The sequence below is a fragment of the Triturus cristatus genome, chromosome 2_1, assembly GCF_964204655.1.
Source record: "Triturus cristatus chromosome 2_1, aTriCri1.1, whole genome shotgun sequence".
NCBI classification, from domain to species: Eukaryota; Metazoa; Chordata; class Amphibia; order Caudata; family Salamandridae; genus Triturus; species Triturus cristatus.
The window spans coordinates 649943452-650015540 of NC_140581.1; positions in this window are offsets into that span (position 1 = coordinate 649943452).

The following is a 72089-nucleotide window of genomic DNA, read 5'->3' on the forward strand; positions in this document are numbered from 1 at the left end:
GTTGCATAGAGGTGTAAAAAGGGGCGTGGCCTCAGAACACCTGTCTGCAACGCAGCTCCCTGGCGCATACTGGAGATACCTGTTGGGCTAGTTGGCCCTCAAGGACCCTCAGTACTGAATGGGAATTAATTCCCCAACTTACAACTGGCCAGGGGGCGCGTTTGCAGACTGCTCCGCAGAGGGGGCGTCGCCTCAGGCACAATGCCGGTCTTTTATTTATTTTATTTTTTAAGAAGGAGGGCTGTGTTGCCCCCCTTCTTTTTCTAATTTACTGGCCCTGGGGACCCCATCCCCCAGGGCCGGCACCCTAAGTTTTTTTGTTGAAAAAAATTAATTTGGCCCTCCTAAGGCCTTAATCGGCCCCGGGGACCCCAACCCCCGGGTCATGGCCTTTTTTGTTTTTTTATTCTTTAGGAGGGGGCTGCGTTGCCCCCCTCCTCAGGCCACTTATGGCCCCGGGGATCCCATCCCCCGGGGCCGGCCTTTGTTTTTTATTATTTTTTTTATAAATATATTTATAGAAAACCTAGGACATGCTGGACAAACCGTATGTACCTATCACCATGACGATTCGCGTGATATTCATTAAAAGGCGACTATGCATAGAATGAATCCACATGGAATGTATTTACACCGCTAGTGAAGCTCTGACGTGTCTGACGCCCTACCGTGCCTAATCCCGGCGCCCCCGCCGGTGGGTACTCTCCAAGTAGACACCCTTGTTGTTTATTTATACAAACATGGGTAGCTATTGACGGGCACATTTAATATACACGCACAACAAGCCATTCAAAGCGGATTCGACAAAAATTCAACAATACTATGCAAGAAACCCCCCTCACGGTTAATAAAACACACATCCACCGCCGGATGTGTAATACTTTTTATTTTACTCTCTGGAAAGGAGACAAACCTCACTTGAGAGTCACAGCGTGCTCCTGTCTGACCAGTGCCCGCCGAGTGCCTCACACCTCTGTGTTGTATTCCACCAGCTAGTGCGTATGCTATGACACTCTCTAGCCCATGTGGACTGTAACACCACCCCGTGAATATGTCATGTCACACTTGCCTTCGCACGGGTTATATTGCCCCATCTAACGTGCCTTCCTCGATGCCTATGTTATAACGCACAGCGCGATGCCATTCATATTACAATCTGGGATCCATATCTTTGTCACAGTGCATATGCAACGTTACACCCCCCAGCCCATATTTTATATTACAACTTTAGAGACTAGTTAGGTTACACAACACTACCCTGTGCATATTACACTCCAAGGCGCATATCGCATAGCACGCGCTAGTGCCTGTGCTATCTCGCGCTCTCCAATGAATCTGTCATTGCGCACAATGTATTGCATAATATATTTCACGCCCCGGTTCATCTTATATCACACTTTTTGGTGCATAGTTTCTACCATATACAATATCTAGTTTTCATTTTCAATCGTGCTCTCAGGACTATGTTCTATATAACACTGCGTCCACCTACCCTTTTCACGGGCATTACATTTTACGATGGGGGTGGAGGGTCAGGGGGTGTTCCTGCCAAGTGAATCCGGAGTCACAGTCACAAACGTCCTCTTCTTCCTGCATAAAAGTGAGATTATGCTGCATATTTGTTTACATTTTAAATAGTTTGCACAGACACACATTTTAAAAACAATAAAGTTCCTAATACCCACCTTCTCTGAACAGTTAGCCTGCTGCCCCATCCACCTCCTCCCTATCCTCTGTTGTCTGAATCCATGGACTAGCCTCCTCCCTCCTGCCAAGCATGGTCTGATGTGCTGCCACTGCCCTCCATTTATCATGATGTACCAGTCCACTCCTCCTGCCCTCCATTGCCCAATTCTATGTCCCATCATTGACCTCCTGCTTAGCCTCTGTGCTTAGCTTGCTACCCCCATTCTCCTTCCCCCTGCCCTCCGATGTCTTTGTGCATGCCCCTGCTCCATCCTTTTTGCCCACCATGTTCCATGGACCTGCCACTCCTATCTACTCTGAGTGTTCTGTTGAGCTGCCACTCCCCTCCCACCTGCCTAGCATTGTCAGATGACTGTAACCTGTCCCTGCCACCTCCACACTGCCTGTCCACATGCCATGCCCCTATCCCCTTCCTCCTGTCCTCCATGGTCCATTTTACTGCCACACCCTTCTGCCCTCCCTGGTCTATGTGCTGCGCCTGCTCCTCCTGCCTGCCCCGCGCGGTCTGTTGTAAGGCCCATTCCCCTGAACTCTCTTGTCTGTGCCCAGGTCCTGACCCTCCCTTCTATCCTCCATGGTCCTTTGTGCATGCCCCTGCACCCTCCTTCTTGCCCATCATAGCCATTGTACTGCCACTAACCCTCCCGCTTGCCATGCATGGTCTTCTGTGCTGCCATGGCCCCTCCCACCTTCACTGTGTGGTCAGCTTGCTGCCCCTGACCCCCTACCACCTTCCCTCCATGGTCTGTGTGTATGCCATCATAGTCTCATTGTTGCTCTCCATGGTGTGTCTTGTTTCTGGTGCCCATCCTGCCTGACCTCCATGGCCATCCTGCTGCTCCTGCCCTGCCCCCTTGCCCCCAGCCCTCTTTTTCCATGTGCAGACCCCTATTCCCTCCCTCCTGGCTTGTCTGTTCCATTGTAATGCCCCTGATCCGTCCCTCCTGCCCTTTATGGTCTGTTATGCTGCAGCTTTCACTCCTGTCTGTCCATTATGGTCAGCTAGCTGCCATTGCCTCTTTCCCCTCTGTTCTCTGTTGTCCATGTGCATGGTCCTGTTCCCTCCCTATTGCTTTCTATGGATTGTTGTGCTGCACTCCCGTACTGCATGCGCTGTGTGGTGTATTGTGCTGCTGCAATCCCTGGTGCCAGCCCTGTAGGGTCAGTTTGGTGCATCTCTCCATGTCCCACCTGTACTCTGTTATCCGAGTCCATGTCCCTACCCCAATTCCTCCTGCCTACCATGATCAAATGTACCATGCTTGCGAACATTTTGAACTTGGTAAGAGGGAGATTTTGAAAAAAATGGGGTATTGATTTTCCCCTTTGAGTTACATTGAAAAAGAGGAGATTGTAGATAGGAGACAGATCAAATAAAGCCCATTTGAGCTTAAAAACATTGGACGTTTCCTGGCTGAAACGGGTCTGTTGGCATGTATGGTTGTACTACCACTGCCTCTTCCTTCTGCCCACAATGGTCTATTAGATTGCCACCGCCTCTCTTGCCAGTCCTTGTATTGTTGGTGTGTTGCCCCTGCCCCCCTTTCCACTGCCCTCCATAGTCTGTTGTGCTGCCACTGCCATTCCTGCCTGCCCAGTGTGGTCAAATTGTTGCATCTGCACTCTCCTACCTGCCTTCAATTTTCAGAGTCCGTGCCCCTCGCCTCTGCCTCTCAACAGTATCCCACTGAACAACTAGATTGCTAACATTCTATATTTATTACAAAAGTGTGGAACGCCTGACGTCATCTTGATGTAATCAAAACTGTAATACCTAGAGTATTTCCTTTAGAAATTACAGATATGAGAGGGTCTTATTTGCATCAAAATTATGGTTAGTGCTCTAAAAAACTAAAATGAGGACATATTTTCTGAGTTTTCAAATAGCGACAAAGAACTTTTAAATTATTTGTAATCTTTATGTTTTTTTATCCAGTTGACCACTTGATTAAATGTTGCACCTAGGGGAGAGGATGTGGTGTTACTTCCAGAGCTGCAATCTTTGCCACTGGGGAACCAGGTTGGAGTTTCTGCTTCAGCTCAACTTTCTGTGATTCTGGTCAAATCACTTAATCTCCCCATGTCTACAACCAAAATGAATTTGATCTTGTGTGATGTAACCAATGCTCATGTAAAGCACTCCAATACCCTACAAGTCTGCACTATATAAAACTGCAAATACACAACAAATAAGTGTTTTGCACACTTTTGTCATTGGGCTATACTTGAGCTACATCTGGGTGATATTTGGGCTACATTTGGGCTCTTTTGTCTCTGGTGGCCATCTTGGGAGATTTATTGTTATGAAGTTTCCTAATTTCCTCATTTACTGCAGTCTCCTCAGTGGGAATACTTTCAGTTTTTTTATTTTGGTTCCATCAAGAAGGCATTCAGATGTGTCACACATTTGCCATAAATTCTGAATGTTAGCACTCTAGTTGCTCATTAGATCACTGTAGTAAAACTACTGCTCACCAGGGAAGTCTGCTGCTGGTATTCAAAGTGCATGTTTCAGTCTGCATGTCAGAATTTTTTTATGAATTAGAAGTAGATTTGAGAAGACAAAATGTGCCCTAATTTTTCTTTCTGCAGAACTAATCATAATTTCTATGGCAAAATGAACCCCCTCATTTTGTTCCTTTGTAAATTAAATGTTTTAAGTGTTACCACTTTATTCCAATCAAGATGGCTTCAGGTGTGCCATACTTTTGTCATAAGTAAGACTGTTAGCGCTCTAGTTGTTCGTTAGAACACTCTGGGACATTCTGTCATTGGGCTATACTTGGGCTACATCTGGGTGATATTTGGGCTACATTTGGGCTCTTTTGTCTCTGGTGGCCATCTTGGGAGATTTACTTGTTATGAAGTTTTCTAATTTCCTCATTTACTACAGTCCCCTCAGTAGGAAATACTTTTCAGTTTTTTACTTTGATTCCATCAAGAAGGCATTCAGATGTGTCACACATTTGCCATACATTCAGAATGTTAGCACTCTAGTTGCTTATTAGATCACTGTAGTAAAGCTACTGCTCACCAGGGAAGTCTGCTGCTGGTATTGGAAGTGCATGTTTCAGTCTGCATGTCAGAATAGAAGAGGATTTGAGAAGTCACTCAAAATGTACCCTAAATTTTCTTTCTGCAGCACTAATCCTACTTTCTATGGCAAAATGAACCCCCTCATTTTGTTCCTTTTTAAATTAAATGTTTTAAGAGTTACCACTTTATTCCAACCAAGATGGCTTCAGGTGTGCCATACGTTTGTCATAAGTAGGACTGTTAGCGCTCTAGTTGTTCTTTAGAACACTCTGGGAAGCTGCAGTAGAACACAAAGGAATCAACTGACAGTCTCTGCCCTTGTTGGATGTACATGTTTTACTGAGAATGGCAGACTTCATTCTCACATGACTGAGAAAGATAATGTGAATTTACAGAAAATATGAACTCAGTTTAGCTTATAGATCACCTTCCAAACCTCTGTGGGAAAAGCATGAGAAAATAGTTTTCTCGCAAACATGATTCATGATATCACAGCAGAAGTCTTTTTCACATGGTAAAATTACTTAGAACACACCACAATTCCTAAAATGGGTATGGTACCATCAACAAATGATTTATAGTGTAACTAAAGTCTTAAAACCTTCTATTAACCGCAATGCTTTTTAATGAGGTGCTATCATGTATTTTGGTCTCAAGATGGCTGCCAACACTTCTTGGATGAAGTGCTGACAACCAATCAGATCTCACAATGAGATGTGTGGTTAGGCTCCGCCCAGATATGTGATTTTACTTTGGATCTTCTCAGGAACTACTGAACGGATTTACACCATTTAAGCAAAAGGCACGAGTGTGAACCAAGGGCTACCTTTTTGCCAAATTTGGTGTAATTCCGTTCAGCTGTTCGGGCTGTACCTTCGACTAAAGGTCCTATGGGAAAATGCATGGGGAAAACACGTCTTGGGACCCCCCTTTTTTCTCAGCCCCCGCTTGACGAATCACCCCAAGACTTTCAGGGTAGGAGCTGAGCGGAGCGCCCCATTAGTTTTGAAAATTTCACGAAGATAAGTCAACCGGCGCCAAAGTTATTCAAAATAGAATTTTCAGATTTCCTATGGGAACTCGGTCCTAACTATAACTATCTACTGGCGACCGCCAGTACATAATATATATATCTATATATATATATAACCAGCATCCAAATGTATCCCTCAAATGCCACATGAGGCTATTGATCTGTTCACTGATCAAGTCACCAAAAGCTTAATGAAGCTCAGATCTAAAGAGTAGCATCGTAGAGCTGATGATAACATCACTGAACCACAAAGAAAGGCAATCAAAGATCTACAGGGAGATCGAACAATCGTCTGTAAACCCTCAGATAAAGGAGGGAATGTTGTTCTGTTAACATCAGAGTACTACTGTAAGGAAGCACTAAAACAGCTTAATGGTGTTTCCAACTACAGTTGGATCAACATGAAAGAATATTCCAACAGCGTAGAGACTTATGGACATCTCATAAGAAAATGGAAACAGAAAGGTATGTTGGACAGTGATTTTTAGACTGCAAACACCCAGTCATTCCGACTTTTTATCTTCTCTCGAAGTTACATAAGGACAGTGTGAACCATCCCGTTGTTTCTTCAAAGGGTTGTTTGACGGAAATTATGTCCACATTTATTGATTTCTTTCTGTTTGACTTTGTTATTGAACTGACCTCATACACACAAGATACCAAAGACTTCCTAAAAAGAATCGAAGGAATAACCTGGGAACCTGACTTTGTCATGATTACCTTGGACATCTCCAGCCTTTATACAAGCATTCAACACAGTAAAGGCTTGGAAGCTATTGAATACTTTTTTAAATGACGCTCCTTGAAGCATATGGAACATAATTGCATGCTTCTTGATTTTGTTGAGTATTGTTTAACCAACACCATTTTCCTCTTCCAGGAACAATTGTTCAGACAGACACAGGGCACGGCCATGGACACCTGCTTCACCCCCAGCTATGTGAATCTTTTCGTAGGCTGGTGGGAGAAGTGAGTGGCCTGGTCAGATGCCAATGAAGAATGGACCAACAAACTGGTCAGCTGGAACCGGTGCAGTGATGATTTATTCATCATATACAACGGCACATTGGAGTCAGCTAAAGAGTATGTCAATGTTCTGAACATGAATGACCTCAAATTAAAGTTCACTAGAGAAGTGAGTAAGACAACTGTACATTTTCTAGATTTACATGTCTTTGTTTCAGAAGGGAAGTTATGCACTGTTTTATATAGGAAGCCCACAGCGGGTAATGCCGTTTTACACGCCAGCAGCTGCCATATGGAGAAACTAATCAACAGTGTTCCATATGGCGAGCTGCTGAGGATAAAGAGGAATTGCACCAGAGAATGCGATTTTCAAACAGCAGCCAATGAGTGTACAGCCAGATTCCAAACACGAGGCTATTCAAGTGAAGTTCTACTTGGTGCCAAAAAGAAAGTGGACACTAAGTTTATAACAGATTTGATTTGTGGGGTATCGAGGACTAAACAGAAAAAAGAGCAAGCTAGACTATCCCAAACCATGGATTGTAGAATGATTACCAACTAATCCTGTAATGCCAATGATCTAAGACAGATATTGAGAAGGAACTGGCATCTCCTCAAATCGGATCCGATTATAGGGGAGAATCTGGCTAGAGCCCCCCTATTGTCATTCAGGAAGGCAAGATCTTTAAAAGATCAATTGGTGCAAAGTCACTATTCGCAAGGGAAAAGTGATCTACGTTTTGGCCCTATCAAAGGCTTTTATCCTTGTAAAAAATGCAAGGCATGTAAGAGCAGAAACAAGATCTTGTCATATGATGTACCAGGATTAAAAACTCCCAAAAAGATTGAAAAGTTTATGAACTATAACACCTGCCACACAGTCTACTGTTTGGTATGTCCGTGTGGACTCCGGTACATCGGTAGCACCATACACCCTACTAAAACAAGGATCTTGGAGCACATGAGAGCCATTGTCACCAAGGATATGACTTATCCGGTGGCTCAGAAGTAACAATGGGGCAACCCGAAAAGCCACTGGGCCTAGGTAGATAATGGTACAATAAGATAATGTCCCAGTGGAAAGCAATTTAAGAAAGATAGATGTGTACAAGAGTTAATCCATTGTATCTAAACAAAGTCAAGCACCACTATACAATCTAACAACCAAATGAGTGTGATTTAATTTCATGACGACATTGAAGTTAATCAGTTTATATACAGTAGAATACAATTCATCAGTGGGTATTTTAAGAGCAAAAAGGTGCACAGAAAAGTGAGAAGATTATGGCACCCACTGTGGAATAAGTAAAGTAAGAACTACTACAACCACAATGCAAATTGTTGTCACACCCATATGGGCGGAACTATAAAATCCACAGCAAGTTCGATGGGAGTAATTATTGCCTTTTCTCCATACAAGCCGGAACCACTGACAAAAGGAGAGATGACGCCCAAAACGCGTTTGGAACTTTTGGCATATTTAAAGCTGGAATAAGCGATGTTGTTTGCCCTGCAGGTCCTGCAAATTAAAGGAAGTAACCACGACTGTGTGTGGTGCTTTCACTGTTGGGTGCTCTTCATGTGGATATATATAGATGCATATATATATATATATATGTGTGTGTGTGTGTGTGTAAAAAACGTCCCTTGAGACAGCTTTTCACTCAGCATCCACTCCGTCATGCACAGCACCACTAAAGAGGTAATTCTACAGAAAAAACATGATTTATTTAAACATCGACAGCACCAAGGTGAAATATATTTATATAACCTACTGGCGGTCACCAAGAGGCAGTTAAAGTTAGGACCTTGTTTCTATTCAAAAAGTGTTTTTTCTTTTGGCAATATCTTTGGCGCATTTGACGAATCTTTGCGAACTTTTCAAAACTAATGGGGCGGTCAGGTCAGCTCCTGTGTTGAAAGTTTTGAGGTGTTTCATCAAACGGGGGCCGAGAAAAAGGGGGTCCTAAAACGTGTTTTCTCATGTTAATTTCCATAGGACATTTTTGACACTGCTACAGCCCAAACTGCTGAATGGAACTACACCAAATTTGGCAAAAAGGTAGCTTTTGGTCCAGAAAGCACTCTTTTTGTTAAATGGTGTAAATCAGTTCAGTAGTTGGTGAGAAATTTAAACATATATCTCAAATCTGCGATCTAATTGGCTACCAACAGTTCCAACCAGGTAGCCATCTTGTGACTCGGTTGTACCGAGTCATAAGATAAAAGGAAAAAAAAAAGATTAAAAAGCATTTTTGAAAAAAATAATTGTGGAAGTCACGATGTGGTGCGCAAATCCCACCAACATTTTTTTAAAATGAAGCGTGGTCTTCTGCGCTTTGCTTTCTTTTTTAAATGCATGGGGGGCTCCTGCCCGCCCACACATCACCAGGGACATCCACCTCCCTGGTGTTACATTCATTAAATGCAGGAGGGGCACACGGGCCCCCTGCAGCCCTGGGGACCGCCACCTCCTTGGGGCTTTTTTTTTTTAATGCAGGGGGGCCCCCGCCGCAGCCCCCGGGACCGCCACCTCCCAGGGGCTTTCTTTAATATTAAGTGTGTGGGGGCTCAAGCCCCCCCACACAGCCCCAGGGACCACCACCTCCTGAGGCTGCTAAGACAAGAGATAGTGTGCTGACCTTTTATAACAAGCACTGCCCGTTTGGGCCCGTCCCTCATACATTAATGAGATACAATGTCTTCCCGCCCTTTTCCCAGAATGATGGACAGCCTACTGAAAGCACCCCAGTGAGTTTCCCGCTCGGTGGCAAAGTTACAGACACACAAGGCCACTGGAGATATTTCTTCAGGTCCTTCATGCAGCTGTCACAGTCCACGCAAACACATGTCCTGGCGCACTCTTGGTTGGGGCATGAAGTCCCCTTGCCTCTTGTGGGTCCCTGGCGGCCAACAAGCTCTCCTGTTACCTCCAGTAAGCCCCACAATGCTAGATTGCTGAGAGGTGCCCACCCTCCATGTTTTAATTGTATTTGGCCCTGGGGAGAGGGTGGTCCCCGAGGCCTGGGTCCAATTGAACACCCACCAGATTCTTTATTTTAGCCCTAGGAAGTTGGTAGTCCCCAGGACTTCTAAAAGCTCTAGGAGGGGGGGGTCCGTGCGATATGTATATATTTCATGATCAAACTGTTTATTTTTAATATTGCATTCCATAAAATATAATATTCATCAAATATATAAGATTAAAATCTGTGCAGTACATAATTCATAGTACATAACATTTAAGGTGTCGACAATCACATATAAAGTGCAAGCTCCAAAGCTATTGGGAGAGGGACATGTGCATGTATCGCAAGACAGTGCAATGCAGCAGGGTTTGCTGTGGGGGTAATAAGCACACTGGCATGGCAAATGCTCAGCAGGATTCATAAAAGCTGTTGAGAAAGATAAAAAGCAGTAGTATAATGGCAACGATCAGTTAAAAAAGCATTAAAGTGGGAATGCAGATACAGAAAACCATATGTTAAAACATTGTCTCAGTGAACAAATGCTATCAAAGACATGTCAAGATTTCAACAGCGAGCAGTGAAAAGTGTGTCTATGAGTAAGCCAAGCAGCATGTAAATATTTTGCCATTGCAATGATGTTAACCTCTCTGGCATCAAAACATAAAGTACGTAGTGCAGGCGCATATTGACTGAATCCCAGAAGCTTGTACACAGGATTGATCCATTTATCGCGTGAACGTGCATATGCGTGACAGAAAAGCACAAAAGGATGAAGAGTTTCATCAACCGAGGTGCAGAAGGGGCACATGTTGGAGGTGCAATATTTGTCACCCCATTTAACACAGAAGCTGTTCACAGGCAAAACCCCATACCTTCATTTTTAAAAGAGTTGCAGCGAAGTACATCCCGGGAAAATATCAAGGAATGACTCATACACGGGAGAGATCTTTATATCTAAAACTTGTTTGTCAGACTCTGTGCCTTTGAACACTGAAGTTTTCACAGCCACCAGAGAAAACCTGGTGTTAAACAGGTGAAATGAGCAGTAAAGCTTAGTTTCTCCTAGTTTTTGCTCTTTCCATGTGTGCTGCCTTGGGCGCAGGGAGAACTGCAGGGCTGCACCATATTCTAGTAATCCCTGGTTTCTAAAGTGACTAAACGTGTTGTTAGCCTTCTTGGCTTAACAACACACTTTCGCCACTTTCTTGTAAATATGCATCAACCCTCTTGTGGCCTCAGAGCTCTGCTCCATACATGACTGAGTTTTTTACTTTTAAATTGTAAATCTCCACTGCTGGGGCAAGGGGAGAGGCCTGAGCTTTCTTGCGCATTTTAATCACTGCTCCCGATTCGTGCTGAAGTTTAAAGGAGCCCCTGTCAATATGTGTGACCTAGCTCAACTTGTGATCCCTAGATACCCAAATTCCTTGACTTGCTCCGGACAAGCCGTGGACCAGGAAATTCACACTTCCTGGCTTACAGGGGTTGAGTACCATGGATTTGGTCTTTTTTATATTAAGTTCAAGACCCCTTTCACTGCAAAAAGTTAAAAAGTGATCAACTATCACCTGCAGACCACACCACTGTTTTCTAGAATTTAGAAGCTTGTATTCTGCAAAAAGCAGAAAGGGACATTTAGAAGAGCCCAATTCAGGTGCATCGTTACCAGGGAATCTTTACTAGATCATTTATAAACATTGTAAACAATGTAGTTGCCAGCACACAGCCCAGGTGGACACCAGTCTTGATTTAAAGGGGTCTGTGAGCATGTCTATGCTCTCATTCCTAAAGTAAGTAGTTTTAGAGGAATGCAGTTTGATTAAGATAGACATATGATTATCAGGAACACCCATCTGCTTGAAGACTTCCCAAAGCTTAGCTCTAGGGATGGAATCAAATGGCTGATCTTAGGTCGACAAAGACCACATCTAAGGGGCCCTTTTCTAGCATTACTCTTTTCCAGTATAAACTTCAAAACGTAAAATTTGGTTGACTGTGCTAACCCTCCTTCTGAATCCTGCCTGCATGTCTGAGAGGATGGTGTTCTTCTCAATCCACTCTGTCAGTTTCCCCAGGCTGAGACGTGAAAATAATTTCTAGCAGGCATCGATTATACCGATTGGTCTATAGTTTCATGGGCCATCTTTGCTGCTCTTTTTGAATATCAGGACAATCTTGGCTGACTGCCCTGTGCCCAGCATCAGGGCACATGATAGAATGGAGCAGAAAAGCAAATAACAGTAGCAGGCCCAGATAAATGGTTCTGAATGGAACAAATCCCCAGGAATGGAGTCGGGCCTGGAGCTTTATGCAAGGGAATCATCTTTACAGACTCCAGCAGCACTTTGAGTTGGAGAGTCAACAGGGTCGTTTCTCTTACTGAGGGATGAAAGGGTTCTATGATACCTCTGATCATGTTGGTCAGTTTGGCTGCATAAACCTTCTTGAAGTGTCCACCTAGGTCTGTGGCTGTAAGTTATAATGTATGCAACTGGCACCGCTACGGCTGCTATGGGCCACGATACACCAAAATGCTTTACTATTTCCAGTCCTGGATGTTAACACCAGGTCCATCCATGTCCTACATTCCCATGCAGATCTACCCCGTATGCGGGCATCATTGTAGTATTTCCTGGCCCTGTGGATATCGATACTGTCTGCCATCTTTAACGTCTGAATGAGGGAGGTTCTAGTCTTCCTGCAATGACTATCAAACGACGAGCAATGACAATCTGGTTTTGTAGCTTTGCTGCCGTTCTTACTTAGAAGGTCTTAGAGACATAGAAACAATCTGTCGTGCAACTCGAGTACAGCCAACGGATCAGGGCCTTGCAAATCATAGGGGTCAGTGGCTCCACTGTGTCAGCCACCTGGCCATAGACTGAGGCCAGGCATTTGGGCCCTTGCAAACAGATTACCATTTAGGGCCAGCTTGTTGTTTGCAAGAACCAACTCATCCATTATCTAGTCTGGTGTGCGTGTGAGCCAGTCCAATTTTGGTCAGGTTAAGAGCATTATGGTTGCTATTGTGGAGCTCATTCACCAATATATATAAGAGGGAGGTCCACAGCTGTACTGATAAAAATGTGTCATCAATATGGCTGTTTTGCAGGAGATGTGTAAAGGTGTGTGCATACTACCTGCTGGTGGGTGCCAGTAGATAGTAATAGTTAGTGCCTTATGTCCATGGGAAAAGCATTGTTTTGTTTTGCAATAACTTTGTTGCCATTGTTTTTTTCCAGAGTGCGCAAGGAAACACCTGGATCCTCATGGCTCCTCATGCATTTGGGTGAATTCACGGATTCAGATCCCAATAAAATCAAAACACGGAGATGGAACAGTGCTGAGCTAGGACTGCTCGGTTGCTCACGCCGGACTGCTCATGCTCGACGCGTAACGTTCGGCTGGCTGCCCTGCGCAATCGCTCGTGATGCCAGAACGCTGTGCTTTTGGCTTTCTCGGTGTTTTCGGCTCCACAACGCTTCTATCAAGCCCGCTACTCCTGGAAAAAAGACTCCTGCTGGGGACCTCATCTTGGCCGTCGTGTAACCGGCTTTTCCTTACCCGGTGTAAGAGGCAGGCAGCTAGGAAAGCACTTGTTGTGCTAATAACAGCTGAAGATTTGACCGGGAGCTTTTCTGCCTTTACGACCTCTGCTGTTGCTGCCGGAGCAGACACCCAAGACCCCCTGACCGCTCTTCAAGGAGACTCCTGCGAGGCAGATCCACTGAAACCCAGCATGAATACACGTGGGGGTCGGAGAGGCTCCAAACAAAAGACCTCTGCTTTTACACCGGACCCTAAAGATGTAAAGGCTTCAAAAGATGCCCCCGTCACTGCTACCGAGGGAGCCTCAAAATCAAAAAACGAGGTCAGTGGGGATAAGAAACTGCAGGGAAAACAGGGTGGCAAAATAGGGGGGGGCGTTACCTCTCGAGACAAAAATGCCGAGACCCCCTTCCCACCCCCTGCTAAGATTTTTTTGGGACTTAAAAAACCCATTTTAAACCCCAACACGAAACCTCTATCCTCCCTTGCCACTCTGCCGGCAGATAACGTAGAGCCTGGGACACCCCAAACAGGGAATAAAGCCGACCCCGCTGCCCTAATTACTTTGCTGGAAAACGACTTGACAGCAAATAAGGAGTCCCCAGGGATTCAGGATGGGCTCTTTCCTGTTCAAGCGCCGTCACTACCTCTCATAGACAATAGACTCTCTTTGTCACAGCCCTTTCAAAAGTCAGAGGAACCCGGAAACATACTTAACAAAGACAACCCGGAGGCTTCCCGGCCTATTTCTGACTCTGACCTCGGAGCAGGGGTCTACAAGGTATCGCCAAGAATGCTGCCAAAAAACTGCAGGGAGGGCTGAGGCGTCTGAGCAAAACCTGTGTAGACATTAGCGAGCGGGTCTCTATGGCAGAAACACGAATTGATCATCTGGAAACTGATGTGGTAATCACCAAAGAACAGGGAGCCTCTAATACCGCCTGCTTGATAGACCTGATGACAAAGGTGGAGGACCAGGAAAATCGTCAGCGTCGGAACAATCTCCGCCTTCTTGGAATTCCGGAGGGGAAGGAGGGGGATGACCCCCGGCGCTTTATAGTCCAACTATTAAAAGACTCCTTTCCAGATCATACAGGCTGGGATTGGGACTACGAAGTACAAAGGGCACACCGATTCCCCTTCTATCAAAAGCGACAACATAGCAGTGCTAACACGCCAGGGGGACAGCCCAGAGTGTTCCTCGTTTACTTTGGGAACTTTCGTCTTAGGCAGATGATTTATGACCAGGCCCGCTTTAATTCCAAGAAGGGAGCAAATGGTGTAACATTTTTTGCCAAACCAGACTTTTGCCACCAGACTGTTGAACGAAGATGGCGTATGAGGCAATTAATCCCCCCTTTTCAACAGCTGGGGGCAGAAGTGTTTCTTATGGTCCCCTCGAGGCTCAAAGTAACATCAAATGGATACACTAAGGTTTTTCTCTCGGAGATCAAGGCAGGGGAGTATCTGGAGGAACTGAAAGGCAAAAACAAATGACACTTGTTCAATAGGGGTCAAGAACGAAGTCAGATTTAAAAATAACTTCTTATCTTTATCCTGTTTTTCCTTTTTGCGTTTCTGGTATTATTCTTTTTCTTTTTCCCCTTTTTTTTCTTCTTCTCCACTATCCTAATCTGTTATTTTCATAATATTCTTCACTATATGGGATCTTTTTTTTTTTTTTCTTTTATCACTTCACTTCATTATGTCACTTTAGAAGATAGCTAAGATAATAGGGCTTGTGGCTGATCTTTTTAGACTAGAGTCATAGATCTTATCAGTCCGGCGTGACCAGCAGCCAGAGCTCAAGCGGTTTTCCATCATTCAGGCCTTGCCTGATCGCTCAAAGAAGGGGGGGGGCGGGGGGTGGGATGGGAAAGGCACAGCAAGGGAGAAGTTTCACACAGATAAATTCATCATGCGTTTTTGTAATTTCTTTTGTATTTATATACGCACACTTAAGATGTACATGCCATGGCATAAGCTAGGACATCAGGAACATCCAGAAACTAAAGGGTCTTTATCACTTGCTGGCATTTTTTTCTTGGTTTTTTTCTTGTTGAAGAACTGGTCATGCTAAATCCTCTGAGAATTGTCTCGGTTAATATTTGTGGGTTAAACGATCGATCCAAAAGACAGAATGTTGTGCTGGGACTTCGCTCTCTGGGAGGGGACATTAACTGCATCCAGGAAACCCACATCGAGGGCTCCCAGAGACACTTACTAGACTCAATGGGCTTTCAAGTTCTAGGGGCCACTACGCAGGGTTAAAAAAATAAGGGAGTAGGTATCTTGGCTGAAAAAAAACTCTCTATGCTCTCACCTAGGGCCAAGGCTGACCCCTTAGGCAGATGGGTGATGACTGAGTGCCATGTCGCAAATAACCCACCGTTTACCCTGTGCTCAATCTACGGGAGCAACTTAGATGACCCAGGAGTTATAAATTTGGTCTCTGGGGAGCTGGCACACTGGCCCACACCTATTGTTCTTTGTGGCGACCTGAACCTACATCTACCCTCCAATTGGGATAGTGTTAGCCACTGGAAATATAGGGGCAGGAAACCTCAGGTATATCAGGCACTGATCGATCTAGCCCAGGTTCATGGTCTTAGTGATTGCTGGGCAAGCTTAAACCCCTCCTTGCCAGGATACACATATTATTCTGCCCCGCACCACACTCTTGTTAGACTAGATTATTTTTTTCTCTCATCCTCCATTATTAATAACTGCACCATTGAATTGGCCCCACGCTTTATGTCCGACCATAATCCCCTTATCATCAACATCACAGGTCTAGGGAAAGCCAAAGCGGTTTCTACTTGGACCTTTGAAAAAGCTCTACTTCAGGATCAGCTGTACAAAACACATATGCAAAGGTGGATAGAGGAATTCCTAGAATTTAACGTTGGCTCAGCCCCTCCTATGATAGTTTGGGAAACACTAAAAGCTGGGGTCAGGGGGGAAACCCTGGGTTTCTCAATACGCAAAAACAAAAAAGAGAAAGCGCTGCTAAACAATTTACAAGGAAAGCTTAGTGTGGCTGAAACTCAGCTAACCAACCACATTCAGACCGGACAAAACATCGAACTAGCTCAGAAGGAGGTAGTGCTGGCCAGAGCCGAAATTGGGGCAATTTTTGCAGAAAAGGTTGCCTCAAAATGGGCAAGCACTCGGGAGAGAAATTATGAGTGTAGTGACAACATTGGGCACTATTTGGTTGTCAGGACTAGGCAACAGGTCTCCTATAACGAGATTCGCACGATCAAACTAACATCAGGGGTTGAGACTAACAACTCAGACCATATTCGAAATGGCTTTCAGGATTTTTACTCCAAGCTATACACTGAAGAGATCCGTGGCCCTAGGGACTTAATCGCCCTTGAGACCACCAACTATCTTAGTGAGGTTAATCTCAAATCTCTTCCTTTAGAAGACATGAATAGGCTAGATACAACTCCCACATGGGATGAGATTTTGGAGGCCCTTAACAGCTTGCCCGACGGGAAAGCCACTGGGCCAGATGGCATCCCAGTCGAATTTTACAAGTTCTTTGCTCCTCAGATCAAGACTATCTTCACAGAAGTAATAATCTCTACATTTAATGGAACCTCACCACCTGCATCCTGGTCCATGGCCAGAATAGCCATCTTCCTAAAGAAGGATAAACCCCCTATAGAAATGAGCTCATATCGGCCAATAACACTCATCAATTGTGACTCAAAAATTTTCTCCAAAATAATAGCTATTAGAATTTCCTCTGTGGTAGAATCGCTGGTCTCAGAGTGGCAGCACGGGTTTATCCCGACAAAAGGGACAACAGAACATGTTAGAAGGGCTATTACTATATTCGACGCCGCACAGGCCTCCGGAGACCCGATGTCCCTCACACTTTTGGACGCTGAGAAGGCCTTTGACCGGGTCTCCTGGCAATATCTGTGGGCAGTAATAAAGAGAATGGGATTTGGACCTAGTCTTACGCAGGCAGTACAAGCTCTCTATGTTAAACCAACAGCCTGTGTCTCGGTCAACGGACAATTAACCGGACAATTTAAGATCTTCCGAGGCACCAGGCAAGGCTGCCCATGCTCCCCATTACTGTTTGCCCTCTACCTTGACCCCTTTATTAAACAAATAGAGAGGAACAGCGAGATCCTTCCAGCCAACCTCCAAGGAAGCCGCATCAAGATCATGGCTTATGCCGACGACCTGGCCATTATTTCACCTGACCCTTCTAACTCCATAGCAGCTCTTGAAAGTGAGGCGACAAAATTTGGGAGGATTTCTGGCTATGCTCTGAATCAAAACAAAACCCAAATATTAATAAACAGCCATGTTCTATGGACAGACTTTCGAGTTGTCTCTAAGGCCAAATACCTGGGAGTTTCTATTTCATCAAACTTAGACGAAATTGTCTCTGACAACTTAGCCCCTTTGGCATTACATACAAAAAAGGCCCTGAAACAAATTAATAATCTGCATTTAACCCTTGTAGGCAGATGCAATGTCATAAAAATGACATATTTTCCCAAACTCTTATATTTTTTTCGTACAATACCTCTGGAGTTTAGCAAATCTAATTTGTTAAAATTCCAACAAATTTTCACACAGTTTATCTGGGCCTACTCCCAACCCAGGAGGGCACTAAGGCAGCTCTGTCTTCCAAAGGAGCGTGGGGGTTTGTCCTTTCCTAATATCACACTCTATTACTGGGCCTCGGTTCTACAATACAGTACAGAATTGCTAAAAGAGACTCCACCTTCTCAGACGCCCTTTCAGCTATTGTTGGGAGAACAGACTTGGGGTTGTCTACTTCGGGAGACCACTTACGGATACTACAAAAGGGTGAGGTTTAAGACACTACTAAATTCTTTTAAAACCTTTCGTAGTATCCGTAAAATGTTTGGGCTCGGTAGATTTAACTTTTACACTCCTACATTAAACAACCCTAACCTACCTGCCATATTCGGCAGGGACTACTTTTCAGAGTGGCATAAGGCGGGTATACTGAAATTAGGAGACCTTGTTACCTGTGAAGGGATGGTCCCTTTTTCGGAACTATTGATCAGGTTCAAACTCAAAGAGGAAGATGCTTTTAAATATTACTGTGTATCTGATTTTCTGTCCAGGAAGGCAGGCGGGTCTTCTGGCTTCAGGGAAATTGACATTCTGAACATCATGCGCAAGCCAGTCCCACCACGAATTGGCCTACTATATAATACAATAAATAAACAGTCCCCAGACGACCTACAGAATATAGCCGATAAATGGTCCAGCAAAATTGATACTTCTAACACTACTTTCTTTAACTCACTATCTCTCTCACAGAATATTCTAATATCAGCTAAATTGCAGTCGCAACATTTTAAAACCATTTTCTTTCTATATCTCACCCCTAGCAAGAATGCTAAGTGGGGCTCCGGTCAAGGTACCCTTTGTCCAAGATGTGCGGAATATGGGGCCAATTCTATTCATATCTTCGCTACATGTTTAAAACTTCACATTACTTTAAACAGAATACAGGAATTCTTAAGGGAAGTTACTGCTCAGCCCTTAACTCTTAATCCTACTATTATCTTGCTAGGAACACAGACCGAGTCCTCCCTCCTGAAAAGGGATGGCTTAATCTTTATTGCTATGGCTGTCTGGAGGCTCTGTGTGGCTTCCTCCTGGCTAGATTCGGAGCCCCCATCGTTCTCACAATGGCTAGCCCACTTCATTGCCATATACTACTTAGAAATCGCCATATATGCAAAGAAAGGAAGAAGGGGACGTAAGAAGGGAATAGAGCTCTGGGAAAAAATGAGTCTTTGGCTTGTACAGTCATGATAATGTATGTGGGTTTTTTTCTTTTTTTTCTTTGTTTTTTTTTTCATTTCTTGTTTACTGTTTTCTGTGTTTTTCTTTTCCAGCAATTATACGCAAGTTTTGTGCTTTTTTTGTGGGGTGGGGGAGGGGTGCCATCTGGTAAATACTTATGTAATTTCTTCTTCTTTTTATTGTACTGGCATAAAAAAAAACAAAAAAAAAACACATACACCAATTTACAGACCAACATACCTACCTCAACACTCACTCACACACCCACTTACATACCCACACAACCACTCACACACCTACACAAACACTCACATGTTGCATGGCTGGGGCACAAGTTACAGTTATGAGGTATAGTTACTTGAGATTACTATAACTATAACTGCTGAATTTCTATGGGTTTGTGTGTGCACAATCTGAACCTAACCTTAACATCCCTGTAACCTTTGTTTTTTTTGTGAATTTCTAAGTTTTTTTAAATTCTATTTCCTAACTATAATGTTTCAACTAAATGACCTTCACACATTATGCCAACAGAATTTTATTTTTTAACGAGAACACAATGTCTCTGGTGCCTAACACAGAGAAAGAAAGTTATACACACCAAGCAAAAATATAACATTGACTCTAAGATAGAGTCGGGCACCTGGCCACACACATGCCAATTTTAAATATATCAGACATAGTAAAGTGACCCTTCCCCTTCCATCTTGCGTCAGTCTCCCTGTGACCATGTATAGAGCATGCAGAGACTAGTCTCCTAATGACCATGCAATGTTTTTTAGGGACTGGTCGTGTTTACTAGTTGGAGATATGTTTTATGAATTCTTGGAAATGCGTATATAATGGAAGTACGGGTTTGTGAGGTATGCCTCTTAAAAAAGGAAATATTTGAAAGGGTATATTTCCGGATGTACAAATATAGTACACTGACAGTTGGTCTGGATACTCCTCTTTATCTATTTTTCCTCGCATAAACGTTAGATATTTTTTAGGTGTAGCTGTGTGACTTGCCATCTAAAATTATTACAATATTCACTGATGAAATGTCTGATGGTCACTTTTTGGTTATGTTTTGTTGGATTCTTTGAAGATAATGTTTTTAAATATTTGTCTGTTTGCTTTGTTAGTCCTGTGTCTTATGATTTGAATGTAATATATATGTTGTCTTGTCATGTTGCAGCCCTGATGAAGTTTCCCTTGGGGGAATGAAACGCGTTGGCTGGACCTTTTATATCAGATGAACTCTTTAAAAATTGAAATAAAGAAGATATTTATTTAGAACCACCTGACTTTTGGACTTTCTGAATTTTGCACCCCCATCTATACTTAGATGATCTGCAACACAGTGACGCTGCTCAATGGCTGGCGTTTGGGGTTGACTGCACGACCATTATTGTTTTTGGAACTGGTGTGAGGTGCGGCAATAGAGGCCCGCCATTGTTGCAATTAGAAACTTAGTCTATCATTCCTCTATCACATCTGGAGGTACAATGCACCATGAAGAAATTGTCTAATGTTGTTTTGGATAATGCACAAAAGGATGATAACACTGATTGAGTCAATGATAACTCTGAAAATACCAGTACATTCAATATTATTATTAGTGGTTCTCAGCCGCTCAAAGACAAAAAGACCGAGTCAGTACTTTGACTCTCATGTCTAGCAGTACAATGCAAGACAAAGAAACAGCCTAATGTTGTTCTGGAGATTGCACCAATGTATGATTATGATAGTTTTATCACTGACTCAGCCAAAGTTAATACAATGTTTGCAATATATTTTCAGCTTTTGTTCTTGCTCATCAAAAAGACCAAAGATATTCTATGTCCTTGCAGACATAGAAATCCCAGAACAGTCAGTCATTCTAGATCCCAATGTGAACCCTATGTTTGATGCATCTCTTACTCAGCACCCAAAATCCACAGCATACCCTGCATTACATACTTTAATGTTACTTTTTCATCACAAATGCTAGGGTCACTTGTGGTCTAGACTGTAAGATGTAGGATTATCAATCTGAAGTTAAGGGTTTGAGCCCTGGCATCTCCATGGTCATATGTCTGTTTCATTTCAAGACTTTCAAGGTTCTATGAAACAAGTAAAAGGCAATCTGTTTCTGTGATTCAAACAATGGTATTGAGAGCGCCCGAGTCTGCTGACTCCAGCATTTAGATGTGTGGATTCTCTTACTAAAATTTTAGAACTCAAAGAACAAGTCAATCCATCTATGACAGCTGTCTTGTCTGGGCTCAATGAGCTTTGTGTTTTGCTGATGATATTGATGTGGCTTTTTTTCAGAACAGGCACAGAATTTCATAGCTTAGATAGTGATTACAAATTGTGTGAAAACAGATCAGATACAGGTCCAGGCGCTCAGAATTCCCTTTTTCAGTGACCATATTACAAAGAAATGGGGATACATGTCAAGGCATTTTCCCATTAGGCAAAGTACAGTGCTCTCTGAAAAGGGTGTTTGGGAAACATATTTTTCAGAAGCAAGTAGGTATAGAAACTGTTGCAGCAATGATTACCACTTCAGTAACTCGTTACAATAGTAAACATATGATGAACAGTTTCAGCAATATCCCAAATTTCCCAAAGTAGAACAAAGCAATATTTATTCTATATCACAGGAAAAAGGAGAGCTTTTTCTTAAAGTTAGCATTCTGGTTGCGAAATATGGTTTTCCTTCAATCTTATCAAGCACGTTTAGAGAATCTGTGGTTTCTTCAATATGTACAGAGTTTTTTAAACACAGTCTTTCTGTACTCTGTGTCAAGGTTTTCTCTAGCGCCAATATATGTATGTGTTGAAGGATCAGAGCTCGATTATAATGTAGAAAAGCATCATTCCACACGAGGCACAGAAGAGCATTGACTCCATCCTAAGGATTTTTGTGACCAAAAAATGTGAAAGAAAATAATAAAAAAGAATTATCACTTTAAAATGAAGGTAACTGTTTATATCTGAGAACTTATTTTTTCATGAAAATGGATGGGGAAGCTAGATTGAAAGGACTCTTACCTCTCTGCTTAAATTTGTCAAGAACACAGGAGGTTCCTTTAATTATATTGGCCCATCAGGGTAATTAATTTACATTGCGCTCCTTCGATTCTGTTTTCTGATTCATGTTTCACCAAGATTATCTCTAGATTCCAGGCAGAACAAATTACAACTTCCAGAGTTCAAGACAACACTTTAAAAAAATAAGAATGATGTCAAATTCACTTAACTGTCAGGCAATTAGCCATAAGTCTAAGGCTTTTGTCATTCTCTTTTTTAGCCATATTTACATGCCCCTTTCATTACAATGTATACTAATGTTGCAAATCTGACTTTTACAGAAGGTTTTTCTACAGAGACAAAGTACCGTTAGACAAAGATACTTGAGAACAGCTGACATGGTGGCAATACCGTTAGTTGCTTGGTAATGGTCACACCACCTTCATCAGATGTCCACATCTAGTCTTAGTCACCCACCCATCTGTGGAGATGGGATAATTGAAGTGTTCTGTCCTTAACTGGAGAGACATGATCTGTTAAGAAATTGTCAATAAATATCAATTGTTTAGATCTTTTGGAGGCTCTTTTAGCATTCAGTTCCAGCAAGTACAAGGTACACCGTACTTTTGTAGGGGACAAACATTGATATGGTCAATATATAAACCATCTTGTAGTCTTTAAGCTTAAATCCGTGTAAAATGTTGCAAAATGTATTTTAGGTGTTACGTTGCCTTTAAAAATATCCACTTAAGGTCTGATTCACAAAGGTAAATTTACACTTTTGTGTAAATTTACGATTTTGCACAATTAACAAATAATTTTTTACGAGTACTATCTTTATGACTGCCTATCTTTTTTTGTGCGTAGTCTCAGCCACACATGTGGAGACTATGCAGTCATAAAGATACTACACTGAATATTCACAAGGGCCTATAGCCAATAGATTTTTGTGTCATATTTGAACTCAAAATTGCCCCACATTTACAGTTTCCTACTGCCATAAACATGTTCTTGCAAGATAATTCACATTCACCCTTTTCCTCTTTTTTCATGATTTCCAGATGCCAGGCCCAGATTATTTGACAGAAGACCTTGATGGCTCAGGCCTGGTTCCAATTTCTCCTCAAAATGGCCATATATATTCCTTTATTGCTTCACTTTTACCTCCCCCTCCTCTAAGATCTCTGCAGCAAGAGTCCTACTTTAATCCTCTCTGCTAAGCTAATCTACAACTGATGTCTTCAATACGTTTTGGTATTCTTGATCACTGATGGCCCTTCCACCTTCAGATATTGGCTTCATAATATCTTCCTGCAATCCAGGTTCCATCACGACTTTCATGGAAGCTTGGCATTGGTTGTTGTGTGGAAAGGAATCACTATATAATTTTAGCAAATCTCCCTTCAGTTCTGAATTTCCATGCCTCATGAGCATCTGAAAGCATGCCTTTCAGGACTATTAATAGCTATGGATCAGTTTATGTGCTGGCCCGGAGGGTTAAAAGAACAAACTCAGAGATGAACATTATTCAGTCTTGAAATAGATGATGGACATCAGATATTTCCCCCTAGATATGGCAAGACAATCACTTCCTATAATTGCAACACTAACCTCACTAATCTGCTTGAGTATCAAATGATAGTGGTCTAACTGTTTCTACAAGACAATATTCCCCTATCGGTGTGTTTTTTTTTGTACCAGATGCACTAAAAGTGCCTTCACTAGAGCTGCGTATAATGTTTTTCATTCTCATCCAAGGTTGTGTGTAATGTGCCTTTAAATAATATAAACACAGATTTATTAACATGCTCTACTCATTTGTGAATCTTTCCAAAAATAACAGGCTCATATATCTTCTTCTACTTTACTCAGATGGGCTCAGGTTATGTCTTTAGGTGAAAAAGATTCAAAACCAAATGGGGCTCATTCCACTAGAGTTGATGTTGCCTCCAAAGCTGTTTTGGCTAAAATAGGCAAGAGGACATTCTTAGAACTGCTGATTGGCCTAGAGTATCAACATTCAGGATGTTGTGTTGCACACCAGTGGTGCATGCTTATTTGGCAGTAGTGAATGGGCATTGAACACACATATTATGAGTCTCTGCTCTTGTTAGAACATGCAGATTTCCCTACATAGAAATATTGAAAGAAAATCCTGATTTTATTAAAGACATTGGTTTTAAAATAGTATTCCTCTATTGTCTTTATCTTGTCAGATGTTTTTGTTTCCCTCATATTATATTTTCTGTAATATTTTCAATTGCTAAAACTGCTGGTTCTTCCTAAGATGTCATCTCAACAGGAAATATATGATGTCATAGTGTCCAGGCTTCTGGTTAATACTGATGAGTAATTGTGGGATTCAAAATAAGTTGTTCTATTGTTAATTTTGGGTTTCTTAAAAAGTTTTTTCATTTAATTTATGGAGTTTCATTTTTCTTCACATCATGAAAGGAGGTTGTTACTTACTGGTAAATGCTGGTAAAGGGGGGGAAGGACTTGTGCGCAGGGGTGTGGGTTGGGGGAGGTGCGAGGAAAAATAATCATTAAACAAACGTACCTTTTCCCCCGCAGCTACCGTAGGCAGCCTTCCGCCTCGGAGCTCTCCCAGCAGTCTCTTGGAAGGCAGAGTCTGCTCAGCCAATCCAGATGATGCTCTGCTAGGGGGGCAGTGTCTGGATTGGTCTGAGCAGCCTGCTCTGCCGCACAGACATGGCCTGTGAGTCTGTGGCATTTCTCCAACCCTGCTGTGAACACAGCCACGTTCACAGCAAGGTTGGAGAAATAGAAGTGCGCATGGTATGTTTGCATGGCTTAGGACGGCTGGGCAAACATACATGTGCACTTCTTAGTGTCACCACCTGCCAGTCATGGCCTGGCCACACCCTTCATGCATGTCAAATCCAGTCAAAGAAAAAAAATGATATTGTTTCATTATCATTTTGTTTTTATTTGACTGGGTCTGACGAGTGGGCCGACGCTCCTCCACCATTCGGGAGCTGCCCCTGGCTACAAATAAACTAAGCTAATCACTGATTACTCGTTTCACTTCCCCTCAACCTGTAGTTTGTGACCCAGGGTTTGCTGGGAAGTGCAGTTCTTTTGTGATTTGTGGCCGCTATAATACAATTGCAACCAAAGAAAGCACACTATTCACCACAGTGTCTTAATTAAAATCAAGACATCTTTCACAATTCTAGCCAGGAAAATCTGCATTTACTGCTACTGTTTGCAGGTGTAATACTCCAAAGTGTCCACGGATGGTACATGGCAAGAGTTTGTAAATAACAAAAAAACAAAAAGCTATGTTGGTGTTCATCTAATTGGAGAGGCATTTACAGTGTGGAAGACCTCCAGCCCACCCCTGGGATCCAATATGTTACACGTAATATTACAGGTACAACACTTTACAATGTGTAGCACCACTCCAAATACGTCTTACTGAATTTCTAGGCAGATTTCAATTATTCTAGTCTTGCACATATTCACAATTCCACACTGAATGGTTTCTTGTGTTTTTATCTTGTTTGTACAATTGCTATTTTTATTTATGAAGCAATCTCCATCCTTAGATACTGTTCCTAATGTGTGCAATTAGTGCCTCTATACATGTCACACCCAGGATCCATTCATCATAATTACTAATTACATACTTTGCAATATAATAATTGTAAAAAAATTTAAAATAAAAACATTCTGATTAGACCACGTTTTCGATTCATTTACAGTACATGAAAATGCATTCTTTATCATGATTCCACTATAAAACAATGATGTAAATGTCCCTCAATTGGTAAACCAATATAGCTGTTGGTCCTTACACCCTATCTGTCTGCTGTACGCTATGTGCAAAATACCAGTCATGGTCATTAATTTTGACTCCAGCCGCAATGGAACTTGGCTTAAATGCTTATGGAGTCCCAAATCCTACCATGAATGATCAGTGAGTTTATTTTTACTCACCCCAACTGAAGACGTTAGTGCTGGTCACAAGTAGACATGACAAAAGAGTTCTGTATGTCTTCTAATTCCTTAGCTTCTACTGTCTCTATTTACAGGCTTTACTGTCGTTTTCATCTCACAACGTCCATCTCATGGTTGTCATTTTCTCCTTTTGCTTTAACTCTGTCTATTGTATCATTTGTATTATAAATCCATGATTCAATTAACAAATATTAAAATTCATCAAGTGCGGTATACAAACGGGCAACCTTCTTTTCAGTTTCAAAAGATAAGTTTATTGCGAACATGTCAAAAACTAAACATCAAAGTATCAAGGAACAAAACATCAAAAGGAAAACATTGCGAGAAGTATCATTAATAGCATTTAGGCAGGTAATCATACAAGAAAAGAAAATACTTGTCAAGAATAAAGGATAAAAACAGGCTAAAAAATATATTAATAGGTATACATTTAAACGCAAGATTAAATTGAACCGAGTAAATATAGAACAATAACAAAAACTGAAAATTCAAGGGGGTTGAGCAACTTCTTGAATACATGGTGCTGGGGCAAAAGATCTTTTAGCACTATTGGCCAGAAATTGTGTGATAGGAGACCATAAATGTAATCTTTTTTGTTTAAGAGACGCAGGAAATACAAAGGTTGTGTCAAGTCTGTGGTTGTGACATACAGAGTACCACCAAGCTAAATATGAAAGTTTGGAGGCATCTTTCCAATTTTTTGCTATCTGCTGAAAGCCTGATGATTTGTGTTTGTGTTTTAGTTCTATTCCAGCTATTGGAGAGGCTACCTAGAAAACATTTTGCAAATGTATGGGGAGTGTGAGTACCAAATATAGTATTGATTTGTGACCAAACTAATTTCCAGAACTGCAAAACTTGTGGGCATGAATAAAGTAAAAGTTGAAGATCTGCCTGTGGAAGTGAGCAAAACCAACAAATATTACCCGAATGCATTTTATGTAGGGAAACTGGTGTTAACAATAATCTGTTATAGATTGAAAAAAGAGTTTGTGTGGCGCTAGCTGCTCTGGAAGACTTTCACATTTTTGTCCATATCTTATCTCAAACAGAAATAGGCCATTTTGTACCCAAGTCCGTTTCTCCAGAGGTCTCAGTCTTTGATTTGGGTCTTGGCGAAAGTGGGGTTAATAAGCAGGTATAAAGAGTGGAGGCCTTCGCCATTTTATAGAGGATGCTCTACCAAGTATGATCTGGAAGTGAAGAGGAATGAGGTAAGGGTTTAAAATAAGAGTGAGAATCTAGTATAGCTGAGCGTAAGGCCAGAAATGTATGTGAAAATGAGGGAGGTAAATGAAAAAGAGAGTGTGCCTATGAAAAGTAAGAAAATTGTCATTCTCAAATAGTTGATGTACCCATATAATGCCTCTATCTCTCCAAGTTTTCCAATATATAGGTCTTTCCTTAATGCAAATGTAGTTATTATGCCATATGGTGGAATTAAGAAATTAATCAAAGTCATGTGGCTCAAAGTGGAGAAGATCCTTCAAGTTTTTACAAGAGTGTTTAATAATTGGTTTGCATACATGTTGTAGTTTCCATGTGAAAGATAGATATTCTTGGAAAGAAAATGGGAAGAGGAAGGAGCCCTCTATATCAATCCAGAGAGTTGAATCAGGAGAGGGGACAGACAGCCACTTGGATATATGTCTTAGTAGAAAGGCTTTATGATATTTTGAAAAATCAGGGAAGTGAACACCCCCTTCAGATTTCAGATGCATTAGCTTTAATAAGGACATTATAGGTTTTTTATTCAGCCATAGAAAGGAGGTAAGGATGGAGTTGATTTTGTGGAGCCATTTTGTAGGAATGGGTACTCAAATATTAGATATAAGATAAAGGATAATAGGAGTCAGCATCATCTTAATATTGTCAAGACGTCCCCACCATGAACGATATAAAGGATGCCATTTGGATGTGAGGGAGCTGAGCTTCTCTAGACATTTATTAAAATTGAGAGGGATTAGTGATTTAATGGAGGAAGTGAACCACACACCAAGATATTTTATGTCAAGTGGGTTCCAGGTAAAATGAGAAATGGAAAAGTCATCCTTAAAAGTATATTTAGTTAAGGGTAGAATTTCACACTTGTCATTATTCAATTTGTAGCCCAAAACCCAGGAATATGATTGGACTTCATGCAAAAATGCATGCAAGGAATCTTGAGGTTGAGAGAGAAATACAAGAATATTGTCAGCATTTGCAGCAAATTTAACGTGTAAAGAGTTTGAAGTGAAACCTGAAATAGATAGATTTTTTCTTATTTTGGACAAAAAGGGTTCTAGGGCAAGGTTAAAAAGGAAAGGGGATAAAGGACAACCTTGTCTCACTCCTCTATGAAGAGAAAAATAGGAGGAGGTGAGACCATTGGCAAAGATAGCATCTTTGGGGTCCGAATAAAGCAGGGAAATCAAGGAGATTAATTTTGGGCCAAAACCAAACCATTTTAGTGTTTGAAAAATGAAAGGCCAGTATACCCTATCAAAAGCCTTTTCAGCATCAAGGGCGATGGCAGCGAGGGGTTTTGATAGATTTGGGGATGTGGAAATAATATAAAAAAACAGATGGGTGTTATCATTAATAGAATGTCCTTTGACAAAACCCGTTTGTTCCTTACCTAAGAGTTGAGGGAGATGAGATTCCAATCGAAGAGCTAAGGATTTCGAGAAGATTTTGTAATCTATGTTAACTAGGGAAATAGGTCGGTAGTTTTTGCAATAGTGTAGATCCTTTCCTTCCTTTGGGATGAGACAAATCAAAGCTTCTAAAAAAGTGCCTGAGGAGTTACCAGAAGAAAGAGAAAAGAGGAGATTAAAGCATGTAATTTAGGTATGATTATTTGGGCAAAATGAAAAAAGATTTCAACAGTAAAGACGTCAGGGCCAGGGGCCTTATCCTTATTGAGGGTTTTCAGTGCATTGGGGAGATCAGTCTGAGATAAATCAGATTCTAAGAGACCTAAATGTAAGGACGAGGATGGGCGCTTTTGAATTGAGGAGAGGTAAAGGGAAACATCGTTGTCAGCAGGAGTGATCTCTGGTGTGTAAAGTTGTTCATAGAACCGAAGAAATTCTTGTAGGATATCAGCGTCTTTGTGTTTAGAAGTGTTGGTGTCTGTTATTATAGATTCTATATGGGGTTTATTCTGTTTAGACTTAAGATAATTGGCTGACAATTTACCAGATTTATTCTGTCCTCTGTAGAGTTTGGCACTAGTCTTTAAAAGAAATAAAGAGGCATTGTCAGTCGTGTCCTTGTTATACTGAATCTTGGTATTGATCAGATCAGTAAGGCATTTTTTTGATTTAGAGGTGTAATAAGTATGCTCCAAACTTGTTATCTTATAGAGGAGTTCTGTATTTAAAGCTTGCGCCGTTTTCCTTTTGTTGGAAATATATTGAATAATGAAATCACAAGCAGAGGCTTTAAATGCGTCCCAAATTATATAAAAGGGTGTGTTGTCATTGCTATTTAAGAGAAAATATTCGTTAAAAAAAAAGAGAAGAATTAAAGTGAGGATCTAAAAGCAAGGAATTATTGAAGCGCTATCTCCTGGGGTGGTCAGAATGGGGCAAGATATCTAACTGGATGGAAACAGGGGCATGGTCGTAGATAAGTATGGGGCCTATATCAGCATATATTAGAGATTGGGAGACATTGTGTGATGTGAAAATATAGGCAATTCTCGATTGGGTTTGATGAGGAGAAGAGTAAAAAGTAAACTCTTGCAGAGACGGATTACATAGTCTCCAGGCGTCAGTTAGATGTAAGTGTTTAATAGTTTGTGTGAAGGTTTTGTGTGCTTTTGACGGAGTGAAAGAAACTTTAGATTTCTGATCCAGAAAGGGTCAAAAACTTGGTTACAATCACCAGCAAGGATAACGTTGTTAGCATTATTATGAGAAATCAGTTGATGTAATTGGGTCCAGAAAGGGGCATCACCAGAAGTAGGGGCATAAACACTAAAAAGAGAGAGTGAAACACCATCAATTTCTAATTTGGTAAACAACCATCTACCCTCTTTATCCCTCTCTTGAGAAATGAGGGAGACCTTCAGTGCTTTGCGAACTAGAGTGATAACACCATTTATTTTGCCATCACCAGGTGAAAAAAAGACTTCACCAACCCAATTTTTCTTAAGCTTTAACAATTCAGACTCAGTAAGATGAGTTTCTTGCAGTAAAACAATTTTAGCATTCAGTTTAGATAAGTAAGATAATACCCGTTGTCTCTTGAATTTAAACCTTTTTAGAGCCATAAATCAAGGAAGCAAAATGAGTAATAAAAAGAACTAGCCTTAATGCAAAAATCATTAAAAGACAAGTAAGGTGCTATTAGATGTGAGTTAATCTTGAAACCTAAAAAAGTGAGAGAGGAGGAGAGAAAGAAGAAAAAGAGGGATAGGGAAGAATAAGATTTAAGAAAGTAAATAAGACAACCAATATTTACAAATCATTTCCCAATTTTAAATTTTTGGAGAAGTACAGAATTAAACATTATAAAGGTCGAACGATGAAAACATGAAGATAGTAAAAAGTATGAAGGGTGAAGAAGCTGAGAGTGAAAGAGATGTCGCAGATAGAGGAAAAGAATTAGAAAGAAAAGAGTGGGAGAAAAGGAAGTACAACTGAGGAAATAGCGAAAATGACAAAAAGAAAGGGAGAAAAAGAAGAGAGAAGCTAGAAAATGAAGAGAGAGAATTAATGTGAGAAGCAGTGAAGAGAACACAAAGGACAATATAAAAACAATTAATATGAAGAGAAGCATAGAAAACACAAAAGACATACTTACAAAAAACTAAGACATGTGGAGTGGGGGGAGATGAGGCCACAACGGGACAATGGCAAATCCAGACTCCAAAAGGGAAGGCGGGAAAGGAGACAAACCCAATGAGCGAGAGACATGAGGGAAGTACATCAAACATACAAATCCTGCAAGGAAAAATGTAGGATTAATTGAGCAAGCTGAACAACTGAGTGAAGAAGACAGTACCTGCAATCAAAGTAATAAAAAAAAAAAACATTCAGAGAAAATGTTAACAAGCAAATACAGGAGTGCAAAACTCAAACCAAACTAAACCAAGAACAGTTATTTGTTGTGCGATGAGGAGGTATCCATAAGCTCTGGATGACAAGAGTTGAGGAAACTTTTAAGCTTTATGGGATCTTCGTAAGTAGTAGTCTTGTTGTTAAAGGTCACCTTAAATAGGCAAGGATGAAAAAGACCATATTTTGCACCAATAGAACGAGAAGCAGTCTCAATGCTAGAAAGTCATGACGTCTGTCAGCGGGGAGTTTGGAATCGTCCCGAGACAAGAACAAAGGATTGCCTGACCAGGCAATATGGTTAATTGCTCTGGCTGCAGATTGGACCTTCAGTAAATCAGTACATTCCAGGAAATACAAAATGAAACCTCTTGGTTTCCGTCCCGTAGAAGAACTTGCTGAAGAAATAGATCCTAAACAATGGGCTCGATGTATGGTGAGGAGAGTATCCTGTGGTAAGTTGAGAAGCAAAGCGATAAAAAAAAAATCATTCAGACAAGCAAATACAGGAGTGCAAAACTCAAACCAAACTAAACCAAGAACAGTTATTTGTTGTGCGATGAGGAGGTGTCCATAAGCTCCGGATGACAAGAGTTGAGGAAACTTTTAAGCTTTATGGGATCTTCGTAAGTAGTAGTCTTGTTGTTAAAGGTCACCTTAAATAGGCAAGGATGAAAAAGACCATATTTTGCACCAATAGAACGAGAAGCAGTCTCAATGCCAGAAAGTCATGACATCTGTCAGCGGGGAGTTTGGAATCGTCCCGAGACAAGAACAAAGGATTGCCTGACCAGGCAATAAGGTTAATTGATCTGGCTGCAGATTGGTCCTTCAGTAAATCAATACTTTCCAGGAAATACAAAATGAAACCTCTTGGTTTCCGTCCCGTAGAAGAACTTACTGAAGAAATAGATCCTAAATGATGTGCTCGCTGTATGGTGAAGAGAGTATCCTGTGGTAAGTTGAGAATATTAGGGAGAAAGGACTTGAAGAAGTTGATGGGGTCTGACCCTTCACAACCCTCCGGCAAACTGTAAATATGCAGGTCATTGCGACGATTTCTGTTTTCAAGATTTTCAACTTGTTTTTTTAGCGTTGATACTTGAGAGTGAAGAGCCGCCATCTTGACGTTGGATACGGAGAGAGTTTCAATGGTAGGTTCCATTGTTGCTATTCTGTTCTCCAAACTTGACCAGTTATCAGTTAATATTTGCAATTTTGAATTAGTCTCCTCCATAAAGGGACGAAGGGCTCTGATTTCTTCTAGTAGTAGATCCATAGATACAGAGGAGGGTTTTTTGGGAGGAGATGGAGGGTCTTTCTTTAGGCGCTTGATTGGTGTCTTACTGGTGGTTGAGGCAGCCATGATGGAAGAAGACGCTGCACCCTTAGGTGAAGCATTTGTTGAGTTATCCATCGCCAAGTTGTAAATACTGAGTAAATGCAAAGAATGAGGTTCAGCTTAATTAAAGTAGTTCCAAACCCAGATGGGAAGAGTCAAAAGCAGACACCTCCAGGTAAAGAAAAATCACTTATTGAAACATACACTTTATAAGCGTTAAATCCGCAACATAAAAATCAAAAATGGAAGAGCGAGTGAAGCACAGATAGAGACGAGACTCTCTATTCAGTTATGGTACAGCATTCTAGAATAAACTCGAAGAAATTCCGCAGCCATTATGAAGTGAAATCCATCCAGCTAGTGAGTAAAACAGTAAGTAATTATTCTCTACGCAAGAAGAATGAGGCGAATGCATAGAGGAGGTAAAATAGAATCAAGAGGGACTGGTGTCCCAAGACTGTTAAGCTTGCAGTTAGGAACTGGAGGAGAGTAAGAGAGCCTTTTTTTGATTTAAAAAAAAGGTACAGGCACACAAGAAAATAATGATGCAGATAAAGCCTTGAGTGCAGTTTGAGAGAGTCTGTGTGCTGAGGAAGCAAGTTAAAAAAATATTGCTGAGGTGCACTCACTATCAGAGGGCCAAGGCTGAAGGAACTTGAGGCATGTTCAAATCAGGCGCTAAAAAACGTTAGACTTCTGTGCAGAAACAAAGTAACAAGGGCTACTGCAGCGCATGCTTAAGCTGAGGTAATTCCGTGACTGGAATCCGATAGAATGCGATGTAAAATGGCGGGTGCATCAAAGGCGGAGCCGCTCTAAGGCGCGTATAAAAAAAGAACAGCTTACAGAGCAGTGCGGCGAATTTCAGCGATATCAAAGTGAGCAGCGACGTCAGGGCAGTCTGCGCTCACATTCTGGATAGCCTGCAGGCGGCAGGGAGCTCTTCAGGTTTGCCGTCGTCTCTGCCGTCCCTGGAGGGTCAGGGACTGGCGGCCATTTCCTTCGGATGCTAGCCACGCAGCCCAACAGGTAACCTTCTTAAATGAATTAGGTGGCTGTAATACATGTTGAAATAGGTCTTCAAATGTCCGTGTCTGCTTGTTTGATGTTCAATGTGCATGACTGTGTGGAAGTCATAAAAATCATAACAATAAAACTAAGGGGCAGATTTACAACCAAGTGGCGGAGCGTGGCATTAGCCTCCTTGGCTTAACACCACGCTCCGCCACTTCTGAAACGCAGGGCTGCGCCATATTTACAAGAATATGGTGCAGTGCTGCGTTTCCCCTCTATAGGCATTACATGTAGCAGCCTAGCGCCAACGCAGGCACCCTTGCACTATAGTGCAAGGATTTTGTGTTGAGGGAAAGATTGTTTATATGCAGGAAAGTGTCCCTTCCTGCACATAAACAATCTTTAAATGGTGTTTTGTAACTTATATGTGTGCTGCTTAATGCAGCAAACATAGAAGTTACAAAATGTAATCTTTTTTAAAGATTGTTTATGTGCAGGATGGGTCACATTCCTGCACATAAACAATCAATGACCTTTTGCTGTTTCTTTGTGTGCTACACAACGCATCACACATGGAAACAGCAAAAACGAGGAGAAATAAAGCATTTCTCCTCGTTTCGCCTGTTTAAAACCAGTTTTCCCTGGTCTTAATTTTGGCACTGCCTCCTTTTTACGCTACCCTTTTAAATAAAGGGCAGTGACAAAATCAATAGATTGTGCGGTGGAACGCCCACCGAAAAACCCATTGCCCTCCCCTTTCACGCTAAGTACAGCATGAAAGGGTGCCTTTTTTACAAGGCAGCGTTAAGCCACATTAAGTGGTTTAACGCTGCCTTGTAAATGAAACGAAGAACATATCAGCACAAGAACGTCACTAAAAGTGACGTTCCTGTGGCGATAGTGGCTTATAAATATGCCCCATAGTTACTAAATGGAGGATATTTGCGATGTTACGGTGGTGAATGTTATGGTGTTTGGTTATTGTGCTGTTATATGTGTATGAGCTCAATAACCAATCATTCCTGATGTATATCCTTTATGGGTTCCGGAGTAGCATGCTACTTGCCAGAAAAGCACTTCAACACCCATCAGGGGTAACATGTGCTCTATGAATGCAAACCTTTCTTCCCTTTTTATCCCGCCACTATCCTTCTCACTCCAAATAACTGACTAATGTACACCACTCAAATTACTTTCATATTTCACCATACTAATTCACCACTAATCCTTTATGGGTTTCCGAAGTAGCGTGCTTCAACACCCCATCAGGGGTAACAAGCGCCATATAATTACAAACCTTTTTTTTCCTCTTCTATCCTTCTGCTATCCTTCCAAATCCAAATAACTGACTAACCTATCCACCACTTAAAATTTACTTGCATGTTTCGCTATACTAATTCAACACTAATCCTCGATGGGTCTCGGAGTAGTGTGCTACTCACCAAAAAAGCGCTTGGATGACTCGTCAGGGGTAGTAAGTGCTATATAAATGCAATTACAATACAATACAATATAGGAAACACAAGATGATAGTGAATTCATATTGGTAGTGAACATATTAGCGGTATCTACAATTGACACTATATACATTAACATATATAATGGTAAGTGCTGTGTTAGTAAAAACAAATGTGGGCTTATAGCGTTATTTAGAGGACATTTACTTACAAAAATGCCCATGTTTTTACTATAGTGCAAATGTCAAATTCAATGTTACAACCACAGTAGAGCAAAACTAAAATGAGAAAAACACTGATTTCTGCCTCACGAGGTGCATGTTACAATGGCTGTGCATGGAATATAACTCTAAGATGCCCAATGCATCTTCAGTGTGATTTTACATCACTGAACCAACGTAACCCATTGCATTCTAGTTCTGTTTAAATATATATTTTTAAAAAGATCAAACATGCAGGAAAAAGCCATGGCATATAACATAATTGGAGAAGTGTTGAGTGTGCATATGTGGGAGAAAAGTTGTGTGCATAGACCTTGCCTGCGTGGGCTGCCTTCCACCTCACTGTCCTCTTGATGATATTGGAGAGCTCAAATCCCGAAGTGTGGCCCTCGTTGCTTTTGTGACTGGACCTGAGCAAGATGCCCTCCCTCTTTTTGGACTCATCAGTCACAGACTTTGCCGTGGATGAGAATTCTCCCATCTCCTCAAAGGGTGGTCTGGATAGTGGTTACACCTACAAACAACCTGCGAATCACACATCAGAATGGGCACGGGCATGGCTATCAATAGTACTGCAGTTGTAGTGATTCCACAGCCAGAGGGTCTAAGGGGCACTCTACAGCCTGTGTGCATAGTAAATATCGAAGTCAGAACATCGCTAGTACTAGATAAAGAGAAATAAAAATATCAACAGGTAAGTAGGTCCAGATTTTCCATACCTAACTCCACATATATGTACCTTGGTACATTGAGATGGAGTTAGGAATAGTAATCTGTACTTAGCTGGGTGAATTTGCCTTTTGATATTTTGTCCCTCAATGGTCTGTCCTCGATATTCTTGTATGTCGATATTCTCAGTTTAATATTCAGTGTTAAAACGTGTACACCCCAATTACAGCTTAATTTCAATGCCATAAATAGTATACGGATGTAAAAAGAAAAATTAGTGGACAGAATGTTTAACAATTTCAAACATTCACCGCAGTACAGAGATCTGGGCCTAAATCCATTGTATTTTTGTTCCCCATGACATTCTAGTTTAAACCCAACAATAAGCAAATCAGTCTTGAACCTGCTCCCCAGGGGAACAGTCCAGCGCGAACTGCCAAGCCATGCCCTCCCTGGACCAGAAACAAAAATCCTGGGACCGGTTTCTGGGTTTTACGCCTCATCAGCAAGGGGAGCCTGACTCCAGTGGCATGTAGAGCATGGGACCCACACCTGGGCATACCCCTCCCACATAGGATGACAATTGCAAAAAGAAGAATTGATGGACAGAAAGTTGAACAATGTCACGCATTCACTCCAGTACAAATATCTGAGCCTAAATCCATCGTTTTTTGCTCCCCATGCCATTCCAGTTTAAATCCAGCCATATACAAATCAGTCTTGACCCTACTCCCTATGGTAGCAGTCCAGCCCAAACTGTCACACCAGATCCTCCCAGGACCAGAAACAAGCATCTTGGAACCGGTTTGGGGGTTTCACCTCTCATCAGCAAGGCTAGCTTTACTCCAGTGTCGTGGAGAGCATGGGGCCCATGTCTGGGCATACCCTTACCACTCGGGGTGACAAATGCAAAAAGAAAAATTGATGGAGAGAATGTTGAACAATGTCACACATTCACCCCATTACAGTGATCTGGACCGAAATCCATTTTTTTGCTCCCCATGCCATTTCAGTTTAAACCCAGCCATATGCAAATAAATCTTGACCCTGCTCCCTTTGGGAACTGTCCAGCTCAAACTGCCAGGCCAGGTCCTCCCTGGACCAGAAACAAGCATCCTGGGACCGATTTCGATGTTTCACCCTTCATTGGCAAAGCTAGCTTGACTCAAGTGGCATGGAGAACATGGGACCCACTTCTGGGCATACCTGTCCCACTCCTAGTGACAAATGCAAAAAGAACAATTGATGGAAATAATGTTGAACAATATCAAAAATTCACCCCAGTCCAGAGATCCAGGCCTAAATGCATTGTTTTTTTTCTCCCCATGTCATTCCAATTTAAACCCAGCCATATGCAAATCAGTCTTTACCCTTCTTCCTATGTAAACAGTCCAGCCTTAATTGCCAGGCCAGGTCTTCCCTGGACCGGAAACAACCATCCTGGGACCGGTTTCGAGGTTTCACCCCTCATCGGCAAAACTTGTTTGACTCCAGTGGCATGGAGAACATGGGACCCATGTCTGGCCATACCCGTCCCACTCGGGTGACAAATGCAAAAACAAAATGTATGGAAAGAATGTTGAACAATATCAAACATTCACCAGGTACAGATATCTTGCCTAAATCTATCATTTTTTTTGCTCCCCATGCCATTCTAGTTTAAACCCAGCCATATAAAAATCAGTCTTGACTATGCTCCCTATCGAAACAGTCCAGCCTGAAATGCTTAGTACAATCTGTATACCCCAATTACAGCTCAGTTTCATGCCATAAATGGTATACGGGGTATAACTTGAAGTTTTACTGTGTAATCAACTGCACCACATGCCCAGAGAGCAGACAACTCCTGCACAAACTGGTGTCGCAGAAACTTGTGTCCAAGCACTGGGTCTGGAAGCTGATACTGGTGGCTCTTGAATTTTGAGGGTCAAGGAGGACTGGGATGGCTCAAACACTAAAGCAGCATTTGTTAGTTCACATGCCCAGCGCCGGCATTCTGTAATAGGCCTCTAGTGTTGCCACTCCCATTAAAAAAACACTCTATATATTGTACACAACATTACAAAACAAAACATCATTCATTTGAAATGAAAAATGAAAAGCCTGGTTATGGGAGCAGGGGAAATGGTGGTGCAGCCCTGAAATCATATCAGCAATAAACAAACAGGAACCTTGGCTGAGGGAATGTGTGAACAGTAAAGAGAAAAGGTGAAGGTTACCAGTCGTGGCCACCACTAGACAGATGTGGGGGGCGGGGGAGGATGGGCACGCAGGGTGGGGGAGGTGGGTAGGGGAGGTGGGATGAAAAATAATCATTAAAAAAACGTACCTTTTCCCCCGCAGCTTCGACGCTGACGGCCACCTCCTGCCTTGGAGCCCTCCCAGCTCTCTCTGGGAAGGCAGAGGCTGCTCTGCCAATCCAGATGCTGCACTGCTGTGAGAGCAGCATCTGGATTGGTGCCGCTCACACACTGCCTGTAAGTCTGAGGCATTTCTCCAGCCCAGCTGTGAACACAGCCACGTTCGCAGCAGGGTTGGAGAAATAGAACTACGCAGGGCATGTTTGGACTGCCTAGGATGGCCAGCCAAACATACATGCGCACTTCTAAGTGCCACCACCTGTCAGTCTTGGTCTGGCCCCGCCCCACCCTCCATGCATGTCTAATCCAGTCAAAGAAAAATACAATTACATTGTTTCATCATCATTTTATTTTTCTGCAAATGGGTCTGACGAGTGGAGTGACGCTCATCCACCATTACAGAGGCGCTGCCCCTGAAGGTTACGTACTGTAACTGCTCCTAGAAGAAACCATGCGAGGGAGATATGGTATCAATATTAGAATCAGATATCATGGCAACACGAGAATCCATTCATCATAGATCTTTTTTATAAAGAAAACATTTGCCTTCCCATCGGTCATACTTAGGTGAACTAAATCTGTTTTTTCATCTAGAAGTTAACCCCTATGCATCGGGCCTGGGGTTGAAACGTCTTCCACCTACAAGTATTGTCCACGTGGCTTGGAATTCCCAAATTCATTTATTTTTGGATTAGATCTTGAATTTCTTATCCACTTATACATTTCTAAGAATTACCTGCAACCTGAATTGAACTGTCATAGCACTAATAGCACAAGTGTCTGAGCCGAACACATTGTTCTTGCTTGTTTTTTGGCCACTTTATCACATTCTACATTGACTATAAACAATACATTCGCAGTATTTGTTTTTTGCTCTCTGAATCACACTTAATTAACCTTGGAGTTGTCTAATGTCCGATTGTATATGTATATGTTTACCGAAATCACTATGTGCAAAGCAACAAGATTAGCTATCCAATGTACCTTCAGTTTAAACTTTGTTAGAGCTGTTCCATGTTTCGACAATACATACGTTTCACTTTGTATATTCAGGTCTGGCTTTAGCACTGGTGGCGCCCAGTGCGACAATCACTTTTGACGCCCGACGTCTCTTGACCGCCTCCTCGATTCTCTCTCTACCACCTGTAAAACTGCCCCTCATCTCTCCTATCATAAGATATTGCTTATTAGAACATTGGAAAGTTGGAAGCTTCATTGAAAACAATGGAGTGCTCTGGGCTTATAATTTCTGGTATAAGCCTGGAGCTCCAACATTTCAATGCTTCTTTGTTCACAGCTCTGGCTGTGAACAAAGGCTTCAGGGAGCATGGGGGGATTTGAATCCCCTCACGCACCCTGAAGGCTTTGTTTTATTTGCTAGAACATTCTGCCCTCTAGTGGCAGAATGTTCTAATAGCCTTAAAGCCCTTCGTAGCAGGGCTATACCGGCTATTAAAGTCCCGCTGCTTTGTTAAAGTCCATCGCCTTCGGTTAGGGCCTTTAAACCTGCAGAAGGCCTTTAATAGCCGGTATAGCCCGCTACAGCCGGCTATAAGACTATAGTACAGCACCCCCTTGAAGTCACAGCGCCCCCTCCACAGGTCAGCGCCCAGTGCGGCCGCACCAGTTGCACTGCCCTAAAGCCGGCCCTTTGCATATTGCCTGTGCAACATCCATAATCTAGTGTACATTCTGAAGTCCTTTTTGGGCATTAGTGTCTGCACTGCAGTATGGATTGTTGTGGTGCTAGCGCAGGCAGGGTGGAACAGAAATGGATGGCAGGGTCAGTGCCAGAGAGCTCATCTCACTAGGAATACATGGTAATAGATGTGTGTAGCTCCAGTTTATATCCTAAAGTTCAGCCAGGGGGATAACAATAAAAGACCAATACATGAATGAATTAGCTAATTGCCTCACATTCCAGGAACACGTGTCTATAGTGGTTTTCCCCACATGTAAGTCACATGAGCTTTCAAGACTTTAGCCAATTAATTTCGTTAAGCACGATATGGTTTCGAAAAGTGTAATTTTATTGTGTTTTCCCAAACTGCTACAAGTTGAAATATAATCCCGAAACCGTATTTAAATCCCCATTTAAACCAATAAACAGCAAAAAGGAACATTTAACAGAACCCTTTATTTGCTGCTATGAACTTTTGCCTCTTTCTCAAGTCTGTCCAGCTTGGATTCCCAACAGATTGCTAGGACCAAATTTTCTGATTCTGACTCACGAGGCAGTAGGTGGGCTGGGTGGATTGCCGGTATCCTGTTAAAAGAAAGATGGCTGTCCCTGGAGAGGAATCAAAACAGGCCATGGGCAGTGAGTGAGACCTCATATAGAGGGGTCAGACAGGGCACCTATGGAGAAACCATGTCTACTTTTTCCTTTATGCCCCTTGAAACCGGGGCTTTGTGTGAAAGCTCTGTTCTCTCTGATTCCTTCTTATTAGAGCATAGGAGGGGAACCCTTCTTTTTCACGCTCAGGGTCGAAGACATGGCTTGCGTGCTCATGTTCTGATTTCAAACTAGAAAGTACCGGCATACCTTCAAGGTAAACCTGTCAAGAAAAGTGATGGATTCACTGTCCTTCACTCCACATCGAAGTTAAGCACCTTATTGAAATGTTGGTAGTTGATATATTGGAGTTGATATCGATTCACTTCAGTGTTAACTCTTCAATATTTCAATACCTTTTGTGTCTGTTGGTTGGTCTCTCTGTCAGTCTGTCCAGGGTTGGATTGGGATCAGAAATCCGCCCAGGCACACACACAAAAATGGCCCACATTTACGTATTGCTTTCCTGCAAAACACTGCTTCAGCTAAATTTTGTGAAAAGAAATGGGGTGTTTTATTAACTTTACTTAGATAAAAAAAATGCACAGGTTAGTTCACACTGCTGAGCCACACATGAATGCAAGTGAGACCACATCTGCTCAGGCCCCCTGCCCCTGCTCAATCAGCACACATTAATGGGCCAGCCCAGTGAGAGAAAGGGAGTGATATCTCCGCCCGTCTGCCTCCAGAAAGGCCACTCAGGCACCCACTGGGCCGCTGGCGGCATCCTACCAGCACAGACAGCCCCCGGCTGCCCAAAAAAAGCAGCCCACAGCTAGAACTCGGCAACCGGCCCTTCGGCCATTTCCATAGTGCCCACGTTACCAATCCGACCCTGGGTCTGTCTGTCTACCCACATACGCATCTAGCAGAACATCAACCATCATCTCTCCATTAACGTACTGAGGGGCATATTATCAAGGTCCAGCGTTAAAATTATCGCCGCTTTATCGGCAGAAAACTGCCTCTAAAACGGCGATAATGGGCTTGATAATATGCTCTATGGTATTCCAATTGAAGCCCATGTTAGATGTGAAGGACATCTAACATGGGCTTCAATTGGAATTCCATAGAGCATATTATCAAGCCCATTATCGCAGTTTCAGCGGCAGTTTTCTGTCGCTAAAGCGGCGATAATTTTATCGCCTGGCTTGATAATATGCCCCTTACTTCTCTACCATGCTCACCATTTACCACCCACCTACCTATGTTATTTCGACTTAAAATGAGGCATCCAACAGTTTAGTTCAAAACATCAGGAAGAAAGCGTACTGCAGAGTGACTCTGAGTACATCAGAGAAGAGTTGCAAATGTCGCGTGAAGTAAAGTGCCTTAGAGGGCCTAATTAAGCGTCAGCTTGCATTGGAATGCGCTCTTCAATGTAATACATCTGAAATGCCGTGGTAACAAATTGTTCTGGTCTTATAATGCAGGTATAATTGCTGTCTTCCATTGGATGCAGGTAGGTAAGGTTATAATAAAAGTGCAGTATAAGCTCCCTTGGCCTTGCCAATGGAAAATGAAACATGTTGCTCTTGAACAGAGAGGTGAAGGAATCCTGAACCAGTCCCCTGGTATGTAAGGTACAGTCATTCTTTTCTTCAACGTCAGTCGTGCGTGTCTTCTATTTCTAATTATGTGGCTTTCAGAAACCATATGTACTCCGGCGATGCACTGCTGGCGATATCACAGGCTGGTATGAGCATTACTTTCAGTCAGGACAGCCATTGTCAAACAATTAATATTAGCTCAAGCACCTGATCATCATTCAACAACTCATAATTAACAAAGATATAAATTCGATAGCGAATATGCTTCACAATTCCTCGGTCTGCCGGGTTTATTATGAGCGGGGCCGAAGCAGTGAAGTACATGTGATCACAGACCCCAAGAAAGTACTGTTAATGAACTTCTAAGGACTTTCTATGAGGTATTAGTGAACAACCTTGAGCCTTATTTAGCCACTCAGAGTTTAAAACACTGGGCACCTTTTATTTGGGGCAATTTTGTTTTGCACCCAACTGGAACGAACACGTAACAAATGCACACACACAATTAAGGACTTTAAAACATTAAAAATAAGAAAGGAAAACATTTCAGACGATTGCATTTTCTTTCAAAGAATAGAGCCAAGTCTGACGTTTCTAGCACACACACATAGGCTGATCTTTCCCAGGTTTCGTAGACTAAGGGCCTCCGTTTGTGACCGAGGGTCCTAGCTGCCAGAGTCTAACTAAGGCCCTAAATGACCTTTCAGCCTCTCGAAGATATTTATTCAAAAGCCGATTCAGATTCCTAGACAAGCATTGGCAATGCCAATAGGTCTGGTTTTAAATGAATTTTGTATGGTAATGTGAAGCATTACAAGTAAATAGCACAGGGACAGATATGAATTTGAGTAGTAGCAAATAACTACCGAATAATATAGGTATAGTTTAAAAGGTACGGTGACAGTTGCACTGTCAAGCCAGACTTAAACATCCATGTAGGCCAATTGACCATCCTCTTTCCATCTGTGCTGCTGCCAAAGAAAAACAGCATAAATTATCTAGTTATCTAATTAAGAAACTTAAACAGCATTCTAATATTGTGTGTGCCCCAGTTAGCACAAGCTTAGGCAGCTGGATAAATAAAATGACCACAGATGTGGATGGCTGGCACTTTTTATGTGGAAGCGCACAACATCTGCCCAATCAAAACATGTACTCCTGGTCTCAACATGTAGGGGTGGAGCCAAAGCCCATCTATAGTGAGGATTAGATAAGTAGCAGATCTTGTGTGCTCCCTTAGGGACTATCAGTCCCAAAAGCCTGCTGTCTGCTGTGAGGAGGAGGAGGGGCCCGTGACCAGTTCCGCCACACTGTCTGCTGAAAAGTGGCCACTACTTACTGCTGTACGGAACGTCTCGAGAATCTGGTGTGCTCACTCAGGGTCTCTCGGTCCCACAAGTCTGCTGTCTGCTGCGAGAAGGAGAGGCCCGTGACCAGTTTCCTCATGCTGAAAACCACCTACCACAGTGCAGAACATCTGATGGATCTGGTGTTCTCCCTCTGGGATTCTCGGTCCCACAAGCCTGCTTTCTGCTGCAAGGAGGAGGAGCCGGTGATCAGATCCCCTGCACTGCATGCTAAAAAATACCCACCATCTACTCCGGCATGGGATGGGCACCGGCTGCACCCGGTCGGTACCCGAGCTAAGTGCAGGCTTAGGGTGAGTCTGTCTGCTCCCATCAGAGACCGGAGGAGGCTGGTTTGGACCCCCCTCTTGGCTCTGGATATGGGCATTAGCAATGTGTGGACTTATTGCCTGCACATTCTGACCACTGGATTGATTGGTGTTTAACAGCCACCTTTATGTGGAAACAGGGACTTTGCTGGAGACTTGATCATATTTTCTGGGAAAGTCACAAGTCATAGCTGCCTGCTTGGAGTTATGCCCTAGTAGTTTTAAGTTGTTTTGCCATATCACAGCAGGTATTTGGTAGTATCATCTGAATAAGTCTCAAGAAGTGTGCAAATCAATGTTTCCTTAAATGTCATTGGGTTGTGACTTCTTGAGGAGCTTTAGTAACTGGCTTGCTTATTTTTGGACCTCCTGATATTACTGGCATTAAGCTGTGGTACTTTATTATTTCATAACATACTTGCTGATGGGGAAACGGAAATTACCTGTACGTGTTTTGAAGCCCCAGCCCAATACAACTCTGAATGCATTTTCGATGCGCTGTGGAAATCCTTGACAAGGAGATCTAACTGGCGAAGCGCCACCTTGCCCTCTTTTCTTCGACTTCTCTGCTTCCTGGTCCCTTTGCAGCCTGTTCACCTGGCTCCTTAACTGTAGGTTTGGGGGCTGTGACATTGTCCGTGTTGGAGGGAAGACAAGAGGGTCAGTCACTGGATATGCCTAACTCCATGGTCTAATCTCCATTGAGGCCTAGGACTGCAACTATTCCCCTTGAACCAGAATCTTGCTAACCTCCGATAAAGACCAGGGGGTGCCATGGAAAAGAAAAAGAAGTGGGCAGTAAATCGAAACGACACAGGGTTAACACTGCCCTGTCACATTAGTTCAAAGACCTCCCTGCTAGAGGAAAGAATGAGTTGGAAACCTTTTTGGATTCTTTTTTTTAATACTTTGATCTCTGCCCTGGATACTAGGCTGGTTCCAATTCAAGATAAGCTGGCTGCAGTTGAGCTGGAGCTCAACAAGCAGAATCAGTTAGTGCAATCCATGAGAGATCCCAAGTCCACCATCCATCATCCTCCACGACAACCTCGTCGACATCAGACTCAAACAGCTCGTCACCACACCAACCCACAGAGCAGGATACACCCTCGACCCCATCTTTGTGGTAGGATACAGAGTACACTTCAGCCACACAACGTAACCGCTATGGACTGACCACCACTGCGTGCACTTCACCGTTGACAAACCCAAAGCACCCAATCCAGCCCCACGCCCACCAAGAAGAAACTGGAGCAAGGTTACCGATGAGCAGCTCAACTCCACCCTCACCCGAGATAACCCCACCCGGACATCCGATGCAAACAGCGCAGCCAGAGGACTCCACACCTGGATCTCCAACTGCGCAGACAAGGTCTCCCCGCCACGCAACCCCGACAAACAGCACCCCAGAAAAGCTGCCTGGTTGGCCACCGTCCTCCAAAAAGCCAGACGCACCTGCAGACACCTGGAGAAGAACTGGAGAAACTCCAAGACAGCTGAGAAATTCTCCATCTACAAGTACGCCATGGCAGACTACCACAACCAAATAAGAAATACCAAGAGGAACTTCATCCACAACAAAATCCTCGCCAACTCCACCAACTCCAAGGAACTATTCGGCGTCATTCAGGAATTCAGAAACCCACGCAGCAAAGCCACAGATATCACCCCATCCCAAGTCCTCTGTGACAAACTCGGAACCTACTTCCACCTCAAGATCAAAAACCTCTGCGACAACTTCATCGAACACCCACTGGACGCCATAGCCCGCCCCGCCCCCCAGAGACACCAGCCAGCCGACCGTCACCAACTGGAGACCGATCATGACCAAAGATACTGCCTCGACAATGAAAGGCATCTACTTGGGGGCCCCCACCAACCCCTGCCCCCCAAACATCTACCACAGAGCCGCAGCTGCCATTGCGCCCGAGCTACTACGCACCATCAACACCACCTTCAAAACCGGCACCTTTCCAGATGACTGGAAGCATGCAGTAGTCAGGCCCCAGCTCAAGAAGCCTACAGCTGACCCCACTGACCTCAAGAACTACCGGCCCATCTCGCTCCTCCCCTTCGCAGCCAAAGTCGCAGAGAAAACAGTCAATAGGGAGCTGACACGATTCATTGAAGAGAATGCCATCCTCGTCCCGTCCCAATCCAGAATCCGAAGCAACCACAGTACCGAGACCACCCTACTTGCCACCACAGATGACAGCCGCACCCTCCTGGACCAAGGACACTCCACAGCCCTCATCCTACTCGACCTATCTGCAGCCTTCGACACCGTCTCCCACAGCACACTGGTAGCCAGACTACATGACGTCGGCATACAAGGGACAGCACTGGGCTGGATCCAACCATTCCTCACCGGAAGAAGCCAGAGGATCAGGCTGCCACCCTTCCTCTCCGAACCCACGAAAATCTCCTGCAGAGTCCCACAGGGGTCATCCCTGAGCCCGACCCTCTTCAACATCTAAATGGCCCCTCTCGCAGCCATCGCCCGACAACACGGCCTCAACATCGTATCCTACGCTGAGGACACCCAGCTCATCCTCTCCCTCACCAAAGAACCCACCAATACCAAACTCAGCTTCCAGAAAGGTATGCAAGACTTTGCCGTCTTGATGACCAACAGCTGCCTGAAGCTCAATGCAGAGAAAACAGAAATCCTCATCCTCTGAACCACTCCTTCAGTATAGGACAACACCTGGTGGCCGACCACGCTCACAAGACCACCCAGCCCCGCAGACCACGCCAAAAACCTCGGCATCATACTCGACTCAGCACTCACCATGAACCGTCAGGTCAACACCGTCACCTCCAGCTGCTTCAGCACCCTCCGCATCCTCCCCAAGATCTTCAAATGGATCCCCCCGGAGTCAAGGAAGACAGTCACCCATGCACTCATCACCAGCAGTCTGGACTACGGAAACGCACTTTACGCCAGCATCACCAAGTCCCTGCTCCACAAACTCCAGACAGTACAGAACACCACCACCAGACTCGTCCTAGGCATCCCCTGGCACGAACACATCAGCCACCACCTACGAAGTCTCCACTGGCTCTTGTGGAGGAAAGAGTCACCTTCAAAATCCTCACTCCCACCTACAAATGCCTACACAACAGCGGACCCAAATACCTCAATGACAGAATCAACCTCCACGCACCCAAAAGAAACCCCCGATCTGCCAACCTCGCACTGGCTGAATCGCCCCACATCTGCAGAGCAAGAGCAGGTGGAAGATCCTTCTCTCACATTGCAGCCAAGACCTGGAACGAACTACCGGCAGACATCAGACATGCCCCCTCCCTGAGCACTTTCAAGAAGACCTTCAAGACCTGGCTCTTCGGCTAAACAGTTCAGCGGAACTCCCCCCCTCCACCCCGCCCAGTGCATTGAGACCCTCACATGTGAGTAGCACGCTTTACAATTCCCTGATTGATTGATTGATTGAGATTGCATGTCCACCCTTACCCCAACCACTCTCCCTGTTGCAACAATACTGAGGCCTACTTCAACTATGATGGGAGAAGAACAAGCCAACAGGGCTAGCTGGAAAGTGATATCTTACTATATACCCTGCCCATCTGTGTCCTGTAGTGTGTAGTCTTGCCCTAATAGGCAATTTTTGGGAGACAAGCCAGCCTGTAAAGCGTGACGGGGAGGTAACTGGGTTCTAGTGGATGCCATTTGTCCACTTGGCTCCCTGCAAGGCCTGAGAGCAGCGGAACGAATTATGACTCCTAGACTTGAGGTGGTGGCCCTTCAATTTACTACCATCAACCCTAACTTACCCCCTGAAGACAGGTCTTATGGCAAGATGCCCTCACTTAATCCAGGGACTACAGAAAGATTCAATCAGCAGAAAAACAAGGTGAATCATAGGTTAGACTTGCACTGTCCTTTAGGGACGCAGTCTGGAAAACGGATTAACATGGTCTGAAGTGCTATGTATATAGGCAAAGCAAAGAAATCCCTGTAGGGTGACTGTGTGATCATTAACTTTAACATGCCGTTTATCGCAGGTAGAATTTTTGCCTCTATCAAGCATCCTAATACTGATTTTGCTAGTATTTCTATTTGGCCCTCCCTCTGGGATTCTTCTATAGGCCTTCACCAGTGGACCAGGTTTTAGAACTGAATCAGTGGCACACTCCACGTTGTCAACCTTAAGTCCAGACTGGCGGTTTAGCTGTTCCCTGTGAATTGGACCTTGGTAACAGATTTGCTCCTTTCGCCAATCTAGATGGCTGTAACTGACTTGAAGGGCTTGTGAACAGGGGAGGGGCCATGATGAACATAACAAGTCAGAATAAACAGGATCTACTGGACCCTGACAAGAAGGCGTTTAAACTCATTAGCTGAAACATTGCAGGCTCACTGGCAAGTTTAAGGATCCCAAGTGGCAGGATTTTGTCAGAGTCTCCGGAGTGATCTGTTTACATCTAACTGTTTCTTAATAGAGGGGTACAAGACCTTTTTCATTCCAGCGACAGAACCTTGGAATGGAAGATCAAGGGGGAATCTGGTTATTTTTGTATCCTTGGTGATCTAGGGGAAGTTTAGTGTGTTAACTACAGGGGCTTCTACTTTGCAGGGTTTAATATTTACTTCTGCTGGCCCTTTTACGTTGACATTACTGATTTTTTACAATGCTAGGCCCCACCCACAAGATGTAAGTCATATATTGGCCCTGGGTTTGTTTTCACAAAATCTGCATGGCACCAATTCATTGACAGCTGCCATCATGGCGGTAGGAGATTTTAATGTCTATCTGTGTAGGGACCCCATGGTGAGTGGGGTGCATGAGCGGGGTTTTATGCTTTTGCCGGGATATCACTTAGAACATTCATACTAAGCTTGCTTATTAAACACTGTGGATAAGATTTCTCCATCTGTGAGTGCTCTAAATCCCACTTTTATTGGGCAAGGCTGCAAGACATTTATTGACTTAATTTTTGTCTCAGCATCGCTTTTTCCTTACATCACCAAGACAGAGATGTCCATGAGCTCCTTAGTGACCATAACTCAGTGAGTGTCTTCTTATGTTTGTCTCCTTTAGTTCAAGAGCACCCAGTGGGGGCTTGAAGAGTCATAAGAACTATGTCGCAGGGCAAGAGACTGAGGTGGTCACAGTTAGAGCCGGTCAACTTCTATTGGACATTTTACTCCTGTTGTGAGAATGAGTTTAGAGTTTGTCTATGGGATAGCAGTTTACCTCGTGAGGTTCTGGGAGCCTTGAAGTGATTACCAATTTTGCATCTAGGGCGAGATGTACGATCATTCTGTTTTGTGGGTTACAAATTATGATTTTTTGCAACTCAGAATCTGCAACTCGCAAAACGGAATGTACTAATGTGTTGCAGACACATTTAGTGATTACTAATGGTTCCTCAAAGGACCTGCCTCATCAATATTCATGAGGCAGGTCTCAATTTGTGACCCATTGGGAATGGGCTACAACCACAAGGGTGGTGGCCTGCTGGGGACAGCAGACAACCATGTCTGTGTTTGTTTTTTAAATAAAGCAAGTTATTTTTTCAAATGCAGCCCATTTTCCTTAACCCCTTCACTGCAGCAGGAATTCCGCCGCGGCGCTGGGGGGGTTTGGGGGCAGTTGCGGTGGTGCTGTGCTCGTGACGGAACCACTCCGTCACGAGCCACGGGTGAGCTGTGCTCATGATGGGGGGATTCCGTCACGTCTCCGCCCACTGCGTTAATCGCCCGCACAGGCGGGGAATTAGCGCCTCGTGGGCGGAGCGGCCGCCAACGGCCGTAGCATGATGGAACCACTCCGTCATGAGCACACGGCACCCGTGGCTCATGACGGAGAGGTTCCGTCATGAGCACGGAAAGGGTTAAAGCAAAACAGGATGTGTTTAAAGAAAAAAATGTAAAGATTTCTTTTCATTTTTAGGGGCAGGCAGCGGACCACTGCCTGCATTTAAAAAAATGTTTTTGCATACATTCACAAAGGGGGAAGGGGTCCTATGGGGACTCCTTCCTGTTTCCAACTGGCTTACCACCTACTTGAAGTATGTGGTAAACTGCAATTGCTTTGCAACCGCATTTGCAAAACAATTGCACATCCTCCTGCAACTAGCTATTATAAGGGACATGATTGGCACACCCCTTCCAAATAGCAACTCGCAAAATAGGGTTTGTACATGCTGCAACCCTTTTTATTGATCACAGTAGACGAGTGTCTAAACCTCTATATGTTCTTAAGTAAATAGACCATTGCTCGCCCCAGCTCTATTCACTTAGAATATATGGACCTCCTCTGTTCAATTAATTGAGTGAATTGAGGGAAATTGTGGCAGGTCATGTTATCTATGGGGGTGGACCGTAACATTGTCCTCTTTTTAAGAGATCTGCATATAAATACCACAGCCTCAGCACGTTATTCTAGTGATCCTAAATCTTTTTGAAGTTTCTTATTAAAAGGGGGGTATGCCACGGCTGTATACTTGCCCCATTATTTTTAATCTGTATATTAACAGCTTGGAGCAGGCCCTGATTGACATCAAAGCAGATTGTATGCGTGTGGGAACCTGGATGTTTACCCGTTCTCTCATATGCGGACAATGCTGCTACATGTCCAAAACTGCAAGGGGAATACAGTCCTTGTTGAACTCTTTCGCTAAGTTTATGGATGACTTGGATTAATTGGTCAATGTTCAAAAATCCTATTTGAAGGTGGTTGGCCCATGAAAGACCAAGACTTGCAGGTTTACCCTCGGGACCAGCGTTCCTGCAGAGACAAAATGTTTTTTCTTACTTGCGTCTGTTATTTGATTCTTCGCTGTGCTGGCATCCTCTCTTGAGTAGGAAGAAGGAGGAATTTACAAGGGCAAATGCAGTAGTGTTTAGGTTTGCCTCAAGACTAGGGAGAAGAGAAGACAGATTAAGGCCCTACTAAAGATCTATCAGGAAAAAAGCATTTCCAAGGCAGTCTATGGGAGTGAGGTCTTGGGGTTTGTTTATCAGGTGACTCTGCAGATCGTTGAAAACTCTTTATTAAGATGTCTTTTATGTGTCCAGCATAGCGCACCGACATCTTCTGTGCATGAAGAACTGGCCATGGTGTTTATAACAAATATTATGGCATTCCTCCCTTTTTTGTTATGGCTAGATATTTGGATAAGGCCTGCGTGCAAATTAAATAAGCAGATTTTAAAATACTTTGAGGCATATACTCAAGGACACATCGCCGATTTAGCGGCACTTTTCGGCCACAAAATGGGTGATAGATTTATTGCTCTATTTACAAGCCTGCGCTAACAGCTAAAAACATCTCCAAGGCTGACAGCGACAACTTACGCTAATCATATGAAGAGTAGGCGATCCCGTCCAAAAACTAGCGTTAACACCACTTTGCGATATTCTCAACGACCAGCCAAATCAGCGATGTGGCCCAAAAACAGACGATAAGGCACGTTAGCAGCAGGGACTTAATACCTGCTATTTTCTGGTCTTAAGTAGGACGAAAACCTGCAGTAGAAAGGGAGCCTAGCCCAGAGCCACATCTAAAGACCAACAGATGCCATGGAGCTACTAGTCATGCAGCTTGGAGACCCAAGATGGCCACAACACCCACCGCTACCACCCCCAGGACCACACCCCAGACTACCACTGAGGCAGTGCAGAATAAGACAGCGCACCTTCTGCATTTGTCTCTGTGTCCACCATATCCTGACCATAGGCCCACACACATGTGGCCGACCACTTCCAACGACCTAATTTACACTGGCAACGAGATGACTACGTCACACGCCACCAGGCATACATTGCGTCATCGCCTGCAGGGGCGTGTCAATCAGGGCGGCGCCCCTCACCTTGCCACGAGGCCGCCACCTTGACCGGTGGTGCCTGTGCGATCCTGTGCGCCTGCTGCACCCCAGCCCGCTGGTCCCCATACCCGTCCGGCGTCCAGCAGTGATTGCCCACCCCTGCGCATCCAGGCCTCACTGCTCACCAGCCGCCACCGGCGTGTCTCCAAAAGGGCCCAACACGTGCAGGTGCAATCTTCAAGCCCGAGGCCCGCGAGCCTGGCAGCTTCCTCAGCCGATCGCTAGCTTCCATGCAACAGGCCCCTAGTGCACCTTGCGGCACCGCACTGGGGGTGTTCTGTGTGTGCTGACTACTCCCTTCAGCCTACACTGCGGTCCAGCAGGTCTCAGTCAAATCCATTCCAGTCTGGCCCAACAGGCCTACTGCATCATCACAGGCTGCACACCCGCTCACCTCTTCAGGTGGGCCTAACTCAGTGCACCACAAGTCACCATTCAGCATCCAGGCCACTGCATCATCGCAGGCTGCACACCGGCTCAGCTCTTCAGGTGGGCCTAACTCAGTGCACCACAAGTCACCGTCCAGCCTTCAGGTTACTGCATCATCGCAGGCTGCACACCCGCTCAGCTCTTCAGGTGGACCTAACTCAGTGCACCGCAAGTCACTGTCCAGCCTCCAGGCCACTGCATCATCGCAGGCTGCACACCCGCTCAGCTGTTCAGGTTGGACTAACTCAGTGCACTGCAAGTCATCGTCCCTTGGGGCTAACCCACAATTCCACCTCCACCAGCCAACAGCATGTCGTCGGTAACGCCACTGGAGCTCTTCACAGTCACAGGGCCACCCCCGTCCCAGGCAGGCCGCAGGAAACCCTGGGTGGAACGCCTGGAGACGTACTCCAAGGCGCACGACATCCCAGCGCTGCGGCGGCTGTCCACATGTAGGCATGTGAGGAGTGTGAAGAAATGGCACGGGGCTCTGGGCATGGTTCAGTTCTGGGCTCTGGGTGTGGTTCAGTTCTGGGCTGGCCACAAAAGTAACTATGGCGTGTGTCTCTGTTGTAGTGTCGGCGCCACCCGGACCTTAATCGCCAATGTTGCAATGTAGCATGCACCTGGAGGTCGGGCTCACCCGAATGGAAAAATAAAGGAGTGCAAGACCACTCAGGGTCTTGGCTCATACATGCAAACTGTTGTGTGTGTATCTGCATTGCCGTAGCTTAAGCCAAAGGCCTAGCTTTAATCGCATACTTGCTTGATCATAGACATGACACATCTGTGTGAATTAGAATGTTTAATCACATTCGGTGGAGTGTTGAAGCTGGACCAGTACATGGCCATGCAAACCCCACTTTACATTGCTGCCCTGTGGACGGCCAACCAGAGTCCTTTAGGGATTGAAAAGTTCATTGGAAGTGTAAGAGTTCGGTCCACAGTCTGATTTCTGTGTCATTGATAACCAAACCAAATATGGCAGTCCTTGTCAAGGGCAAAGGTGAGTGTCGCAGAGTGTATCAGGGGACAGTGGAAGGTGTTATTGCAGGACATGATGCAGAGGGCAGAACCAAGCTGAAACGGGCCATATGGCACAGATGAATGCTACCACTTCCTTCTTACTAGAAGGGCAGAATCATCCACATCATCGTCCTCTGATGTGTGACGTTCCTCACATGTGGGTGGTGGTGTTTTGTCTGCAGCACTGTGTGGCAGTGCCAAATCAGGGGCCAGAGGTGGAATGTCTGCCGCACTGTAAGGCACTGACACATCAGGGGGCAGAGATGGGGATGGAGTAGTAGCAGCAGCATTCATCTGTGCCAGGCCTTGTGGCAGCAATGCCATGATGAGGATCTGCAGGGCATGGAAGACCCCAGCTACATCTCGCTGGTGTGCAGCCATGGCAGCCATTCTTTCCGCCTGCATCCGCTCCGTGTTCTCAATGACTTTCGCATGTGTCCCAACTCCTGGATTACATCGCTGGAGCCACTCTGACTAGACAGTTGTTCTTGTCTCAGAGTCATGACTCCAGCGATGTCAGCCATGGATTGTTGGAGAGCATGAAGCGGACTGTGGGTGTTCGTTAGGGACTGTAAGTGGTCCCTGATGGGACTTAGACACCCACGTATGGCATCTAGTTTGGCTGCCATGAGGTTGAACCCCACCCACACCTGATCAGCCATCTCCTTCTGGCCATCTAACGCATGGTGTTGGCATGCCATGTGTTGTTCGTGGGGGTCCTGGGAGACAGCTGTGGTGGTGGATGCTTCCTACTGTGTGGTCTGTGCAGGCGGTGCGGTCTCTTTGATGCAGCTGGGCTGCCCTGCTCCTGGGGGTGAGGTGCTGAGGGTGTCCATGAGCTGTTGGAGGGCGTCAGGGTCAATGGTGTGGCGGTCCTCTTCATCATCAGTGAAGAGATGTACAGTTTGCTCTGCAGGAGTTGTTGATTCTCCCTCTTCAATGTAAAGGGGAGATGCAGTTTAACAGTTTGTTCCATGTATGTTCACGCATTGGACATGTTTACAGACAGACTGCATGACAATGTACATTGTGACTGTTTGGGAGGAGATGCCTATTTGATGCGGGACAGTGGACATTTCTACACCATCAGGGATGTGAGGTTGTACTTGTACATTATCATCTCACAGTTTCCCTCTATTCCAAATGTGATTGGCCAGTTTCTACACACAAGCGGCAGTAGTTGTGTCCTCTGTTCTGTTGTGAAAGTGTTGCAGTTTGTACCACATTGTTGTCAATGTTGATGTGCTCTGTTTCTTATGTGTGTGTGCTGCATTGTGGGAGAGTCGCCCCTGCAGCCCTGATTTTGCTGGCCCTTATCCCTTTCAGGCGGTGTGCCTTTCACTTCTGTGCTCATACTGTGCTGAGATGTTGCGGACTTGGGTAAATTGGGCTCTGGGTGGGAATTGGGACTCTTGGGCATGGTTTGTCTGCAGATGTCTTGTTGACGTCAGAGGTTGTTTGTTCACGTGGATGTGTCAGGGTGTGACCTGCTCCTTTTTGGATGTGGTCCATACTCAGCCACCTCAGTGTTGTGGTGTGCACCATGTCATGATAATTGGAATGCAGTCATGCTAATCGTCCTGCAGTGTCACTTGCATTGTCAGTGTGGCTAACGGACCCGCAGCTTTGCTGGGTTCAGCACATGTGCATGGGTTTGTTGTGAGATTGGTGATGTGTGGGGAGGGCCCCCTCTGGGCACATTGTCGACGGGGGCCAACTTGCTGTTTCTATGTGTGCTGCAGTATGCCAAGGAGATCAGGGACATGATCTAGAGTCATTGTGAGTGTGCATTGTGCTATACTTAATTGTGCATATGTGCCATTGTGCCCATCTCCCCCCTTTCAAGCAGTCCCTGGTCGTTACTCACCCTGTTGCTGTTGGGTCAGGTCATGCTGAGCAGTGTCCGGTCCCCCAACTCCGGCCACCGCCTCCCCGCTGATGACTGTGGACACCATTTCCTCCATCTCATCCAGCTCCTGCTGTGGCGCTGGACTCCCACCTCCAGTCTGCATTGCGGCTTTCCGGTTGTTAGCGAGTTTCAGCTTGGTTTTGCACTTCACATCATTCCAGCGCTTCTTGCAATTGTCCACTTCCCTTCTCTTCACTCCGACTACATTTACCTTGGCCAAGATGGACTGCCATATTGCATTTTTAGTTGCCAATGACACAGTGGAGGTGATGAACAGTTGTTGGTGGTGTTCTATCAACCCCCTAATCAGGATCTTGTTTTCCTGCGGACTGAATCACGGGTTCCTCTTCTTCTTCTCCTTCTCCTTCCCCGAGGTCCCTGGCTGGTCTTTCGGGGGATTTGTGGCGTTCTGGTTGGCCTCTGTAGTTGCTCCAGCTTCCTCCATGGTGCTTCTCATTTCTTTGGGTTTCTGCTTTTTTTTTTTTATTGGCAGCTTTTATGGTGAATTTTCCCGCATGACGTGGGAATAGCATGCCTGGCGCTGATTATCGCTGATATTTTTATCGCTGTTGTGCCCATCGCAACTTTTTTCACATTTGGGTTTCCTTTTTTATCGGCGTCCTGGTAATTTTAACGCGGACATTTGACGCATTAACGGGGAACTATCGCCTGTTGCTGGCGTGGAGAATACGCCGTTAACACGGCGTTAGTTTCCTGCGATAGACAACGTTATGTATAATTGCGTTAGTCTAGGTTGGCGATGATTATCGCACGATCTTGAGAACATCCCCCTGTATGTCCCTTGACAGGTCTCTTCATATTCTCTGGCTCAAGTACATTAAGGACCTTCCTCAGAGCCTAGGTAGGAGGGAGCTGAATAGCTCTCCGGAATGAATTGAGAGGACTGACCTTAACTGGGCTACAGAATATTTTTTTGGGTTCAGCTCTACCTCTAAAGAAGAGGCTGCCCTTTTGAAATCCCCAGTGCATGCCCACCTCCTGTTGAAGTCCACTTCTTTTATTGAGCCACATCTTTCAATTGCTAAAAGTACGTATAAGCGATTTCTGTTGACCAAATTTATGTTTGGTCTTTTTCATTTTTTGTTAGCATTCCCTCGGAAGAGGAACATGGGTCATTCACTGGAGTTCTGCGGCTGCTACAATCTGTCTCTGCAGGACACCCTGCAATTTATAATGATCTGGTAATTTTATGAAGTTCCAAGGAAGGCGTACGTTACACCGCTGCTAAAAAGAACGAACTTTATCCAAGTACATCCTGCTCTATTGTATTTACAATTGTTAGCTTAAGAAGCTATTTTTAATGTGGTATGCTTTTTGAAAGCTGCCATGAGATTGAGGAAAACCTATGATTGACTATTTAACCAATCTGATAATAGTTATTTTCTTATGAGCTGTGTATGTTTTTATGTACAACTGTTTTTACTCAATTCTACTCATATCAATGTATTTTATGCTCGATGTTTTATTGTTTATGGTAGGCACATTTTAACCCCAGTTATTGCGGCTGTTCACTGCTTTTATGGTTTCTATTCAAAGAACCGAAAAAAGCTTACTTTGATTGATTGATAGATTATTGGCTGGCGACAGCTGCGCTGTCAAGCCAGACCATAAAAAAGCAAACTTAATTAAACGTGTTTCTTCTTCATTTCGGCTGCACTTATAAGTAACATTCCCACTTTTGGGCCCTGAAGGAGGCACAAGAGTCAGAATCCTCATCTGCACTTTGTATGCCTGGTTGCACATGTGTGGCTCGGGACCAATGATCCATCTCCCTCATAGGGAAGTGCCTAATATGGCAGGGAGGGCACCTACGCCACCCATCCCATGAGCTCAGAAGCACCCTCTTTGATCCCCTCTTCATTGACCTGCACAGGACAGGAATGGTCCTGTCTCTCGTTATCTATAGATGCACAAGTAGAGATGCTTCTGAAGTTCTAACATGTTGCAGCCGACAGTGCTGTGGCATTGTGTGGTATTGCCTAGTTGTTGATGGACGGGTAACACTGCCACAGTAGGATCACATGTTTTATGGCCTTATTCTGGGCACTGCTATACATTTCTCTTGTGACTCATTGCTGATGAGGGAGATCTTTAATGACACCAAAATATGGCTTTTAGGTGTGGGGTGTTCTTGTGTAGCTCACCTTTTCACCATCGGCCTGGCAGTGACATTTATGCAAAGTAATATGATGAAAAGGCAGTCAGAAATGGCTGGGTTTGTGGTGAAACGGTCTGCCCTCCCAAGGGGAGTGAAGTTTCATTGAATTACTGCCCCGTGATAGAATGCACCTTCTGCCAAGAAGAGCTGTACATTTTATGTAACAAGGGTTTAATTACCTTGCTACATCTTATAAGAAGGGCACACTGAAAAGACTTTGGTGCTTGAAAAATTCTAGGGTTCATTTGGACACTCTAGAAAAGACACACCTCGGTGCAGTTTTCAACTTCCAACGTAGCAAGGCCTACAACAGACTTTGCCGAGCTCTAGCAGTGTCTTTATCAAATGTTACACTTACCCAAATTAATGCTGATCAATACTGGAACCTCAAAAGCATGGCATTCTTAGGCTTCCTTTACAGGATCCAGTCCTCTGATCTACAGGGACCTAGCTGATCTGAGCAATGAACTCTTAACTGGCTGAGACAGATGATGGCTTACTCCTCATAACCCCACGGCAAAGTAATCAAAGAGCCGCTGACTGCAGAAGGAAGAGGGTGTGCAGATTCAATGCTCAGATTCTCTGTCAAACCTCGTTCCTTCCACATGAGCCTAAATGTTCCTATGTTCTGAAAACACCAGAGCTCTTTACACTGTACTGTAGCACACCATGAACACTGGTTAAATCTGAAAGTGAAAACGCTTTAAGAAATCTTATCTTTCGTCTACTAGGGCTCTGCCCAGAAATCTAGGCACCAGCCTGAGGGGGTAGTCCTCAGCTCAGACTGTAGGTGGTCTGCATCTAAACGGAATCATACAGATTCTCCTCTAATCTCACAGGGCATTTGGCAATCAAAAATGCCCAATTCGGATGTACTTGGAACTTTACTCAGTGGGGCAATTAAAAATGGCTTAGCATCCCACAAAGTATTTCTTGCAGTCCCTGAATTCCAGGGATCCATGGTGTGGCTACCAAAGTGTCAGTACTGAGTTTTCCAGCAGGAAACCTCAATGACTGGCAAAGCTCATTAGTCAAGCCTGGTACCTCTGGTGTACTATGGACACAGCTATATTGCAGGAATTGCCCATGTTCTTCCACTGGCTGTTATGCATTTAATACTGAAAGAGCACTATATAAAGTGATAAAAATGCATTCTACTTCTGATGTTCTTTTTAAAAAAAAATGATGTCTTGATCTCTAATAATTGAACAAATGTAAGGGCAAAACAACTATTTTTATAGTGTCAGGTACATAGAGGCAGTGAGCACTACAAATTAAGTTATAACTAAATTAACATAATCATTATATATGTAATGCTACATGACTATATGTAGGAAAGCCCACTTGGCCAAAAAAGAGCTTTAAAGTGAATCCACTGGGCAACAGGAAGCCAATGAAGCTGGTATCTGGCGTTGCACACAGTATCAAATTTACATAGATTAAAGACCAGACCAACTGCCAGGTTCTGGACAACCTGTAATTTATGGATGGTCAAATAGGATCCACAAATAACAGACCATACTATAATCTGAACTACACAGTACACCTGCTGCCACACCTGGGGCTCACAGAGCTTGTGGCGTGAAAGTAAGCACCTTTCGTAACACCCACATCCCGTTAAAAAGAAAATATTGTTAATTTGCTGTATTTTTCCAAATATTTTGAGAGTATGGGTGTTAATTTGCCCAGACCTACTAAATGCTATCTTCGTATTGCTAACTGAGATACTGCACATATCTGATGTAAATCACAGTAAGTTTATTGCCCAAAAATACTACAGCATCATTTTGGTGTCACAGTTAGAAAATATTTAAGATTCACTGATTCCCGTCGGATTTTTTTACTTTGGAGCTCCTAGTTTTTGGATTTCTGGTTTGATTGAAACCAAATGTAACTTTGAGCCTTTTGGCATTGAGTCTGAGAAGCTACTGGGGAGGAGGATACAATTTGGTCGGTCCTAGAACTACAGCACTGACACTTCCACTCAAACAGTGGCCAGCAGCAATACTCCAATTAAATGCTTTCACACTGAAAAACAGTGCTAGAGCATGCCATAAGAGATCGCTATCAGAGAAGGAGATGAGGCACACAGTTCACTGCCAGCATATGGCCAGCCTCATTGACTACATCCTGATTGATCTTATATTGTGGTCTGTGGTGATCGATATGACTGTGGCATGTCATTATAATAGTGACCACAATGCCCTGATCCTCACCCTGAGATGACTTGGAACCAGTAGCCTTAGTTCTCTGCAACTTCTTGAGAGAAGACTTATAGTCCAAAGCAATCACCACAGGCTAAAAAGAAGCTCTGTGACTGCCTCTCCTACTCTCTTAAGCCAGGGCTATGATGCATGGACCACCTCAGCTTAGAGGTGGTCCATGCCGAGGATTGGAACTTGCTGCATACAGACACCTGGCGGAAAATTAGTGAAATTCATAATGCCATGTTTTCCTCCCTCTGGAACCTGTACTGATTTGAATGTCGGGCTTTGCCCAAGAGAGAGAAAAAGGCCCCCTGGTACTCTAAATCTTGCAGATCTTTGAGGAAAGACTTCTCTGTTGCTATTAAGGGTGAGAACCTGAGCCTGAAACACGCATCTGGGTCCTACTACAAAGCTGCTACAAAGCAGGCTGAGAGAAAATTAGGGCCATATTATCAAGGAACGACGATAACATTATCGCCGCTTTAGCGGCAGGAAACTGCCGCTAAAGCGGCGATAATGGACTTGATAATATGCCCTTATGAATTCCAATAGAAGCCCATGTTGACACCAGAACCTGGACCAGCGTTCTTGCAGAGACAAAATGTTTTTTCTTACTTGCGTCTGTTATTTGATTCTTCGCTGTGCTGGCATCCTCTCTTGAGTAGGAAGAAGGAGGAATTTACAAGGGCAAATGCAGTAGTGTTTAGGTTTGCCTCAAGACTAGGGAGAAGAGAAGACAGATTAAGGCCCTACTACAGATCTATCAGGAAAAAAGCATTTCCAAGGCAGTCTATGGGAGTGAGGTCTTGGGGTTTGTTTATCAGGTGAATCTGCAGATCGTTGAAAACTCTGTATTAAGATGTCTTTTATGTGTCCAGCATAGTGCACCGACATCTTCTGTGCATGAAGAACTGGGCATGGTGTTTATAACAAATATTATGGCATTCCTCCCTTTTTTGTTATGGCTAGATATTTGGATAAGGCCTGCGGGCAAATTAAATAAGCAGATTTTAAAATACTTTGAGGCATATACTCAAGGACACATCACCGATTTAGCGGCACTTTTCGGCCACAAAATGGGTGATAGATTTATTGCTCTATTTACAAGCCTGCGCTAACAGCCGGCAGCTAAAAACATCTCCAAGGCTGACAGCGACAACTTACGCTAATCATATGAAGAGTAGGCGATCCCGTCCAAAAACTAGCGATAACACCACTTTGCGATATTCTCAACGACCAGCCAAATCAGCGATGTGGCCCAAAAACAGACGATAAGGCACGTTAGCAGCAGGGACTTAATACCTGCTATTTTCTGGTCTTAAGTAGGATGAAAACCTGCAGTAGAAAGGGAGCCTAGCCCAGAGCCACATCTAAAGACCAACAGATGCCATGGAGCTACTAGTCATGCAGCTTGGAGACCCAAGATGGCCACAACACCCACCGCTACCACCCCCAGGACCACACCCCAGACTACCACTGAGGCAGTGCAGAACAAGACAGCGCACCTTCTGCATTTGTCTCTGTGTCCACCATATCCTGACCATAGGCCCACACACATGTGGCCGACCACTTCCAACGACCTAATTTACACCGGCAACGAGATGACTACGTCACACGCCACCAGGCATACATTGCGTCATCGCTTGCAGGGGCGTGTCAATCAGGGCGGCGCCCCTCACCTTGCCACGAGGCCGCCACCTTGACCGGTGGTGCCTGTGCGATCCTGTGCGCCTGCTGCACCCCAGCCCGCTGGTCCCCATACCCGTCCGGCGTCCAGCAGTGATTGCCCACCCCTGCGCATCCAGGCCTCACTGCTCACCAGCCGCCACCGGCGTGTCTCCAAAAGGGCCCAACACGTGCAGGTGCAATCTTCAAGCCCGAGGCCCGCGAGCCTGGCAGCTTCCTCAGCCGATCGCTAGCTTCCATGCAACAGGACCCTAGTGCACCTTGCGGCACCGCACTGGGGGTGTTCTGTGTGTGCTGACTACTCCCTTCGGCCTACACTGCGGTCCAGCAGGTCTCAGTCAAATCCATTCCAGTCTGGCCCAACAGGCCTACTGCATCATCACAGGCTGCACACCCGCTCACCTCTTCAGGTGGGCCTAACTCAGTGCACCACAAGTCACCATTCAGCATCCAGGCCACTGCATCATCGCAGGCTGCACACCGGCTCAGCTCTTCAGGTGGGCCTAACTCAGTGCACCACAAATCACCGTCCAGCCTTCAGGTTACTGCATCATCGCAGGCTGCACACCCGCTCAGCTCTTCAGGTGGACCTAACTCAGTGCACCGCAAGTCACTGTCCAGCCTCCAGGCCACTGCAGCATCGCAGGCGGCACACCCGCTCAGCTGTTCAGGTTGGACTAACTCAGTGCACTGCAAGTCATCGTACCTTGGGGCTAACCCACAAGTCCACCTCCACCAGCCAACAGCATGTCGTCGGTAACGCCACTGGAGCTCTTCACAGTCACGGGGCCACCCCCGTCCCAGGCAGGCCGCAGGAAACCCTGGGTGGAACGCCTGGAGACGTACTCCAAGGCGCACGACATCCCAGCGCTGCGGCGGCTGTCCACGTGTAGGCATGTGAGGAGTGTGAAGAAATGGCACGGGGCTCTGGGCATGGTTCAGTTCTGGGCTCTGGGTGTGGTTCAGTTCTGGGCTGGCCACAAAAGTAACTATGGCGTGTGTCTCTGTTGTAGTGTCGGCGCCACCCGGACCTTAATCGCCAATGTTGCAATGTAGCATGCACCCGGAGGTCGGGCTCACCCGAATGGAAAAATAAAGGAGTGCAAGACCACTCAGGGTCTTGGCTCATACATGCAAACTGTTGTGTGTGTATCTGCATTGCCGTAGCTTAAGCCAAAGGCCTAGCTTTAATCGCATACTTGCTTGATCATAGACATGACACATCTGTGTGAATTAGAATGTTTAATCACATTCGGTGGAGTGTTGAAGCTGGACCAGTACATGGCCATGCAAACCCCACTTTACATTGCTGCCCTGTGGACGGCCAACCAGAGTCCTTTAGGGATTGAAAAGTTCATTGGAAGTGTAAGAGTTCGGTCCGCAGTCTGATTTCTGTGTCATTGGTAACCAAACCAAATATGGCAGTCCTTGTCAAGGGCAAAGGTGAGTGTCGCAGAGTGTATCAGGGGACAGTGGAAGGTGTTATTGCAGGACATGATGCAGAGGGCAGAACCAAGCTGAAACGGGCCATATGGCACAGATGAATGCTACCACTTCCTTCTTACTAGAATGGCAGAATCATCCACATCATCGTCCTCTGATGTGTGACGTTCCTCACATGTGGGTGGTGGTGTTTTGTCTGCAGCACTGTGTGGCAGTGCCAAATCAGGGGCCAGAGGTGGAATGTCTGCCGCACTGTAAGGCACTGACACATCAGGGGGCAGAGATGGGGATGGAGTAGTAGCAGCAGCATTCATCTGTGCCAGGCCTTGTGGCAGCAATGCCATGATGAGGATCTGCAGGGCATGGAAGATCCCAGCTACATCTCGCTGGTGTGCAGCCATGGCAGCCATACTTTCCGCCTGCATCCGCTCCATGTTCTCAATGACTTCCGCATGTGTCCCAACTCCTGGATTACAACTTGTCTTACTATAATATTGAGTCAGTTAGCCAGTCTATCGCTATCCTGACAGTCAGGCTGGAAAACATTGAAGCAGGCCTAAGGAAAATTCTTGGAAACCAGTCTGGTCATGCAAAAGGGAATTGTACATAATATGGCGGTTCCTGGTGCATCACTGCAGTCTGGAAGTATGTACCTGAACAATACACCTACAATAATAAATGGGCTGACTGGTGAAAGGAATACGGAAAAGGGAATTGGAACTAGGACACAACTAAAATCCCCAATAACTAAGCATAATGCGACATTGGGCAGGGAAGAAACAAAAGCAATAAAAAATAAAAATCTATAGGAAGGACAAGAAATCACTTGGGTGGTAGTCAGGCATGTGACATCACCAAGAGTACGGGTGATACACAAAAGGCCAAAGTCACATACGTTTTAACTCTACCGCTGGCGACTACACCATATACGGTAATCTTAGCTAATGTTCCAGTTCCTTCTGCAGGGAAAAATGAAAACCTAGTTTCCTTTTAAGAAGCAAAGGCCATATGCTACTTAGGAGACAGGACACCATTACCTCATGTAATATAGAAATTAGGCCACCTTGAGTCACAGATCTATAATTTCATCCTTAGGTCCAATCAAGGATACATAAATGTAGGGCTGCCTGTTCCTTTAAGGGAAGGGCAGTAACGTGACAGGTGACACACTTTGATCCTGTAGATCTCTTTTAGTTTTCTGTAATACCATTATAGCCAATTTAGACATGCACTGGTGAAGTGTTATCTCTCATGCTCACAGCATGAAAATATCATTAGCTGTGGAATTTAGTAACCAGAACAAGTTCAACCAACTGTTGCGTAGCGATGGGCATCGTCATGACCATCCCCTTCACAACACAGGTAAACTTGTAATAGTATAAAAAGCAGCAACAAAAACAACGAAAACATGCAAAAAATAATAAAAACGCACAAAACATCAAGCCATCAGATATACTTGCTGTATATCAAGCACAAAAAGCATAGACAAAACAATAGCATATGTAATAAGCGGTGACACACAAACACCATGTCATGTACTTTATGCACTGTAAAACTGCAGCCCAAAACCCAATATTTGGGCCTGTTTAATTTGTCAGGTTTAAAATACTTACCCTCCTTTTTGACAGTAGATCACCAGGCAATGGAAATCTGCTGTCAAATATAAGTCTACTGTTTCTCTTCTAACATACAGGACCAGCAAGAACAATTCATGATAGCAATTCGTTCACACTTAGCATGTAGCCTTAAAAAAACTTTAGAATCTTTTTGTCTGTCTAAGACTTAATGCAACACTTCGTTTTCTGTTAAAGAAGAGCAACTATAGCAGGCATCATTCTATTTTCTTTTTTAGAGCACCAATGTATCAGCAAAGCATTTAACATGATGTTTGGACTTTCAAAGAAAACCCCTTTGCTATATTTTCCCTTTGGAATTAAGTTCTTCAGTTTTAGTGATGCTATGGAGAAACCAGAAACCCCACCTTTAGAGGCCCGTGTAGCAAGGTCATTCTGCATTCCACAGAGGCAAGGCCCTAATTTAAAAGGTCATAAATGTCAACTCCATTGTTTACGGGAAAGATAGCATCTCAGCAGCGTGACCGAGCCAGCCTCTGCAGCTCTCCCATCCCCCAGCTTCTGACACTCTGAATTCGTCAAAGCCAGAAGGCCTTCCTAATTCCTCCTAACTTGCAATAATTCGCTCTATGTTGAAAAATAATTTCTCCTTTTTAGGCGCTAAAAAATTATCCGTATTCCCAGAATGTTAAACTACATGTACTGTGAATAATTCACAAAACTTAATAACACACATACCAGTTTTTAGAATAAATGCTTGTTGCAATCCTATGCAATGATATACATTTCATCAACCTTAAATGAATGAATGTCTCAGTAGGCCCAGCTAAAGTTAGACTGAACTCCAGCAAGTGAGACCGCTTTCTGCCCCAGTCCACTGGCACTGTGAATTGTATTCGCAATGAGTTTTGATATTTTCTTCATCATTTAGTCATTTGCCTTTATTCAAGCTCTGTTTGTCGCTTTCATATTAGCATATGAAACTCAGTGCCTCCCGCCAGGTAATTACAATATTTTCACCCCTACTGCTAGAACCTGCAATCTCATCTTTCCCCTCCTACTTACTCAAACCGGTACCACATTCCTCTTTATTCCCTTCGTCAATACAACCTTCCTCACGCTACTCTTCATGTCTTTATTACTCCCCTTCATCATCTCTCTTCCCTCCACGGCATTCTATTTTCCCAATTGTTCTTCTCCTTCCTATGTATTACCTAGTTCCTATAACCGTAATTCTACATTTCTCCACCCCTCTATCCTTACTGACTTCATCACGTTCCTGCTCACAAACATCCTCTTTTTCCTTCATCAAAAAACAATTCTCCATTTCTCTTTCTCTGTGTGGGTGCTAACTTCATTAAGGCCGTTTTTTATTAACATCAAATAGTTGCGGGTTGCGACACCATATTTTATTTAATTTCTCCAAGTTTTTTAAAAAGGTCTTGTTTTTCATAGCGTGTTCAGTAGTATCGTGACAGACACAGCTAAAGTTAGAACCTTCAACCCTGATATTAAAACAAGCCTTTGTACTGGCACATTGACTCATTGAATCATAAGAAGGCACAACCTGTAAATATATATATCAAAACCTAAACGTATGCATTTACTGAAGCCTGAGACACTTTAAACAGTACTCTGAATGAAAGAAAATGCAATTGAAACAGTCTTTTTACCCAAATTCGACTTTGATATTTTAAGCATTAAAAAATGAATATCCTACAATTTTCTTGCATAATATGCATTACCAGAATGTCTATTACATAACCCATGAGTCAGGCATTGGAAATAATAACTTATACTTTATAAAAATGAGCTTGTTTGCGCCTGCGCCAAGGGAAAATTGTATGCGCGAATGCTTGTCATTTTAGTGATGCAACACAACTTAAATCAAATTTTAATGCTAGGAGGTCATAGTATGAGTATTAAGCTTTATAAATATCAAAAAACGATTTTGAAAAGCACTTATTTTTTTAAATAATTTTTCCCATGATTAATAATTTTCTTTTAAAAAATCCCAATTATTCGTTTTTGTGATAATTCCATGTATAAAAAACAAGCTGCATCCCTTGCCTATCATTTTGGACACATTTAACTCACAAGCCTAAGTGCATAAGCCCAATTTGAAACGCGTCACATTTTTGCGCCACTTTCATTTAAAAGGACGGTTCTGCAAAATTCCACCCGTGTTTAACTGGGAAAGTGCTGGCTGAAGGAGCATTCCTATCAAATATACTGCAGCTGAAAAGTTTGCCTGTGAACATCTAATACAATGCATCTAAGGAAAATGATGTAAATTTATTTACTTTTGCAAAAATAGATAATTTCGTTTTTGGAGCCTGATTTATATTTATTGAATGTGTTTCTAATTTTATCCTTTAAGTATTTAACGGCAGTTTTGTATATGTGCACAATTGCTCATTCTATAAATTAAAGAGCACCATATAGCTATTTTAGCACATCACATGGTTCATTTCTGGATTCCTTTTCTAAGTTTGTACTTGATATTAATTAACCAACAATTTACTTAACAGACTGAAAACATCAGAAGACCCACAAACACATATTGAGCTCATTTCAGACATAAACAGAAAAGGGTTAAACAGACAATACAGCGCGCTTTAGCCATTTTTCATAAATAGCGCCGTCACCATTTACTTACAGAAGTTGCACTAATGATAAAAAAACCACAGACATTTAAACACACAGTTGACTTACAAATCAATACACATGACAGAAAGAAAGAACAGCTCACAGACTATACTTGAAACAAACCATTTGCAAATACTGGTTGTAGGTCATATTTACAAGCAACGCTTTTCAATAGTGTTCCAAAAGGCTGCATGAACAGCCCCACAGACAGATGCATGTCCAAGAAGTAGTGAATGCGCTCAATTCACTAGCTCTGCCTAGCAGAACACCACACAAAATCGTTGTGCATATCTTCATTCGTGAAACTGCGCAGAACGATGGATCCTTGTTTTGTATTATGTCATATTTTAATTCCCTGGGGATACAAAATCACCAAGGAAGAAATATGTTTTTAAATCTAACCTATTTAGATATTTCCCACACTATGGTACCTTTTAAAACAAAAAGCAACACATTTTTCCATGTGAGCTTACAAACAGGCATGCCAAAAATACTGCGGAAAACGCAAGTATTATAATCAAAACCAAATGGAGAAATATCTCCTCATTACCTGCCTACGCAAATTGCAATTCGCATATCAAAACCTATACAAACCAAAAGCTACATTTCCCAATTTGCTAAGATCAGGCATCTAATAGCTCACTAATCTAGCTTCAAACTTCAAGGGTTTATCTCTACCAATAAACTCGCAAATATGCGAGACCCTCTGTTTTGGTAATTGCAATGACCAAATCAGAAACCAAGAAACCAACCCCTCGGCTTTGGTAATTGCGATAGCCAAATTAAAGACCCAAAGAACCAAAGGACTGGGAGCGACCCACTTATACTTAATTCTTATTCTTAATAATCAAAAGGTTATCCAAATTCTAATTGTCAAGTTCTACATGCCCAAACGTCTTTTATAATACTCACGCCAAAAGGGTTCTTTTTCTCACCTTTTGAGTGACATCATGTGGAGGATCAAAATCAGGAAGAGCAGAAATATACCGGACTACATAATCAAAGAATCTCCAGAATCCCTGTGCACAGAGTACCTTCTTGGTAGAATCCCGTTCTGTCCTTCCAGTAGATTTCAGTCTCCTGACAAGATCACTCCCACAGAAAGTCACTTCTCTGATGAGGCCCAGCTGGTGGGCGCCAAACTGAAGTACTCCAATTTTTGAGACCCCAGAGGTGCTAGGGGTAGCACCCTATGACTTCGAGTACTTCCTGATGTGGTATTATAAAATTCTGCATATCTTGATAATATCACAAAGAACTTGGCAACAGAAGCTGAAATATGAAAAGACATCTTTATTAAACTCAAATGAGTGAGACTACGTCGCACAGAAGCCTTAGCAACTGAATGAGGCAGTCTCCAGAACAAAAAACAGTCTTCCCTTATATACAGATTTTTGTGCTTCAGGCACACATTCTTCAGTTTATGGTATGGTCATTCAAAAGTATATATTACAAACGAAAGAGCAGAGTCATGATGACCATCCCACATTCCAGTTAAGCCAGCCCGCAATTATTTACCCAGCAAGGCTCAGATCCCACATCAGATATCAACAGGCCCTAGTTGAACACGGGCATCTCCTGTTTAGAAAAACAGGCCATAAAGCAGGAACAGTCAGGTGTGAAAGAGATTAGCCGGAGGCTTGTGTGGGATGAAAAAGGTTTTATGGTGTGTCATGCCCTGATGCTAATCACAGGTGGCCGGAGGATGGGGAGCTCGTGAGACCGGACTGACCTGGGGCAGCGGAGACCAGCTGCCCAGGTCATGGAGAAGTCAAGCAGAAAGTACATGTATTCTAAAGGCCCGTACTTGCTTATAATGTGTTTGTCTATGTGAGGGCAACTATAAGATGGCCACCGCTCCAAGATGGAACCCACGGAGTCAATGTATAATAACGTATACATAGTGCATTTGGCAATGGGACGTTATGCAAAGCGCTTGTAAATACCGCATTGACCAATCGCGGTTTGCTAATACATGAATAAACAGGGGTAGGGCCCTGTCTCCTACACGGTCCCAAATATCAAAGTACGACATGGTCTATGGTGATCGATATGACTGTGGCATGTCATTATAATAGTGACCACAATGCCCTGATCCTCACCCTGAGATGACTTGGAACCAGTAGCCTTAGTTCTCTGCAACTTCTTGAGAGAAGACTTATAGTCCAAAGCAATCACCACAGGCTAAAAAGAAGCTCTGTGACTGACTCTCCTACTCTCTTAAGCCAGGGCTATGATGCATGGACCACCTCAGCTTAGAGGTGGTCCATGCCGAGGATTGGAACTTGCTGCATACAGACACCTGGGGGAAAATTTGTGAAATTCATAACGCCATGTTTTCCTCCCTCAGGAACCTGTACTGATTTGAATGTCGGGCTTTGCCCAAGAGAGAGATAAAGGCCCCCTGGTACTCTAAATCTTGCAGATCTTTGAGGCAAAACTTCTCTGTTGCTATTAAGGGTGAGAACCTGAGCCTGAAACACGCATCTGGGTCCTACTACAAAGCTGCTACAAAGCAGGCTGAGAGAAACTTAGGGCCATATTATCAAGGAACGACGATAACATTATCGCCGCTTTAGCGGCAGGAAACTGCCGCTAAAGCGGCGATAATGGGCTTGATAATATGCCCTTATGAATGCCCATAGAAGCCCAGGTTCACACCAGAACCTGGGCTTCTATGGGAATTCACAAGGGCATATTATCAAGTCCATTACCGCCGCTTTAGTGGCAGTTTCCTGCCGCTAAAGCGGCGATAATGTTATCGCCGTTCCTTGATAATATGGCCCTTGGTGTTTTCTACCTTGGAAGCATAGCTAAATGCTGTCAAGAGGAAGGATCAGCTTTCTTTCTGGAGAATATAAGCAAAAAGGAAGGTGTTCTATGTTTGGAATCCTTTTAAACACTCGGCAGTTTGGGTGTGCTTGAACCTAATAGTCTGTCATTTATATAGATTTCCAGCCGGGATTGGAATTTACTTTATACCCTCATTCTGGGGTGACAATTCTGGTGCTGTTACTACAACTCTTATCTATAAGCGTAAATATACTATTTAATAGTTGGAGGTGAAAATTTTCATTATTGAATTGGAAATAGGATGGGGGGTGCTACCCTGCCTCGTTGTACATTTTATGGCTTCTTGTAGTTCTTACGGATTCTATGTTATCTTCTGCTATATTCTCTCTCACCTAACTTTGGACTTTATTATACACCTGAATTTCTAGCATAGTATGTATTATTCTAACACTCACCATGCAATGTTGCTTCGGTATACATTACCCTGCTTTGTTTGTACATCTTATGGATTCCTGCAGTTCTTACTGATTCTCTGTTATCTTCTGCTATATTCTCTCTCACCTAACTTTGGACTTTCATATACACCTGAATTTCTAGCATAGTATTTATTGTTCTAACAGTCACCATGCAATGTTGCTTCGGTATACATTGCATTAATGTGAATTTTGATGTGTGTTTCTTCCTTGTGCTACTGTGGATTTCTCTCCTTTGTGTTTTAGACTGTATATAATTCACTTTGTAAGGATTGTGGGCTCTCTATTGACAAACTACTGTTAGTGTGACCTTTCCAAATTAGTACGTCATGTATGTTTTATTCATGTTTTTAGAGTGTGATCCCTATGGGACAGAGAAGGTTTAGGATGTCTTGTGTAATTTTATGTATATGTGGTGTCAGTTTTATATGTTTTTATGTGTGATGATTTATATTGTGTTTTATGTGATTGTTTCAGCCCCGACAAAGTTCCTATTGGAAAAAGGAACGAAACACATTGGCTGATGTCTGATTTTAAAGCATATGATCAATACTTTTCAATAAAAGAAGATGATGAACTGACACTGGCAATATTGAATCTATTTATGGTGCACCTTCCTTTTTGCTTATATCTGTTTCTCTGGTTTCCAGTGGCACTAAACAGTGGCAAGTGCCGGAAGAGGATCCACAGGACTGCTTACTAAATAAATGTGAAGGGGAGTGTGGTGCGGAACCTATGGTCATCTGCTGATAGCTTTGTGCTTTGTTTCTTTCTGGAGAATACTGGCAAACAGTCACCCCAATACAAACTCACTCACTGATAGCAACATATCTGCATTGGTATATCACTTCTCTGAACTTTATTCTACTTTCACTAGTATGAATTCCCCTTTCTGTTAGGATAGTGGTTCATCTTTGGTCAATGGGCACCTGTACTGCTTCTGTTGCTTCGGAAGACAGAGAAATAACAGCTGATGAAGTTATTAAGGCAATCAATCAGATAGCAATGAATAAAGATCCTGGTCTTGATAAAATCAACAGGGACCTATTTAAGGCAGAGAAGGATATCTGGTAACCCTGGGCGTAGTTCGCGAAGTAGCACTTCGCAAAGCTACGCAAAGTGCAGTTCGCACTACGCGAGCTACGCGTAGCACTTCGCGAACTGCGTAGTACCTTGTTCGCACTGTGCCAGATGTCGTTTTCAATGATTGCACAGTGCGGACAAGCAACCGGCACTGTGCAATCATTGAAAATGGCATCTTGCACAGTGCGAGCTGTAGTTTTCTGCTGCTCGAGTAGACTTTTACTCGAGCGGCAGCTTTCTCAATGCGAACTGGTAGTTTCTCATCGCGAGCGGTCGCGAGCATACGCGACCACTCGCAATGAGAAACCTGACCTCCTCGCGTTGGGAATCTCGCCGGGAGGTTTATTTTCCATGCTCGCGATCGCCAACTTGATGTTGCTGATCGCGAACAAGGAAAAAGTCTCGTCGGAATGTCATTTTGCTTGCTCGCGGTCGCCAATGACGTTGAGGACCGCGAGCAAGCAAAAAATGACCGCAGCACTACGCAACACTACGCTACGCGTGTTCGCACTGTGCTATGTGCAGTTCGCGTAGTGCGAAGTAGCGCGAACTTCGCAAACAACGCGAGCGTAGCGTAGCGCTTTGCCCAGGCTTAATATCTGGGGCCCCTCCCTTGTTTTGTTCTTTAAATTATATAATGAGGGGTTCTCCCGTGCCATCTTCATGGGCCGAGGCAGGGATTTGTTAACCCCATTGCAGGCTCGGTTTAGGGATGGCATTAGCACCATAGGTCAGGTGTTTCACCTCCAGCTGATTTACTGGAAGTAAGCAATCTTGGGGAGAGAACGACGTTATGTGTTTTTTGTGGATCTCCAGTCAACCTTTGACCTCATACTTAGGGCTTCCCTTTGGAGAGTCATGGCAGATTTGGCTGTCCCGAAATACCTCCTTAATATCATCATCAGGTTACAGTCCAATAGCTTCACCCAGGTTAGATGTGGTCCCACGGGCGCACAAACATCACCTATAACATTTATAGTGGAGTGTGAGGCAAGGGTCAGTGCTTGCTCCCACCCTTTTCCTGCTATACATTAGTGAGTTACTTTCTCAGC